This window comes from Pan troglodytes, chromosome 17, assembly GCF_028858775.2.
Source record: "Pan troglodytes isolate AG18354 chromosome 17, NHGRI_mPanTro3-v2.0_pri, whole genome shotgun sequence".
Lineage (NCBI taxonomy): Eukaryota > Metazoa > Chordata > Mammalia > Primates > Hominidae > Pan > Pan troglodytes.
Genome location: NC_072415.2, coordinates 65,931,100 through 66,003,188, shown reverse-complemented (window position 1 = coordinate 66,003,188; position 72,089 = coordinate 65,931,100). Strand labels below are relative to the sequence as shown.

The 72,089-nt window shown below is 37.3% G+C and overlaps 1 long non-coding RNA gene across 1 annotated transcript; it reads left to right on the top strand.

Moving 5' to 3' along the window:
- The first annotated feature begins 24,249 nt into the window (after nt 1-24,249).
- On the top strand, nt 24,250-62,813 carry LOC129137824 (uncharacterized). The gene is made up of 4 exons (XR_008540617.2): nt 24,250-24,287; nt 46,064-46,154; nt 46,288-46,486; nt 60,832-62,813. It is a non-coding gene; the product is annotated as an uncharacterized LOC129137824 (long non-coding RNA).
- The last annotated feature ends 9,276 nt before the right edge of the window (nt 62,814-72,089 follow it).

Sequence of the window (72,089 nt, the reverse complement as noted above, 5' to 3'; positions counted from 1 at the left end):
TACATTTGGAGTTTTGAACACCCCCTACCATTAATTGAAAGAAAATATAGACAGAATATCACTAAGAATATAGGAGACTTGAACAATACTATTAACTAATTTGATTTAATAGACATATATAAAATGTACCATTCAACAACAGCAAAGACACTTTTCAAATGCAGATAGAACATTTACCAAAATAAACCACACTTTGAGCCATTTATAAAGGCTTAGTAAATTTTAAAACTGTAAGTAATACAATGTATGTTTTCTGACCAAAATGGACCTAATTCAGAAATTAACAACAGAAAGGTATCTGTAAAATCCCCCAAAATATAAAAACTAAGTAAAACATTTTTAAAAACTCATCAATGAAGAGTAAATCAAAAGAGAAATTCAAAAGTATTTTCAACTGAATAAAAATGGAAACAAAACATATCAGTATTTGTAGGATGCCACTAAAGCAGTAGTTAGAGGAAAATGTACAGCAATATAACACCTATATTAAAGAAGAAGGAGCATGTCAAATCAAATACCTTACTTTTTATTAAGACCATTAATAGACTGGGGGGAAAAAGACCAAGTAAGACCCAAAACAAGACAAGAAAAAGAAGAGGAAACAATAAAGATCAGAACAGAAATCAGTGAAATAGGAAACAGAGTATATCAATAAAATCAGCATCTGTTCTTTGAGGTCAATGTAATTGAGAAACCTGTACCCAGATTGATGAGGAAAAAAGTGTAAAAGATACAAATTGCCAATATCTGGAATGAGGTGACACCACTACAGGTTTGACAGATATTAAAAAAATAATAAAGGAATATTATGATTAAGTTTATGCTAAGCAATTCAATAATTTTAATGAAATAAAAAAATTTATTTAAAGGTATTGTTATGGACTCACCAGAGACCAAGCAGATGCCAGCATCATGCTTCCTGTACAGCCTGCAGAACCATGAGCCAATTAAGCCTCTTTTGTTTATAAATTACCCATTCTCAGGTATGTTTTTATATACGTGACACAAAAATGTCCTAATACAGTAGTGAACTTTCTCAATCTAACAGAGTATCTGTGAAAACCCTATGGCTAACAACATAGTTGACGTTGAACAACTGAATACTTCCCCAAAGATCAGGAGCATGACAAAGATGTCCTCTCTCATCACTTCTATTTAATATTATGCTAGAGGCCTACTCAGTGCATTCATGCAATAAAAAGAAATAAAAGGAATCCAGATTGCCAGGAGACAACTGTCTTTATTCATAGACTATGTCATCATTTCTATAGAAAACACTGTAGAATCTATAAGAAAGCTACTAGAACTAATATATGAATTTAGCAAGGTTACAGACTACAAGATACATATGCAAAATTAAATTGGGTTTCTATATACTACAAATTAGAAAATAAAATTTTTAAAATAGCATTTACAATAGCATCAAAACCCTGAAATACTTAGGGGTATATCTGATAAGTGATGTGTAAGAATTGTACACCAAAACTGCAAAAACATTTTGGGAGAAAAAAAGATAACCTAAATAAATAGAGTGATGTACCATTGCCCTGTAAATGCAGACTAAATATTAAGATCTCAATTCTCCCCAATTTGATCAATAGATTCAATGTAATTCAAATCATAATTACAGCAGACTTTTTACAGAAGTTGAAAAGCTGATTCTATAATCCATATGGAAATGCAAAAGCCTTAGAATAGCCAAAACAACTTTTAAAAAGAAGAATAAAGTTGGAGGACTTACACTACTTCATTTCAAGTCTTATTATAAAGCTACTGTTCTCAAGACAGAGTGGAATTGCCATAAATATACATAAGTGGATCAATGGAACAGAACAGAGAGCACAGAAATAGATCCACAAATCTGCTGTCAATTAATTTTTCACAAAGGTGCAAAGACATTTCAGTGGAGAAAGAATGGTATTTCAACAAATGGTGCTGTAAAAATTGAATATGTATATGTATCATATGTAAAAATGAACTCTTAAATGGATCACAGAAATATAAAACTTAAAAATATAAAACTGCTAGAAGAAAATATAGACGAAATCTTTGTAACCTTAGGTTAAGCATAGATTACTTGGACACCCACTAAAAACACAATATGTAAAAGCAAAAGATAATCAACTGGACTTCATCAAAATTAAAAATGCCTACTCCTCAAATGATACTGTTAAGAGAATGAAAATATAAGCCACATACTAAGAGAAAATATTTGCAAATCTCACATCTGATAATGGACATTTATCCAGAGTCTATAAAGAGGTCCCAAAACATAATAATAATAAAACAGGCAAATCAATTTTTAAAAACTTAAAACCAACATGTAGGAAGCTAAATCTAGAGGCTGGAGGAAGGTAAGACTGGATAAGATAGAGAACGGAGGCTGAGAAACCAATTATGGTGAATCCATAGTTGTTTATTTTTAATTTCATCGGTAAATGTTCCAATGTATGTCTCTCAATGAAAAGACTATTTTAATAAAGTACAACCACTATACAATTGTCATGTTTTAGGGTTAATTCCAATAGATAATACAAGCATAATAGTTGGAATATATTGTATACCCACTATGTGGCAGAAATTGCTGAACTCACCGGAGCCCTACGAAACAGCTATTAATGTACTCTCTTCAAAGATAAGGAAACTGAGGTTTAAGGACACTAAATAATGTGTTCAAGATCATACAGCTCCAAAAGTTGCAAGACTTAGAGTCAAATCAGATCTGTTTAACATTAATATGTCATGATCTTTCTATCATAGTATCCAGTCTTCCAGTAATTGAAAAAATAGTAGAAAGTAAACAAAGAATTGTTTTTACATTCCATGCTGTATTGATTAACCTACAGACCAAACTCCTTGGTAGAAAATGTTCCAAGTGTAAATAACATAAGACATTCATTTCCCTCCCTCAGGGCAGTGAAGAGACATGTGGTCTAGGACATGTATGACAACTCTGCTCCATGAAGCCATCTAGGCACCTAGACTCCTTCTGTCTTGTCACCATACCATCCAGACGATCTCCACATTTGATGATTAAAGCCAGCTCATTAGTACCACTTCCAGCTCGTGGCAAGAGGAAGGAGAGAGTAAGCAGATTCCTTTTATGGATTTTATCTAGAAGGTATACAAATCTCTTGCACTCACATCTAATTATTTTAGACACATGAACACACCTAGCTGCAAAGAGGCTGAAAAATGACTCCTCCAGCTAGGCACTGAAGGAATTCTACTGCTGAAAGGAAGAAGAGATGGGTTTTGGGGGGGCAGTTAATTATCTGTTAACAGTGCTTTTTTCTAGTCAGGTATTCTTGACACAAGAGATCTGGCTTCTATTATGGCATGACATTGGGAGGCTTTGTAATGTTAGTTCTATGCACCTCGTGAAAATTGGCCAACCCAACTGATAATTCCATAATGCACACACTCTTGGAAATCTTGAGTAGTAGTTATAATTATTTGCAGATAGCCTATGTTGTACATAATCAGCTCTCCTATTTGGGGAAGAGGATGGGTGTAGCCTGATGGTCCTAGCCACTCATCAAGACGAAGATACCAAGATTGCAGGTCAAACTTCAGAACTTTTAACCAAGAATTTATTAATGAGTGAAAAAAAAAATCAGACCAAGAGGAGATATGTATGTCACAAAATCTGAAGAAATGTTTTTCCCAAAGCTGATGCTAACTGCTACTGCTAAAATAATTCACAACAAATCATCTCTTTTCTCTATTTGAATTCTGGATAGAGTAAAAGACTGAGGGCTAGAGAAAAAGCAAGCTGTATTCAGACTTGCCCTCAAGAACAATCCACCATTAGAACTATTCAGAGGTTGTAATCGCTTTCTTGTCTTGAGGCCAGGAAACCACACCACAATGATGATATGATGCTTTCTTTTCAAAACTCATTTACTCCCTAAGCATGAGGATAGTGTCTGAAACACAGAGGAAACATTCAATTCTGGGAGAGAGAAAACCCTAAATTTCCTCCAGGGTAGACATAGGAGTAGTTCAACCACAAGATGGGAAAGGCCAACTTACCATGCCATGATAATTTAATCATGGTCTCAATGATGTTTCAGTAACATAATTTATAGTAAATAAGTAAAAGATGGCTACACATTAATTTCTGTGTACTAATTTTATAATGTAGAAAATGACATATTTATTGGGCAATAGTTCAAAAGAGGAGCTCTTAAAAAGGACTTTTTTTCTAGACATGCATTCAGGATTCCTACGAAGCAAGGGTGGAGCTCAAAACTCAACTGCTGAAAAGTCTAGGGGAGATGGAGGAAACGAATAGGGTGTCATTGAATATATGAGGGATGCTTTGGATCTATTCTCTGAGTTTATTAATTCCATCTTTTCTTTCTGCTCAAGTAAAACTTTTCTAAGCTGTAAGCACCACATTTTAGAAATTTGAGTTAGGCAGAAAGTTATTATTTCATTTATCTTTCAGCATAGTTTTGTTATAAGACTATATAAAGCACATATGAGACAAGCCATGATGTTATACATGATATTGCTGGCAGATCTGAGTAGATTAAAAATGACTCTAGCTACTGAGATAATGAGCTTAGAGCTGTGGAAGTCTACTCTCTGCCATTGTTCTGAAGGACATGCTAGCTGTCTCAATTATTTTTTCATGTATTAATAGTATTACTTTACTTTTATATATAGAATGAAAACTCCTACACTAGACAAGAGACCACAAACAAATGATTGACAGGCAAATTCACACAAAGTTTGGTTTTGATGGCAAGCATGGTGTTTATCTTTTTAAATTTGAATTGGTGGTTTTCGAGGAAATGTGTTATACCTTTTAGCCACCCATTTCCTTTGAATACACTTCTTATTTGTTTGTTTGTTTTTCCTCCTTATAAGTACTTATCTCTCTGACATAGAAGTCAGATACACTTCCTGCCAGGCTGCTGTGAAGCGAGAATATGGACTATCCCAATCAAATACACTAGAGTGAGGCTTCAGTTCAGAAATAGGCACTGCAGGGAAACCTGTCTGATTCAGGTAACAACGCCAGTGGCAGAGTTCCAGCAAGGTAGTCAGCATAAATGGTGTTGAGACTCAGTGTCTATGCCCATAGGTAGCAACGGCAGCGTCTTCACTAGACTAGCCCTGCAGTACGTTGTAGGTGTAGTTGTTGGCAGCATAATCCTAGGATGGATTTTCTGGTTTCCTGGAGCCTGTGTCCATCTATACTGTTTAATAAATTCCTTTGCTTCTTATACCTGCTAGAGAGGCTTCTGTTATTTGCAACTAAGCAGTTCAGCTATGTTTTCAACCTTTAAAACCTGAGGAAATTTACCAAAACCCCTGAATTTCTAGTTTATTTTGGAATATCAGATCTGGCAACCCTGAACTTAACTATCCCTGTAGGGTAACATTGAGCAGGATCTCACATCCTAGGCACATGCCATGCACCTTATATATATTTTCTCCCTGTAAGTATTTCATTGTTTAACCCTTGTCCATTTTTCATTCCTGCAGGACCCAGAATTCTCTATAGCCATAACACTTCAGGTCATGTATTTATAGTACCTAATACTTTGTTTGACCAAGTCAAAATATAATATTTATATTCATGTTTCTAGTTAATGTATGTATTGAGAGCCTGAGTCACTAAATAACCTTTGTTAAGAATTGTAACTTGTTTTAAAAAATATGGGCGGGGATGAAATAAAACAAATCACTATGTGGATTGTTCACATTTTCCCAGCAGCTAACAAACACATTGTATGTATCATGAAAGGCGCCAATAAATATACAATGACCTATCAATTTATTTATTCACTCGGCAAACGTGTATTCACTCTCTGGGTACAGTGCTTATAGTAAAGTTCTTATAATGACCCAAAAGCTTCTGAATTATTTGATGCTACCTGCCTACCCTGAACACAATTTTGAAGGAATAGTTCCCAAGAAAGGGAAGAAAGAAAGGAAAAAAGGAAAGAAGAAAGAAAAAAGGAAAAAAAAAATGGAAAGGACACAGAAGGAATTAATTAAGATTATATGCAAAATATGAGTACCTGAAAGCTGTTAGTTGTCTCCGTGATGCAGTACGGGCTGGAAGTGGCTCTCTGAGTGAGTTTGACCTATGCTTCTCTATTATACTACTACATTACTTCATCAGATGTCTCTAATTGTTAATTACATAGAATGAGTGTGGAACCATGCCACGGTAAACTAGTTAGATCATATTTAACTGTCTCTTCATCATAAATTACCCTCTATAATGTATGCTTGTGTCCATAATCAAAAAGGCAAAATCTATTGTTATAAAAATCTTAGTACAAAGGATGGGAATCCAAACAATAGATGGTGGAAAGTTGAGTGTAACTAAATTATAAACAATAACACTTCACAAGTCAGACCTTTGGTGGGTGAAACTATTCGTTATTAACAGACACACTTGTTGTCATTTTAAGTAATTAATCATTACCCACAAATATAATTTGTATTGTGCATTTGCTTTGGAGCCAGATATGGACTCTGCAACTTGACATGATTTTGTTGTCTTCAGTTAGTGATTTATTATCCCTGAGTCTCAGTTTCTTCCTCTGTGAAGGATTTGATAAGAAATAAAAATAAAAGAATAAATACACCAAACTGGATCGATGTGGAAAAACACATTCCAACCCCTCTGCTCCACCCACATGCACACGCAAACCAACCTCCCCAACTCACAGAAATATTCTGGCCAAGATTTTAGCAGTAATAAAAGTAAATTCTTAGAACATATCCAATGGACTTCTGATTAAATATTTAAATACAGCATAATAAACATGTGGATTTAGCATCAACCTTTCCTAAGATTCCATCAAAATAAAGAAATAAAATTATATAAACCCTTAAAGACAAATTGAGTAGGAGAAGGCACAACAGGGAACAAGAAGTTATCAACAAATGTTAGAAGAGAGGTATGATAATGATAATTGACTCAGTGCAGAGGAGAACATTACCACACAAATTCAGGATAATGATATAATGCAAAGCATGCTTATTGGTGAGGCAGAAACCTAAAAGTCATCAAGAAATAAAAATACATGATGTAGTGTAACATGGTAGAAGGAGAATAAAGCAAGGGCTAAAAATAGGGGAACTGGTTGAAAATGTGTATGTTCAACAAAACCCCCTCCCACCCTAGCCAGCCAATTATTCCATTTGAAAGTTTGCAGTGCTAATACCTTCTAAAAAGATAAAAACATAGTTGAGTACAAAGAAGTAGGAGTCAGATGGCATTAGATTTTCAGGAACAACACTGGGAGCTAGAAGACAAGGGAGCAATTAAAAATTCAAAGGGAAAATAATTTCTATACCCAACCAAACTATCAATCAAACATGAATGAAGCCAAAAAAGAAAATTTCCAAATATATAAAATATCATGTACTTACTACCTATATGGTTTCTTTTAAGAAGCTACTGGAAGATGTAGATTCTCAAAATAAAACAATAAATTTAGGAGTAAATATGGCATCCAAAGAAAAATCTCAGGACAATATTTGTGCACCAGACCTAAGGAATCCTCAACACAGACTAGAAGAGGAAAATGGGTGCATAAAGTAGAAAGATTACCAGAAACAAAAATGGAGCTGACAAAATGCTGTGCTTAGGAGCTTGAAATAAAATAGAAAAACAACAAAAAATGCCTGTATGTTGTTTAAAAGAAAGAAAATAACACAAAAATTTAACACAGAGGATTGTTAAAAGATATTTCACACAACTCAAAGGAAAGCTGTTCTCTACACATTAATATCAGATAATATAAAATTATGGCAAAAATCATCAAGACAGGGACATTCCTAAACATAAAATGTGCAGTTCACTGATGAGCTATATCAATCATGTTTGTCTTCACTTAAAAACTTAGCTGAAGGAATTAAAGCAAAAACTGACAGAATTCTAAGCAATGACATATCCATAATCATAGCAGGATATATTAACACATGTCTCTCAGAAAATCAGTTCTCAAAAAGAACAAAAATTAGTAAGACCACAGAAAGTCTGATAATATTAACAAGCTGACAGAAGTCATGGGTTTTTTGTTTTCTGGTTCACTGTTAGAGTCCCCACCCCACTGCCTAGATGAGTGCTTGGAACACAGTAGATATTAAATGTTTCCTGAATATATGAATGAATAAACATATAGAACCCAGAATGCAACAAATAGACAATATACATTCTTATAAGTACATGCAGCACATTTACTTAAAAATTAACCTGGTGTCAGGCCACACAGGAAAATCTTGAAAAAAAAATTAGAAATGACACAATCTGCATCCTATGACAACGCCTTACTTATAGTTAGCTGGTGTTTACAGTCATCATTTCATTTCTTTACGGAGAATTTAAGGAAACTCTTTTGAAATTTTTTAAAGAAGTCTGTATTGTTAGAGTGAAATATTGACATTATAGAGCAAAAATACGTTGAAGTTCCTAGTTAATGCTTCTTGCTCTGCTAGTAATTAGAATTGTTACTGAAGCCAAAGGGAATAAGTAACTTAACTCTAAGTTTCAGCAACCTCTTCTAAAATTTGGTGGTTGGACTTTTGCATTTGCAGTCCCTTCCAATTCTAACACTTGTTTACTACTTATCCATATTAAAAGTCCTGTCTGTCTTTCCTTCTTTTCCTTTTTATATCTGTTAACTGAAGAATGTATTGTGGCATAGTTTTAAATAACAAAAAGCATCTTGACCCATTCTAAAGTAGGTAAAAAAGACCTCGTGAGAAAGTTCTCATGTTAAGTGTATAGGAAAGTTGCCATGCAGAGAGTGAAGCCTAAATAATATGTACTACAGGAGCTGTCAGTCAAAGGAAACTCAATAGCACATATATATATAAATTGAATACAGACTTAAAGAGGAAGGTAATTTCTGAAATGCCACTGTGTCTTAAAGATGGCCTCTTGGGGTCAGCAATTTGTCCAGAAAGGACATAAGCATCCTGCCTTGATCTGGAATGATCTTGGCATTCTTCTATGCTTCCTGCACAAGTTTAAAGCCTTAATATCCATTCAAACTGTCAGACTACTCCAATTATCTCTGGTACAAAATATTCCACAGTTCAGTACTGTAAGACATTGTGTGGCTTATAAATGACTAAGTTTTGCCCTGACTGATAACATTTTCCCAAAGTCAAACAGACTCTGCTTTTGTCTCTCTGCTTGTCTCAATATAGCTGCACTTAATTTCAATACTTCTCTTGTAATTGAGCAATTCCATAAAATCAAATAAAATGATTTATAATGGAATGATTACTCCAGGGTAACATTTCAAGTGAAATTAAGATTGAAATCTAATTTAAAAGCTTTAATGTAAATGGGTCATTAGAGGAGGCTCTCCAGGGAATTTGCAATTAAACTAAAGTGACAAGGGTTTTGTAGGGGTGATAGACCTAAAGGTGTTACAATACTGATACATGCTCATTTCAGATGCAGCTGGCCTTATCACAACTGCTCAACAAGATCAGACTTGCTGAGTGAAAGGAGCAATCAAGTCTAACAAAAACACTCCAACCCATTACAAGAATTTCTCATGAAAAAAAAAAAAGTTCTGATTTATGTAAAGGCTTCAGTGAATTCAGTATATTTAATTGACATTAATTAATCTAGTTAATTGCTGTTAATCATTTCCGTATTTATCTCTTATCAAAATCTTACTTTTATTCACTATAACTATTCATTTAACAATAACTGTTTTCTATTAATACAATCTTTAATATGTAATTTGCAACTGTGTAGTCTTTAAGCACAATAATAGAATACCTCTCCTTTCCCCCCAGCCTTTCTGAATCCCGAATATCTTTACTTTTAGAGGTTTCCTTTTTGACCCTATAGCTCCTTGACAATTAATCATCAATTTCCTTTCTAAATTCCTTTTATTTTTGTTATTAGATCTTCTACTTATAGTAAACCTTTCTTGTGACTAGGTCTCAGTTCTCTAAAAGGAAACTATGCTGAATACTTTACAGTTCTTGCAATATTACATTTAACATAATAAGGGCCATAAATATTTGATTTTATTAATAATAATTATGTTAATAGTTAACTTTTATTGACCATTTAAAATGAGTTAAACTCATTTAAAATATGTTAAACCCTTGATATAAATTATCTCATTTAATCTTCACAATCAGTCTAGATGGTAGAAATATTATTATTTCCATTTTAAAAATCTATAAACTGAAGATTAGAAATGTTTCAGTAACTTATCCAAGGTCACAGAGCGAATAAGTGGCAGATCCAGGAGGTAAAACCAGGACTGTATATCTCTAAAGCCCATGGTACTACCTACTGTGCTATGCAGTGAAAAGCTGAAGTTGCCTAAGATCAACAAGAAAAGCACATTTGTGATGATCCTTTCCCATTTTGTGTATCTATATGTCTGATTGATTTTATACATTGTCAGATTTAATTGGTCCCAGATCTTTAAAGGTGAACTCTTCCAAAAATAATAAAAATACAATTCTTGAGCCATCCAACAGATGTTTCTAAATGTTTAGATTTATTTTTATGAAGGCTTCATAAAAAATCAATTCCAATTTATACACTTTATTTTTGTGGATGACAGAAGATTTGAAGAGCTCTATTGAGAGAGGTGGCTGAAGTTTTACTTATTGCTTTTGAAATTTTCCAATTTTATTTATACAACAGCTTTTGCAGAAGCAACAACACCAATGGCTCACAAACCACTCTTGTTGTCTATCATATATAAGACAAGGGTCCAGTGACAGAGTGGTGTTCAGATGATGAACTGTATAGCTCAACAGAAGAAAATCAAGAGATTGCACAAGCCACTTTAAGGAAGGAATTTGGAAAGAAAATAATCATTCTGAGACTATATACTTTCTTACCCTTCTCCTACAAGGATACAATCTTTTCTTCAGATCATGAAAATAATTATATGATTCACTTTAATGTTATCATATTTGGTAACTTGCATAAATTTGATTGGCGGAGCAATGGAGGTGGAGGTAGATTAAGGTGGAGAAATGGTTTCTAGGGGGAATGAAAGATGTAACAGCTAATTGATCATCAAGTACCTAGAGAGCTATACAATATTGGCAACTCCTTTTAGCTTGTTCAGATGGGTCCTCACATGGAAAAGCAAGTATTGCTGGACAGTCTCAGAAGGCAGCCAGGTATCTGTTTAACTTCTCAAGAATGAGCATGGATTGGTACTGGTGGTCAGAGAAATATCTAAATATGTGTAGTCACGGTTTAATTCCACCTACAGTTAAGTTTTGGAGAATTATTTTTTTCTATTGTAAAAGGCACAAAGGGAATCTTCTGGAAAAGATATTGATGCAAGATATTTTCTTGACCCCTTTGTGGGACTAGCAACAGGGGTGCCTCATTTACTCAGCCTGCCTCTGTCTACCCCTCATGGGAGGGAGCATGTGAGCAAATGAGTGCAGGAACTGGAGTGAGAGAGTGCAGGAACTTTGGCACCTGTAGGTGTAAACACTACGCAGGCCCCACAGCAGTGTCCAGGCAGGGATGCCTCTGACCCCAAGGCCCAGAGGGCATGTTACAGTGCTCTCTTATCTCTGCTGTTTGCAGAGAGCAGTGTGTTATCAACTCAGTGGGCCCTCTGCCTTGTCACATGGGGTGGCTGCCTTCTGCCAGCAAGGGCAAAGGCAGGGTGACAGCCTTTTTGGTGACCCGCACCCAGTGTCTCCTGAATTCTTGTCCAGTGCCCAAGAGGAATGAGGTCATATGGACAAATGGAAGGATGGTGAATGTGGAGAATATTGTCCAGTGATGAAAATGGCTATCAGTGGTGAGGGGAGTTGGAAAGAGGATGGGAAGGGAGGGTCGCTCTCCCCTGAAGTCAAGCTGCCTATCTGCCCATCTCTTCCGAACTCAAGCTTCCTCTCTTCAATGTTCAACTGCTTCTTCCCGATGTCTGGCTGCTTCTCCTCTCTGCCAGCTGAGTTTGGGGTCTTTATAGGCACAGGATGGGGTAGGCGGGCCCTGGGTAGTTCAGGAAAAGGCAACATTTGAATGAGGGAACAGGGATAGAACTTCTCACTTTGAGCCACAGGTTTCAGGTTTTGGGGCTTGAAGACGGGGTTTTGCCACGGACCCGTCCCTGTCTACCTAGAATTTTTCTGCCTCCTGCCTCTATCATTTTACCGATATTATATTTGCACCCATGGTCTCCAAGCCATACAAGATATGGCCCTAGCTACCTGTTGAACCTCTTCAATCTCTTCCCCATCATTTACCCTCTTGCCACTCCACTCCAGCCATCCTGGATTTCCATGACTCTTGAACACATCACACTTCTTCCTGCCTTCCAGCCTTAAGGCCTTTGTATTTGCTGCCCACTGTACTTGGAATTCTTTCCTAGATCTTTTCATCCTTTGGTTCTTCTCATTTAAACTTAGGTCTCTGTTTCAGTGTCACCTCCAGAGAACTATCCCTGACCGTTCTGTGTATATGCACACACATGCACATACACATAAAATAGTTTAATCTAAGAACTCCCGTTCTTTTAAAAGTTGACGCAACTGATGAAAAAGAAAAGATGCACAAAATGTCACAGGTTAGAGAAGACTAGAAGATGAGATAGGTAAGTGCTGTGTGGTCTCCCGTATTAGACCAGGAACCAGAAAAGGATATGAGTGGGAAAATGGGTGAAAACCAAATAAAGTCTGTAGTTAAGTACATAGTATTTGTCTTAATCCATTTGGTGTTGCTATAAAGGAATACTTGAGACTGAGTAATTTATAAAGAAAAGAAGATTTATTTGGATCATGATTTTGATGTCTAGAAATGTTCAAGATTGGTTATCTGGTGAAGGCCTCAAGCTACTTCCACTCCTGGCAGAAAGTGAAGGAGAGCCAGACTGTGCAGAGATCACAGGGTGAGAGGGAGGAAAGAATGAGGAGTGGAAGGTGCCAGGCTCTTTTTAACAATCAGCTCCCTTGGGAACTAATAGAGTGAAAACTCACTCACCCCTACCTCCACGTAGGTAGGGCATTAATCTATCCATGAAGGATTTATCTGCATAACCCAAACACTTCCCTTATAGGCTCCACCTCCAACACTGCAGATCAAATTTCAACATGAGGTTTGGAGGAGACAAAGATCCAAACCACAGAAGTATTGTACCAATGTCAATATCTTAGCTTTTGACAACTTTACCAATCATGGTTACATAAGATTTTAAGCATTAGGGAACGCTAGGTGAAGGGTATACAGCAGCTGTCTATACTATCTTAGCAACTTTCCTATAAATCTAAAATTATTCAAAATAAAAAGTGTAGTGAAAGAAATTAACCACTAAATAAGTTCTAAGGCTTTCTATATCATGAAGCATGACAATTACCTAGTCTTCCTGTTGCCTTAGTTTTTTTTCTCTTGCCTTTTTTTTAACTGAGTCTGGAGTTGAGTTTTCAATACTGTAGTAAGGCTTTCTGGAGAGGACTTTCATCCTTGGTTTGTTTGGTTAGAAGTATGATGAGAAGCATCATGAAAAGTTGCAGTACCACGTAATTCAAGGCTCTGGGCTCAGTTTATTCATTCATTTCCAAGGCATGCTGTCCAGGCTTTCCCTGGGCACAAACCTTAGAAGAATTCTTTGCTCCCTCTCCCAGATGGCTGACACTGGTCTGGTCTTTTGACCCTCTCAATGACTTATTAAAATCTGTGGACATCACGTTTCTGCAAAACACTCTTTATGGTCAGATTTACTGAATGTAGAGACACATTTTCATTTGAAAAAAAAGAAAGTGAGATTTGGTACTTACTAACAGCTGTGGACAAGAAACTTGCTTAGTCCTTTGGGGACACAAAGATTAAATAAACACAGACACTACCCCAAGGACTCTATACCATATATCCATGGAGGGCCAACCTATGCGAAGGAGGAAAGCTATGCTTATAACCCAAGAGTCATAGAATGGGTGACCCTTTCAAATAATCCATATGTTAGGTAAAAGCTTTGTATTCCAGGCACTGCCAGTTACCAGCTGAGTAATCTTGGGCAAGTAATTTAACCTGCAACTCTATTCTGTTAATGTTAATCTGTAAAATGAAAATAATAATAATATCCACATGTGCAGATTTAATGAATTAATTTCTGTAATATACCAAGAACAGTACCTGTTAAATGTCAATTGTTCAATAAAAGTTACTATTATTTAAATAAATACATAAATAGCAAATAAGGCTAACAGTGTGAGAATTTGGTTGAAAATCTACCATCTATCATATTGTTTATCAATAATTTATAGTACGTTATTCTTCCACATTATCATTCATGGAACCTACAATGAAAATAAGACTATCGTTTTGTCTATGGATTTGTGCAAAGTATAAGCAAAAACGCAACATAAGCATAGATTTCTTCCCAATAAAACACAATACAGGCCCACTCACTTTGCCCAAAAGATGTTTTTGAAAGTACAATACAAAGTAATAATTTTGTAGTTTGAGAAAAAATTCTCATCAATTTACATTATTAATTTCATATCTGGTTGACCTTAAATTGGCCATAGTTCTTGAGATGTGAAATGCCAGTATTTCCTGCTCTGTTTACTTAACAAATTGATTATAGCTAAACAAGTTGTGTATTTCATTAGTTATCTGATAGGCAGGTAATCTTAGCTAATTCTTATCTACCTCATAGGCAGGTAACTAGTAAAATACACAAATTATTTAGGTATTTGTTGACCTCCACTGCTATTCCAGTCTCCTGGATCAGTGAACTGGAGGCACTGATGATTTGTGATAACTTCCAGACATTGTAAGATAAAATTTTTGTCATTTTAATTGGTAGACGAATTCTGATGATGTTAATAGAATGGGGTGAAGCTAATGATTTTAATGAGATGTATTTCCTCAATTTCACAATATTATTGGAGAGATAACAAGGTCTCTATAATAATAGTGTCTATCTGTCCTCCTTGCCCCTAGCATTAAATTCTAACATCTAATCTCAAATATGAGCTTTACAAAAGAGGGAGCAAACTAAGAGAACACAGAAAAAGACTCCAGGGCTTTCTGTTCCAGCTTGTCTAGGCTCAGAACTGGCAAAATGGAGACCATGTCACCAGAAAAATTGCCTTTCATAAACACAACTCTTTTCTTTGCTTCAACATGGTCTAACTTCATGATTCTGGAAAGATTGTCACATTTCAAATGGATGACCCTCAAAGAAAGAAGTAATGGCAGGTCTTATATTAAGGTATTGGCCCCTGACAGTTCTTGCAAAACCATCAGCTCTCTATTTCTTGATCTTTCTTTCTATTTTTATTAGGTGTTACCTGTTTTCTTAAAAAGCAATAGCATGAACATGGACTATTTAACAGAAGAACTGAGTTCAAACCCTTGGTCAATGATTCACAATTCTGTGACTTTGGGCTTACTCCTTCCTCATAGGAAAACAGGTGATATTTCATGTATTCATGCATAAAAGACCCCTAGGTGCTATATCATGTTCGCATAAACCTCACAGTAATTCTTAGAGGACTTCTGAAAGAGGAGGACACTAAGGTTGAGGAAAGAAGGGACTTGTTCAAGGTTACAACAACTCCTGGAGCTGGAATCAAACCTAGATTTAGTCTGACTCTGAACAATAAAATTAGCCGTACCTACTGAGCACCTACAATGTGCCAGGCACTGTTTTAAGTATGCTATAGGCATTAACTTATTTAAACTTCATGGCCATTCTAGAAGGCAAGTACAATTATTATTATTTCACAGAAATCCACCATGATGCTTCCTTTGTCCACACACTTCTCATTTGATAACCCCCCATTTATATGTGTATATGTGACATTTTTCTAATTTCTTTGTGACACATTGAATTACAAATGCTATTAAAGCTCATGCACTTGTTTCCCAACATTTGGGAAAACCAAGCTCAACCCTATTTTGACATTTTGAGTGAGTTTTTCCTTTCACTGTAACCCTTTCTCCAGGCTCACATGTGGCATATAGAGCAAGGCATACTTAATCCTCAATTTACAGAGCCTCTTTTAGTAGACACAGAGAGGTTAAAATGCTAACTTCATTTATAGTATGTTGCCATTCATTTAAAAACCCTCTGTGATTTTTTACCACCTTTATCTTTTCTCCTGAAGCAAAACATAACTGTTTATTGTTTTAAAAACCTCCAAGAAGCAACAAATTTAACAAGAAATTAATGACCAGGAGACTTATGTCAGTCAAATTCTGAATCAAATTGAACCCTAGGGTTTTAAAATGCTCAAACACCACCATATTTTGTGGGCATTTATTTTTTCTTGGCATCGTGCAACTTCCTGTTTCTAAGAAAAAAGGATTAAAGTATCCCATTAAAAAAAAAAAAAAAAAAAAAAGCAGAAACTCCAAAAGCTTCTTGGACATCAAAGAGACCTTACACAACAACATTTTGATGAGTTAAGTGTAAAGGAATCAAAAACACATGGATTAAATTTCCTATAAAACCCACATGTGTTTAAAAATCAAGAGAAAATGTGCTTGGCCAAATGCATTTGGGGTTTTCTCAAACCCCAAACATTTGAGGAATAGTGTGAGATGTTTAAGGAACCCAAAACACAGCTGGATCAGCCTATATCATTCTCAAAGCATATGCCAGTGGGAGATGTTAAAGGAGATAAGCCCACAAAACAATAGAGTTTTGCTTAAAAATCACAACTTGATTATTGATTAGAAAGTTGCAGTTTTCAAATATATATATTTTTAATCACCTCTAAACTTAGAAAGTTATAACTTATATAACCTGTTAGAAGTCATTTATTAAAGAGCTCTTCTATTTTTTAAAAAGAAAAAGGGATCATCATTTCCAACCTTCAGATTTTCTAGCATAAGCAGGCGGGATCTTTTCTGCAGCTTTCAAATTTCTATCAAGTTACACCATGTTTTGTATTATATGTGATTTAGCTTTGCTAGACTAGGCACATTATTAATTGGCTATCTTTTTATTTACAATACTATTGCTCGAAATATATACTAGAGAGTATAATTGAATTTTGGGTTTACTGTAATTTAAAAAAGTCAAAAGAGCAATAAACATAAGTGTTAGTCAACAATTGCCTCTGAGAACCAGCATAAATCATCAAGATTAAATGATTTTAAATCATATTTAAACTCCTGAATTTTAATTTATGGTTGCCAATCTATTTTCAGTCATTGTCGACTGGAATTTCTTGCAGTGCTTTATATCTTTAGAGGTGATGGCAAGGGATGTTTGAACATTCCCTTTTTATGGGGGCCTACACTATCAGGCTGAAATCATTGATCCATGCCTTTTCTTTCTTATTACTTTCCTAGTGCGTTCTATTTATTTTAAAAGTTAGCCACGTAGTGGGGAGGGGAATTTGATCATGAATTTAAGTACTTTTTCAAGTCTGTTTTCTAATTTAATAAATAAGACTTTGATCCTTAGGGTAGATCTAGTTTATAGATGTATAAGTAAATGAATATTTCCTTCAGCTAAATGATACTGTGTATCACTTTTTGGATTACGGATAGCACTATCATGATTTCCAGGGAGTACAAAGGTTAATGAAACCGTCACTGTGCCTTCTTAACTCCCACAAATAGCTAAATAGCAATATTGCAAATTTCTCTTTCCCCTTTCTACTATAATCAACGTTACACATCCTGCAAAAATATAATACAGTGAAAATACAAAAAAACCCAAAAGTATTTTTTCCCTGAAGAAAGCAGCACTGATGTGGGAATGATTAATATTTTTTCCCACTCCCAGCCAAAAGCACTGCAGTATGAATTCGCAGTTTCTACACACTTGGATCTCAGCTCAGCTCTCCAAAGGGTAATTTCTGATGTATAACAAGGTCACAGCTCAAGAGTTAACCCTGTACACTAATAAAAACAGCAATAGCAGCCAGAATATCATTTATGGAAACCCACCATTTGCTAAGATCTGAGCCAGACATTTTACACACTACTTCTAATGTTCACAATAACCTGGACAAGTAGATTTCTAATGTTTCCATTTTACAGTTGAAGATGTTGAGTCTTAAACACATTAAGTCATTTGCTCATGAATATACAGGTCTGTTTGGTCACAAAGCCCATACTCTCTCCTCAACCCTGTTGCGTCTTACATGTTTAAGGTGGATAAAAGAAAACAGTGACCATCTCTTAGGAGACTGACCAAAGGGTAGAGAATAATACAACCCTAGCTTAAGAAGTTAGCAGGCTGTCATACCAATATGACCTGCAAGTCTTGAAATCACAGATCCTGTTCTGTTGCTCACCCTAATGAATATTCTATATCACACTGTGATACCTCTTTTGCCCCAGACATGACTTGGAACTGCTTGCCACATTTATACTCTTTTGAATTTCCCTTAAACATGCCCCGGGCATCATTTTGGAGAGCAGTCAATTGCTCAGGAACTGATTCCATGATGTTTTCGAGGCCATCACCTGTTTCTGATTATTTCTTTCCAGAGCTTAGCTAACAGACACGAGTGTTATACCTTGGGAATGAAAAGTCTGTGGCCAAGAAAACAAAATCACGTTCACCAGCCTTGTGCTCTTCCTATTATTTTATCATCCCAACACTCTGGCTGATGTGTCATGGGACGAAGAGGAAATCTGCTAAATGACAAGGTTTTTTAATTCTATACAGTCTTAAAGGGCTTTCCATTAATGACTGGGGACAGAAATCAGACTGGCAGGCCACTCTAGATTGGCAATCCATGGTTAAACTAATTAGGAGGTGATCCTAGACTCGAGCAAGCACTATACTGTGGATGAGAACTACAACAGGCCAAGTTTCTGAAGAATAATGCCAAAACCCAAAATTACTACATGAGACTAAATCAGCAAAGTGAAATCATGAAAGAAGTAAAGCTCCTTAAAAAGAGAAAAACTGTGCTGTCTTGAAAATCAGAATGAATATTTCGAATTACAGTAAACTAAAATTAGGGGACATGGTGGAAGTTGAAAAATAGGGGGAAAAAAACCAGATGCATTCAAGTTATAAGACCTGGTACCTGCATTTCAGGTTTCTTAAAAAACTGAAAGCAGATATTTTTAAATGCCTAAAATGACTAGTCAATAGATAGACAAATACAGAGAAAAGATAAGTCACAAAGGAAAAGAGTTATAACGAAAAATATTTATTCTTACTACAAACAAAAGAAATCTAAACTTTAAAAAATGATGCATTGTTTTGGTCTGTTAAATTTCAATTTTTAAAAGCGTATAATAGACTTTGATGGTGAGGGTCAGAAGAAATGGATAGTTCCAAATATTGTTGTTTCACTCTGAATTGTATCTGAATGGATACAAATCTTTTACAAAGAAATTTGGCAATGCATATTAAAATCCTCAAATATTTATGCATTTTATATGCAAATATCTTGATATTTGCAAATTATCAAGATATGCAAATATCTTGAGAAATTGATTCTAAGGAAATAAGTAAACGTACAGGATTGTTCATTACAGCATTATGTAGAATCACAAAATATAGAAACAGCACTTAAATGTCATAAAATAGAAGAATGTTAAAGCTGTTCAATTAGATGATTTAAAATTTGATGATTATGAAGACTAACAAAAACTTAAAAATGCTTTTGCTATAATATAGACTGTAAAGCGCAGAAAAATTCTGACTATAAGCAATACAAAATTTTGTATTGGTAAAAAGACAGGAAAGGAGTATACCGGAACAATAGCAGGGATTTTCCTACCATGGTGAGACCCTTGCTAATTTTATTTTTCTTCTCCATTTTTTATGCCTTCCTGAATGTGATTGCATTACTTTTTTTTTTAAGGAGTAGAAGTAATATTTCAAGATCAATATATTTTTAAATAACTCGTAGAAGGACCAGGCCAAGCAAACAAACTATGAAGACAAATGCAAATAAACAAAGCATTTATATTTAAGAGAAGGGTAACAACAGAAAGGCAAGTAAAAAGGCCCTACAATTTACGAAGACGAAACTTTTTTTTAATCTGGAAGAAAACAATATGTTGAAACATCAAAGAAAAGCTTTGTAAAAAGAAATACATTCCTTTAGAAGGAAATGAAATAAATTTCCTTCTAAAATAGGTTGAAATGTACATAGTGATGGGGAGGAAAGAATAGGTATCTATGAGGTTGACTGGGCTGGAGTGCCATGTGCTTGCCATTTTAGCCCATGCAGAGTCACATCAACAATTATTTGTCTTCCTATGTTTGAAATTATTTCTGAGTGTCTTCCCTGAGGCCGGAAGACTTCACTAGACTTCTCAAACTCTCTCCCAGCTCCAAAATTCGATGAGATGTATTAAATAATGAATAAACCGTAAAGTATGCTAGCAAGTTGCCATGATATTTGATTCCAGTTTGTGAATTTACTGAGACCCAATTGCTTATTAAGGGAAAAAAAATTTAATTCTTGATCTAGTAGAGTCACTTATTGGCATAATCTTTCCACAGGTTATTCACTGCCTGATTAACAAAGAAATGGGAAATGAGGATGATGCTTTTTTCTGGAAAATTAAAAAATAATCTTGTTACTATCTAAAATCATTTATCTTACACAGGGACATAGCATGGCTGAAATGGCTGGGAGGAGGCAAAGAAACAGTCTATGTCAGGGGTCCCCAACCCCTGGATCATGGACCAGTGCTGGTCTATGGCCTGTTAGGAACTGGGCTACATAGCAGGAGGTGAGTGGCGGGCAAGCGAGCAAAGCTTCATCTGTATTTACAGCTGCTCCCCATGACTGGCATTACAGCCTGAGCTCCGCCTCCATCAGATCAGTGGCAGCATTAGATTCTCATAGGAGCACAAACCCTGTTTTGAACTGCACATGGGAAGGATCTAGGCTGCATGCTCCTTATGAGAATCTAATGCCTGATGATCTGTCACTGTCTCTCATCACCCCCAGATGGAACCGTCTAGTTGCAGGAAAACAAGCTCAGGGCTCCCTTTGATTCTACATTATGGTGAGTTGTGTAATTATTTCATTATTTATTACAATGTACTAATAATAGAAATAAAGTGTACAATACATGTAATGTGCTTGAATATCTCAAAACCATCCCCCACCCTGGTCTGTGGAAAAATTGTCTTCCACAAAACCAGTCCCTGGTGCCAAAAATGTTGGAGACCGCTGGTCTATGTACCAGTGGTAGACTTGCCACAAGATGGTATAAACCTTTATTTGTAATCCCTATCTTGAAGAAAAATTAGCATTTTTTAATGGAACATCAATTGTGATGTTGAATTCACAATTTGTATAGCTCATTTTGTACACCATTGTGTTTCATGTTCTATCACACATCTAGCCTTTATGGATTTTGATGTTCCCTCAAGGACATTTGGATGTCACATTGTATCATATGGGGGAGGTGATGCTGGAGGCTAATGGGAAGAATAGGCAGAGACATCTCCCTCCACCACTTTCAGAAATATCTTCCCCCTATATCCATAGAGATCCACAACAGGACCACAGTCAATGTGGCTCCAGAAATAAGAAGTGAAACATAGGTGTTTCCAACACAGGTGGAAAAGACAAGAGACAGAATCAATGTGTTGGAGTCTTGCTCTTTGCAGAGTATGTCTTTGCTATAAGTGAATGTCAGTTAGAGGTAGATATTGGCTGCTGTCTTCTGTCTTCTGAAAAGTTAATGATCTAGTTAAGAATCCAAACATGCAAGATAAAGGAAGAGAGGGTTAATTTATATTAAAAAATGAAAAGGAACAAAAGAGAAGGAAAGAAACAATACAATAAAGGCCTTCATTGACGTAGGATGTTTCCCTGAAGTCTATGATCTTTATTCTATACAAGGAAAGCATTACAGACTTTACAGAGAATTGTGAGACTTGATGACAAAGAGGTCATTTGCCTCTCTGGTGGTGGGTATTTCTTCATAAAATAAACAAATAAGATACTTTTTTTAAAAAGTATATTTATGCAAACATAAATTACATGCATAAGATTTCGTATTTTTATAGAAACGACCTCAGTACTAGTGTCAATAATTTCTTTTTGGCCAATTATGGACCAGATCAGGGAATGACAGAAGCCCTGAGATTCAATACATTTAAGTGGTAGGCACTTTTCAATTCACAAGAGGACTCATTAAACTTTGTTGTCTAACCTTGACTGAATCTCAAATAATTTAGATGGTTGTATGGGAGAAATGATGTATAGAGATAGAAGAAGAAAGGTTGACTTATAGAGTATTTCTTTATATGCTTTCTTACTTGTTTTGCTTTCTTGTTCTTAAGTTTCAAAATCCTGTAGTAACTGGAATGTATTTAACCATGTGCTGCCCGGAGGGAATCAAGGCTGTAAGAGAAGGAAATAGAGATTCAGCCTGAAGAATGCCTGCCTATGCTACCATTGCAAATATGTTGTCTTATGAAAATATATACAATGCCCCTTGCTTAAAAACCATGTACTTTGTTAAGATGTTAAATATGCCTCGTTTGCATATGGGCCTACTGTTTTTTGGTTATCACCTTAACAGAGAGAACAAGAGTCTACTTTAACCCTAAGGACAAAGTCCCAAATCGATGAAATTTTGCAGATGAGAGCTTATGGCAGTCTTTTAGAAATGTTATTTTTCCTGGAAATAGGAGTAGACATCTCCTCTTTATCCAGACCTATAAAGCATCAATTGTCCCCAAATGACTCTACTGACCTGGAACTTACATTTTTTGAAGGTAGTGATTTAATGTGCCTCTGTTTTGCATAAGGTGAAAGTAGTATTTTCAATTAAACAACAATGTGCTTCAATCATTCACTCTGCCTCTTTCTACAAAAGAATCCCCAGACAAAAGAATGTATTATAAAATATGTTACTTCATTGAATATATGCTAAAATGATATATCTGTATGTAAATTGGTCACTTATGTGTTGACCAGTATTGCTCTAATATCTTAAACAAATATGATACTTTAGCCAGAGTAGTCTCTGTAACTGCTTTATAACTACTATAACTTTGGCCTTTATTTAGTCTATGTGAAATATTATTTCCTGAAATCCAAGTAGCAGGAACTAGCATTTATGGGAATTCGCTCTGTGACAAAAAGACTATGTCAAGTAATTTAGATCTGTCATCTCAGTTGATCTTCATGGACATATCTGTGAGATAAATGTCATTATCCCTATTGCGCAGATGAGGAAATTGTGGCAGAGAAAATTCAAGTAACTTTTCTAAGGTCATTTAGATGATATGTAGAATACAATACTGAGCCCCAAATTTATATACTATTTACTATATCACCACTAGACCATTATTATGTAACTACAGGTAGCTTATGGAATTCATTTATTCATCTTTTCTTTAAAAAATATGCATGTATGGGCACAACATTGGGAGCCTTTAAGAGGCATAATATGCACCTGCCATAGTAAGATGGGAAGAAAAAATCTAAATCATTGTTTTAAAAAACCCTCCGCACATGAGAGGATATTTTTAGGTTAAGGGAGACATACATGTTTAAAAAAAAAAGTGACAGAGAGAGACTGATTGACAACACTGGAGAGATGGGAGTTAGTTGAACAGTGAGCTTTTAGAGAAGGAGGCAGAACTCAATGAAATCAGTAGGAATTAGCCTTGGAAACAGCAGATGTCCTACGGTGGAGGCATGAAGGATATGAAGATAGCTGAAGTCCAAGAGATTATTGGGTGTAGAGAGAAGGAAAGGCATGGGATCTTGGTAGGGAGTCTTGGAATTGTTTAGCAAAGTATAAGATGGGTCAACTGTCCAGAGTGATGGGTGGAATTTGGAGTTTAAAGACAGAAAACCATTTGACTCAGTAAATTTTGGGACTGAGCTATACAAGGTGAAAGGGAAGGATGAGGAAGAGCAAAAGGATCCAGGAACATTTCAACAGCCAGATCAGCAGAGTCCCATTAATCTCTACAGCGAAGCTTTTCAACCAGGCATTACAGCATACACTGTATAACATTTGTGCATGTCACTACCATGACACTAAGATCAACTGTTTCTGTGTCTGTCTTTACCTAACACTCTCTGATGGTGGGCACTAGATAATATTTGACTCCACGTTACCGTGTTACCAGCATGGAGATGAATATCATCTGGTGCCTGCCATCGAGTGTACAATAGACACTCAGTTTACATTTGGCTAATGAATATTGACTGACATGGTGGAAGATCAGACAGGGAAGAGTTCTAAACCACAATGCCAACACACAATGGTGTGTCATTATGAGACTAGGGTTGACTTGCCTCTTAAAGTGTCACAGCCTATAATTTGAGCACATCACAGGGAATTGCAGTGTACAGAGCTGCTGTCTTTTGTAGATGGGAAAAAGGTGAGTATGTGCTGATGCAGGCATTCTCCAGTGTCAGGTGAGGTAAGGCAGAACATAGCTTCAGTTATTAGTACATTAAAAAAACATGAGTAACAAATAAGAGAGAGCAGAGATCCCTAAAGAGGACAAAGGCAGTTGGAGAGGGATTCAATTAAGACATATACCATGATAGGCACTGAACATCTCACTTTAAGAAGTATTTAAGGAAATGATTTATCTAGGTTAAGATCTTAAGACAAAAATTATTCATGTGAGACAAGTTGTAGTGGAATCTTATTTTCAAGTCTTTTTTTTTAAAGAAAATTGCAGGCTGGGCGTGGTGGCTCATGCCTGTAATCCCAGCACTTTGGGAGGCCAAGGCAGGCGGATCACAAGGTCAAGAGATTGAGACCATCCTGGCCAACATAGTGAAACCCGGTCTCTATGAAAAATACAAAAAATAGCGGGGTGTGGTGGCACGCGCCTGTAGTCCCAGCTACTCAGGAGGCTGAGGCGGGAGAATCATTTCAACCCGGGAGTCAGAGGCTGCAGTGAGCCGAGATTGCACCACTACACTCCAGCCTGGCAACAGAGCGAGACTCCATCTCAAAAAAAAAAAAAAAAAAATTCCATGATAGTTGTGTTGTAATAGGTTTTATTGGCACAGACTTTTACCATCACTGAGTGTATGATGAGAACATCCTGCTATCTCACAATGGTCACTGTCAGAAGACAGAGAGCACGTTTCTTGCTGACTTTAATGCAACCTCGGACAGCATCTGTGAAGTATAGGGAGAAATTGCTTTGACTTTGGGATTTGGTGACAGAAAAGTAAGAACTTGAAAGACCTGAGGCTGGGTTCTTAATTATCTGTGTCCTAAAAGTAGGAGATATTTCATGCCTGAAGAAGACCTTGTCCAGTTTCTAAGCTGGCTTCTCTCTGTTGGACTTTGTTGGTTTCTGCTGCCCTGAGTCCTGACCATGGCAGGAAGCAAGGCGGGAAGTGAGTCCTGAGTCCTAACTTACCCCCAGTTTAACCCTATACCATTACTCCCCACCTTTCCCTGAGTCTTCCTGTTTGGACTGTTACCCAATCCTAACAAGATAGGCAACATATACCAAATAGCACCACACAATCCAAAAATATTTTATGATGTGTCTCTGCCTACATTGATATCCAATTCATAGCCAGTTGGATTTGTAGAGGGGAGAGGGTAGAAGTGGTGAAGCATCCCTTTCATTCTCTTTTTAAAGCACCTTCTAGAATTTTGGGTGGTTTTTATTTTTTGGTTTGTTTAATTTTACATTGTTATGATAGCTTATAAGTAAGAAAGCATTCCAAGTGCTTTTAGTGACATTTTCTTATACAGAGGCTGCCATCAACAGATTTGATGACAGACTTTTTTTTAAATGATAACTTTGCCCCTTTCTCTAAATCACAGATAATCACAAGCAGAGTTGGTGGTTTTTTCAAATGGTTGCAAATCTCCAACCCATGTGATAAAAGATGCTGACATTAATATTCTGGTGTGCAAGCTAATTCCTTCAGCCCAGCTGTGAGGCAGAGGCTCTGTGACCGAGGTGAGACCGCCGCAATGTGCAGCGTGTACCGGGTCCTCTGGAAGGCTGATCTGTTACTTGCACCTTGTGCAAATTGTGGCAGCTTGACTGTTTCCATGGGTGTGCAGAAGTGGCTCTGTTTTCTCGCTGCTGCTTTCAATTTACTGGCTGCCTTGAAAGGTTCAGAGAGGGCCCAAGGTTTTACTGTTAACTATTTATGTCCTGTCAGTTTCTAGACTTCATTCATCCTTGAACCCTCTGGCATCAGCATGTGATTACTTGCTTATATAGGAGGGACGAGCAAACCTAATAAATACCATTTAGCTCCTGTGTCTGCAGTATGTTCATCAAGCAAATCTCCATGTTGCTTCAGGCCCCCTAAAGCAGCCCAGTGTTTAGAGATGAAAACTATGTTAAGTTGCAAAGATGTCCCTTTGCAGAGGCAAAGTACCCCTACTCACCTTGCTACTTTCAGGATACAGCAGCAGTTAACCCTATAGTTTCTTATGGCATTGTCTAGTTATTTCTTGCATGTGCTCTTGTCTTTGCATACAGATTTTCAGGTCCTTTGGTTTACAAGGTAGTGTCACCTTCCTTGAATCCTCCCCAGCTTCCAACTATAGAGTAGGTTGCAAAACAACCCTTACTGCACGTGCAGAGCTAAGCACAGTGTGCAATATACAGGAAATGCCCCATAAATGTTTGTTGTTACTGAAATTAAGGGAAAAAAGAAGCAACAAGTTTTGACACAATGAAAAAGTATCTGTATAATTTTGCCAAATTCCTTCTTTTCTGTCTGCTCTTCTTGACCTATGGACTGACATATGGAACCCATAAATACCCCCATCCCAATCTTTGTGATCTCTACCAACGGCATATGGTACTCTAGCTGAAACCAACTCTGCAAGTCCCTGCAGCCAAGTATCTGTGCCAGCCAGCTTCCTAGGTTCATGTGGTACTGGAATGCCCTCCTGTTCTTATCCAGGTGAAAACCTCAGGCCTCTCCTTGCATAAGGCTTTTCAGGCCTGACCTCTACCATGAAGCAGATCACTCATTTGTGTCTCCAGGTTAATCTGTACCCTCTTTATTTTATTGATCTTACTGATTGATAGATTTTATTTACTTAGATCTCTCACTTCCCTACCAGTTGTAAGCCCTCAGAAAACCAGGTTGTGTCTTATTTATCCTTGTAGCTCAGTACATGACTGTATTAATCCGTTTTCATGCTGCTGATAAAGACTGGGCAATTTACAAAAGAATTACCATGGGACTGAGCAATTTACAAAATAAACAGGTTTAATAGACTTACAGTTCCACATGGCTGAGGAGGCCTCACAATCATGGTGGAAGGCAAGGAGGAGCAAGTCACATCTTACATGGATGGCAGCAGGCAGAGAGAGAGAACTTGTGCAGCAGAACTCCTGTTTTTAAAACCGTCAGATGTTGCGAGACTTATTCACTATCACGAGAACAGCAAGGGAAAGACCTGCCCCCATGATTCAGTTACCTCCCACCAGGTCCCTCCCACACACATGGGAATTCAAGATGAGATTTTGTTGGCGGGGCGGGGATATAGCCAAACCATATTAGTGACATATAAGGTGTGATAAATAAATGTTTTCAAATGAAAGCACGAAGGTCTGTCCTCATGTGTCCATTTCTAGGGTCACACTTCTCCTTCCCCACTCATACACTCCATCTCCCCAAGCTGTGAGCTCCTTCCACCCTCTGACCAGCTGTGTCCATCCAGCTGGGCCTGCAACCTCTTCCTGATACTTGCCTGACAACTCTTAATTACTTTTGCTGTTTTGTTTGTTTACTTTTTGGATTTCCTCTGCTAACTCTTGATGGGGATCTACTACTAATTATTGTTTATCACCAAAATTCTTTCTTCATCTGAGAGGGAGGTATGCTCATGACAGGTATTGATGGAGAAAATAAAAGATATTAACTATCTCGAAACAGTTTAGTTCACTCCAGCTCTCCAACACTAGGTGCTGGTGCAGATCTCACAAGAGACAGTTCCTGCCTGCAGGAGCTTAGAGTCTGGCTAGACAGAGAGAATCTATGAGAAAGAGGAGGCTGCATATATCAAGTCACAGCTTTTCAAAACAGTGAGCTGAAAAATGTGAAGGAAAAAAGTCCTATGAACAGATAAAGAGAGGAAACAAAAGCAGTCATTTGGCTCATTTGGTCAGAGATGGTCACGAAGCTGGTCAGTGGTTGAGCTTACACCAGAATCAAGGTCTCATATGGCCCTCCAAGGACTTGTTCTATGAGCATCTAGTCAGAATCAAAGCATTCTGTGCTGACAATCATGATGGATCTTTTGGGCATATGCAAGGTTCTCAATAAACCTGAGTCTTAATGTTGCCTCTTAGGGGTGGAGAGCAGGAGATGACCGAGAACCTTTTTGTTTGTTTGCTTGCATGCTTGCTTTTAATGGATCAAAGAAACAAGATGGCTAAGAGAGAAACTCTGGACCCACCCTGACTGGGTTTCACTCTTGGCTTAGCCTCCTTTTAGCTATAAGAACTTGGTTATGTTACTGAATAGCAATTTCTCTGTTTGAAACGTGTGGATGATAAAGACACCTACCTCCTAGGCTTGTCAAGAGGATTAAATAAGATAATGCCTATCATGCTGTTAGCATTATACCTGGCATGTAGCAAGTGACCAGCAAATATTACCAATTAGCAAGTAGAATATTTAATTTGACTTCCATGTTCAAATAGCTCTATCAGACTTGTTGATATTTCCACTGAATGTTTGAGATCATTGTGATTTATAAGTCACTGCAAAGAAAATATTCTAATGTATGAGATTTACTCAGTTCTGTAGATCTATTGCGTCCTACTTTCAACATAGTTATTTTTTACATGATGCATTATGCATATAGCTGATAGATATACATATAGATGATATACGTCTGACAGCAATGAAGGATGCCTGTTTTTCTAGTAGCCACAGATGAAGCAAGATAAAGGGAAGGTGGCAGAAATACAAAAAGAATTCTGGTGCCTATGGAAATAAGGACAAGGTACAATGAGTAAAGAGGGTTCAGGCAGGGAACTAATTTGCCCCTTGTCACTCCCACACTCACCCGAAATCAGTGCATTGAGCTGAGGGAGAGCCTCTTGTGGGCTGTTCTTGGGCTCCTCTCCTTCTAGGGCAAGATAATCTCCACTCTTCTGCCAACAGCCTTCACATATCTTACAGGAGATGTAACCTGTCCAAAGACACAAAACTTATGCTGGACAAGCCAACACCGGGATCTCCATCTACACCTCCAAAGTTAAGTCTTGGAAAGCTTCCCAGCTACCTTACTGCCCTATTCAGGAGAGGATACTTCTGGGTGATCTTTTATTTCTTATAGCCCTACAGAAGTGTTATGAGAATAGGTCTATAATTCATGTGTGTCTTATGGACTAATGAATGGGTGGATGGACGGAATGAAGGCAGCAAGGATGAATGCAAATAAGAAAAAGTCCCAAGACCAGAATAACAGGAGGGAGAAGTATCCATATGGTTACTTCAACAAATGGCTTTGAGAAAAAAAATTCTTCTTAGTTGTGTGGGAGAGAATTCTATGCAGATACTCTACATAAATATGGTAGCTGCAATCATGAAGATCTGGGGGAAAAAACGAAAATGACCTAGCCTCCAACACATTAAAATGAGAGCACGGCAGGGAGTCAGAGACAGAAAAATATTTTTTGAGACAGAAATGTTCTATTTTTTCTTTCCTTTTAACCATTCCAAAACTAACCATGGTGGGGTAAACTTTAGCAACAAGTAGGTCTTCATACTCAGTCCTGAATTTTCTTTTTTTTTTAATTTGAGGAGCAAAGAATCAGGTCCCAGTGGGAGGAAGAGCAGAGTTGTCGTGCTTTTTGTACTTTGGTAACATCTTGAGTCAAAAGAATCTTTTTTTTTTTTTCAGAAGCTCAAGCTAGAAGAGCTTATAAGAAAGTGTAGAATCGATGAATGCAGTGCTGAAGGGACCTTGGGGTCCTCCTATAGACATATCTAATAGGTGATGGAACCTGTCCATGGTCATCTCACTCACCGGTGAATGAACCAATACCAAGATCTACATCTGCAGCTTCAAAGTGAAGAAGCCAAAAGCTTTCTAGCTCCCTGTTGCACTATTATTTTTAAAATAGTAAAGAGATATGTTGAAGGAGGCCTACTGTTTATGCTATTAGAGATCTATTTGGTTTTAATTGAGATAAGCGGATTTATGTAACATTCTACAAAAAGAGAATTACTACAAAACTGAACTAATCAAATATAGCTTTTCTTTCAGTTATAATAATATATATATTCAATATAATTATTTTATGTTCTTTGGTTGATATTAGACCAGGTTGTTTGTGATTTAGTTTCAACACAGATAAGGAACATTTATTTTACTTCATGTTAAAAACAATAATGAGAGAACCCATAGCAAAAAACTTTTTATTGGCATAGTTAGAGAAGATGTAAATAATGTACCTTTATCAGTGATGTTGCGGAAAACTGTAATATCTTAAACAGCACTATGGTTTTTGTTATGTTGTATGCCAATTCTATTAAGTCAAAATATAATGAGTTGCCAAATTACTCCATTGACAGAAAATAGGCTTGATTCCATTCCTACCCTACCCCCAGGAGGGTGAGTTAAAATTATAATTGAAGAAATAGACAACAGTTGACAATAAGTGATGTTTGGATAAACAAATGACTAACAGGATTAACAGAGGTCCTTTTGGTGTAGAACCCAGGTAAATTTATGTTGCATGAGATTCACCTTCCCAAAGAACATATTTAGAAGCTGAGGTCATTTCCCTCTTTTAAAAACCTTCAGTGGCTCCCACTGCCTACAGGCTAAGGGTAGACCATCTTGGCCTGATATTTGACACCTAGCCTGGCACCTGTGCACCTGTGCCAGAGGAGCTGTCTCTACTCCTTACAAAAGCCTTGCGCTCCACTGAACTAATTTCCTAGGATTGATATTTCTTGATAAATAAGTAACATATAGTTCCAGAAAATGTAAAATGACTATGATCCAACAGAATTTTCTTTCATGATGGAAAGGTTTCATATGTGCTTTCCAAAACAAGGGCTACTGAGCACCTTATATGTGGCTAGAGATACTGAGACACTGCATTTTTACATTTGTTTAATTTTAATTAATTTAAATTTAAGCAACCACATTTGGCTAATACCATATTGTAGCACACAGCTCTAGAATATCACAGTGGATTATGGATGCATGCTTTAAACAACTGTTTCAATTATTTACTGCTGCATAACAAAACACTCCAAAACTCAGTGGCTTAAAACAACGCAAAAATTCTTTCTCCAATTTTGTAATCTATTCTAGGCCTAGCTGAGTGGTTGCTTTGCTCTCCATGATCGTTGCTGGGAGATCCAAGATGGCTCCTTCACTCAGCTGTCTGGTGCCTCAGCTGTGATGGCTGAAACAAAGGGGGCTGGCTGAGTTTCTATTTCTCTTTCTCTTCCCACAAGGTCTCTCCGAGTGGCTAGCCAGGCCTTTTTTACAACACAGTGGTCTCGAGGTAGTTCGAGTTTTTACATACAGCTGGCTTCCAAGAAAGAAAGTGGAAGCCTCCAGACCTCTTGACAGCTGGGATCTGAACTAGTCCAGTATCACTTCTTTCACATTCTATTGACTAAAGCAAGTCACAAGGCCAGGCCAGATTTCAGGGGAAGGGATCTAGGCCTTATTTGTAAGGAGAGAAGTGTCACATGCATAGAAGGAGAGGAAGAATTGTGGCAGCCATCTTGTGAGATTACCACAGCAAGTCTAGCAGAGTTGACAGGGCATCAACAGAGCTGGTAAATGAAAAAATAAAGAGCCATTTAGAACACAAACAAAGGTAGCTTTGTATGGATCAGAGAAAGGAGAAAGGAAAGGGAAGTGGAGAATCAAGTCCACTCTAGGGAGACCTATGAAAGCAAAACATGATCAAAACAAGCAAAAACCATAAGATGACCACAGCCAAACTACAAGAGCACTGCTACCCATAAGAGGTGTGATGGATGAGCACTGATGAGTCCAGTGCAAAATACAGACCAAATGTCTCTCTGGTCCAACTTTGCCTGCTGAAGCTTCACATGCAAGCTCTTCATCAGTGATCATCCTGACCCTCTCTAGGATACTCGTCTTGATGTTCCATGCCCTCAGACTTAATGGCCCCTCACATAGAACCAAGGAACCTATCAGATTACAGCATAGAGCTGCAAGCTTTGGTCAAGGGGAAAAACATAACTGAGGAAGACTCTGAAGCCTTCTACATAAAGGGCTTATGATGAGCCAAACCACATTTGCCTTGCAGCAGAATCACTCCCACTTCCCAAATCTGTAGAAATGCCACAGCACCACACATGGGGGAAAGTGCTGGCAATGTTCCTGTTGGAACGAAATGAGGAGTTTTGACGAGACATTGACCCAGTTATCAGAACAGTGCAGGCTTTCTTATTCCAATAGTGATAGCATAGGACAAGAGACATAAAAAACAGAGAGGCTTGAATTGTCTCTGTGTACCTTGGACAATTAATTTAACAACTGAATTTTTGATTTTTCATGCATACAATGAAGATAATTCCATCCACCTTGCAGGGTTGTCAGGGAGAATGAAATGCCAAAAAACATGGGTTCAATGCTATTTCCCATCCCTTATCCTCATCCGGAGTTTCCTTGATATCTCTTTTAGGACATTGAGTGGAGATCATCAAACTGTTAAAGAAATTATTAAATGTTCCACTGAGAGGGACAACCTCAGAAATTTAATAGTATTCCTGTAATAAATAAAACGTTTTCAGAATTTAAGTTGCTTTCAATTGCATTCCACACTTTAGAGAGGTTTAAATTTAGTTGTCTTTTCATCTGGAAGAAATAATACTGCACCAGTCAGTAGCAGAAAGAGTCTTATCTAAGTTTGATGAATTTAATCCAACACAAATCTGCACAGATTAACTGCCATGGGAATGTACCATGTTAACTTATCCAATTTCACAGACTCCCACACAATGCTTCATCGTTAAATCAGCCAAATGTCCTTGAGAGCCTACTATGTACTCAGGCCAAAGGGAACAAAAAGACATTTTGATTTCTCAGACAACACATGATCTCATTGGAGAGAAAAATAGACATATTACAAGATAGATCACAATGCCAGGGTATGCGTGGTGTATTCCAAATTAATGGTAGAGACCATAGGTGCTGTAAGATATGGAAAGAGAGTACAGCCACACCATGCAGTACTGCAGGCATGATTGCACCAAGAATGGAAGCTTTATATTAGGCCCAAAAGGAGAGAGCATGTAAAGAATGGGAAATGAGAAGAAAGTGCATTACTGAAAAGCAAGAGGCATGAGAGTGGTCTCACATAGGATGTGCAAGGCTTCATGCAGACTCAATGAGAATGCATGTCTGACTGGGGCATGCATGACTCTTGGGCATCATAAGAGAAACTGGGACTGGACCCCAAATCCTGGAGCAACAGGCCTGAACAGAAAGCACTGGGGGAAAAAATGTTGAGATCAGGAGAATGACATGCACCAAATGTTCTGTGGGAGTCTGGACTTATTGCTCTCCTCCCTCTCCATTTATATTTACCTAAATTTTGGTTTAAATATGACAGCTCCTGCTATAAGCAGATCACAGAGCACCTAGCATAAAACCTTATGCATTGGTGATCCGTAATTTCCTATTGAGCTGAATTGAAATAATGACTCAAACAGCATTCTGTAACTTCCCTTGCTGGGTTCTATGAAAAAAGTTCCCGACAGCTGTTACCACCTTGGTCTCCTTCCTAGAAATGTGATTTCTTATCCCCTTAGCCAAATATGGAGACCAAATAGTAGCCTGAAGTCAGCAGTGAAAGGGGCAGAAAAAAACCTAAAGTTAGTAAATAAAGTTTTAATACAAATATTTCTTCTCATTCCTAAGTGTAGCCAAATGTATATGAAATACCTAGAAATGTGAGGGCCCTGTGGGTAGATTCATATTTTAGATGTGACCTGGGGCAACTGGAAAGTCCACTCCCTGACAGTCTTCACTGCCATTCTAGAACCTACATTCAGAATTGTGGATTCCTGTGCACTGAATCTCTCTCAATCTGAGCAGACGAGTTGACTAAATGTTTACTCTTGAACTTCTTTGAACACTAACTTCTGCTTTTCAGTTTGTCGTGTCAATTTGTCTGAGCACTGAAATGGAAAACTGAATAGTTATTTCAAAAGTACAGATGGAGCCCCTTGTTTACAGTATAATTCTTTACACCAAATGGAACTGCAGGAGGTTCAAAATTTGTAAAGGTCTTCCAAAAATCCAAACACATTATTCATTTCCACAAATCTGACAATTTTTGAACTACATAAATTCTTGAACAATTTTTTTAGTCCATTCGTGTTAACTGAGGTTAATTTGAAGATATTGCTACTTTCCAAAAGAAGTAGTTGAAATCCAGAAGGCAATTTATTCAAGAACATAATTCAGTTGCATTCTTCTATCCTGGGTGAACAAAGAAATTACCTGTTAGTAAGGACATTAAATTTAAAAAAAATCAAGTCGAACTCATGTTATAGTTACTAGATAAATGTTTTTAACAAAGTGGGTAATGCATATCAATCTGCTTGCATGAAAAATAAGATACAGACATTACTTTTTCATATATCTCATTAATTCTTACATTATTTTAATTACGTTTGTTATAAGCATTTAGTTTTGTGCTTTAAAAAACAGATTTTTTGGTGAGGTAGGGAGAGTGAAATTTAATGGGAAGAGAATAATTTTAATTTACTTCAGCAAATTGCATTGGCTAGAGAGATTATGGCCTAAACTAGCCAGTATGTTGACAATTCTCCAATGACAGGGTGTTACCGTTATAGGTGATTTTCAAAGCATGCTTTCAGAGAGAGCACTGTAAATATGTGTTCTTCTGGTGTATTTTTAAATTTTGAATGCTAAAACTGCTACCTATAAAGGAAAATGAACAGAGAACAGTGAAAGCTGGAAGTCTGGCTGATTGCCGGGCTTTTTGACTTTCTTTTTTTTTCCAACAGAGAAATAAAAATTGCTTCTTGAAATAAAATTAGTTTCTATCTTTGGACATCCTCAATGAGATGTTAGTGTTCAATTTGATTTAGATGGGGGAGAAACCCAAACCTGATTTTTCCAAATCACCTTTGCATTTCACTGCTGATTGACACAATAGTATCAGAGAGCTATGCCCCAGAGAGCAGGTTCCCAAAGAAAAAATAAACAATTTGCAAAGTGACTTGGATAATTATGTGAACTGGCCACCCAAGTGTGCCTTGCTGATACCATCAAAGATAATTGTGGGGAGGACAGACTCTAACCTCTCCTTTCAAAAACGAATATCCTTCAAAACAACAAAAGAAAAATTTGGAATTTCATGAGGATTACTCAGAATACTCCAAAATAGTCTTAGCTTTGTCAAATCTGGATTTAAATGTCAGTAATTTAAGGCTAGCTTTATGAATACAATGTCTCTCTCCTGCAGCTGGGCCATATTATTTCAGTGACTTTTTTATGCTGAAGTTGGCTATAAGTTCTATGCTTGATTTATGAAGCAAAACACTCTATTTACTGTACAATGCTATAGTGCTGACATGCGGGGTCACTCAGTAATGCATTTGGAGTGGAGCGTGGGAACAGGGTAAAATGAGCAACATGCAATGGTTTATGAATGCAAAATGTGGCCTTTACAAAAAGAAAGCAAGATTCTAAGGGCCCAAATGAAAATTGTGACAAACAGTAGCAAGCTGTTGAATTTATTTGTAAGCACAAAGATTACATTTGACTCGGCAACTTTGAATCACACTGTAAAGTGCAAAGTACAAAAAAGTAAAATAAAAATGAAAGTACAGACTTCCCAATCGCCCTCAGGGTAGGAGGGTTCCAAATGCTCATATGGGTTCTCCTTTATAACAACAGATTATTTTTCAGGGACAGAGGAATATGGGAAATAAGTAGGGAAATGGAGAGTACAAATATTTTTGGAATTGATCACGGTTGTCAAATTTAAATGATCGATTACCTGAAAAACCACAGACATGTGCATTAATACAACACAGAGATAATTGTACCATATTCTGAATTTTAATTATAAAGTTAAAGCTAAGCACTCATATAGCTTCTTTCCTATAAAATCAACAAAAGATGAAATGAATGGATGAATGGTACATAGGGCTACTGATTTTTCTCTTTGGGTAGTTTTCTGTTTGGGGTAGAGGGGAGGAGAGAGAAAGCAATTTTTCAAATTTTATTAAATGGCCGTGAAAACCATATGGAATTCAGGTGTGAGCTGGAAAATATAAACGGAGAGAAGCAATCAAGTGATGTGCTGGTTCTTCAATCAATCTGTGATTTTTGCTCTTATTCAAATTCTTCTAAAATCGTTTGACTAACTAGAAATAGCAGAACTTCAGAATGAAATGTTCCAAGTTTGCCCCAGGTGGAAATTGTAGAATGCTTTTCTTAGCATGTTGAAATGTCGGAGAACATACCAAAGGAAAAAAAAAAAGAGTATGCCACCAAAATGTGAGTCCCAGAGAGTCAACAGCCTACAAAGAAAAACAGGCAAGAACTATGCCTGACCCGATGAACAGCTGGAAAGTCATCAGTGAAAGGAAAGAAAAAAGTGAATGAGAAAAACACTTTGGTAGAAAGGCATTCTTTTGGAGGCAGATTCATTTTGTTGCTTCCATTTAAGATTAGGCAGCCACCACCACTTAACGCCTGTCAGGGCTGGATACTATTTTACAGTGAAAACAATGCCCACTTGAAGAAATAAAACTGATTACTTTTGAGAAAACATTCAGACAATTTTTTCCAGATTCTCCTCTGACATTACGGGAGACTTTGCCAGGGTTGCCACGTGACTCAAAACGATGCTGATCTTGAAACTGGAACAGCTGTGTAAAATATTAAAGCTGACTTAAACATGTTCACTCTATGAAAAAAGTAATCAAAAGGTAATGCCCCAGAGCAACTGAATACTGTAAACTTATGAGGAGATCATTCTTAGATACTAAGGGTGTGACCCAAATGCTTCACTGAAACTTAATTTCCTGCTAGCCAGGCAAAGAATGACAAACACCTAATTTGACTAAGTCAGGAAGAGAGCTAGTGGTTCCTGCCACCATTGTGACTGAGAAGATTTCAGCTATAATAGCTGCAGTTAGGGAATAGCCCCTGTGTTTATTTGGGACAACACTTTTGCTATCAAGCTGATGGAATATTTACCAATCTAAGAGAGGGAGAAAATAAAAGCATTTACATTCCCAAGCCTCTTGGAAAGCCTCTGCATTTTGACTTGTTCTAGAGAGTTGGATCTGGTAGCATCAACAGCTCAGGAGATAATCTAAGGCAATGAGGGTGACGTGAAGCCAGTGCAAAGCACCGTTAGATAACAGTTCTTTCTGATTAAACAAAGTTGGGAGTATAATGCCAATTTTTATATTAAAATCTATGATTGCTGTTCTTCCCCTAATTACCCTATCGACATTTTGAAAAACTATTTGATATTTTGCTTGGAGTAAAAGAAAGACTGAAAGAGCTCACAATTAGTACAATCTAGGACAATGTAAATCTAGACTCTGTGTAGCTTGTACTACCAAGTGTCCATGCAGTACTAAGCAGTAAGAAAGTACACAATAAAATGCTAGCTTCAAGGGGCTGAAAATCTATTTAAAAGAAAAGGAAATCTTTTAAAAATTAGAGATGGCATAACATTAGCTAGAAAAAATGTGAAGGAAAATATCAACATCAAGTCATACAAATGGAAATAATCACCAAGAAGATCCAACCTTTCATCTTTCTCCCCATTTCTGCTTTTTTAGCACCAACTTAAATTCCCCTTGTCAAGGTTCAACCTGAGTCACCTTTGACTTCCTGTTACTCAGGCGCTCCAAGTTATGAAGATTTTTAACCACATTCCTCTTAAGTGTGTTTCCTCCTTTTTGTTCCTATTACCTTTGTTGAGGCTCTCATCACTTCTGTTTGTTTGTTTGTTTTGTTTTGTTTTTGAGACAGAGTCTCACTCTTGTCACCCAGGCTGGAGTGAAATGGTGTGATCTCAGCTCACTGCAACCTCTGCCTCCCAGGTTCAAGTGATTCTCCTGCCTCAGCTTCCTGAGTAACTAGGATTACAGGCACCCACCACCATGTTCGGCTAATTTTTGTATTTTTAGTAGAGAAGGGGTTTTACCATGTTGGCCAGGCTGGTCTCGAATTCCTGACCTCAAGTGATCCACCCGCCTCGGCCTCCCAAAGTGCTGAGATTACAGTTATGATCTGTCATGCCCAGCAGTTCTTGACACTTCTCATCTTGTCTCCTGGTCTCCATTTCTACTACGCTCTTTTCATCCTGTTCATGCTATAAACCAGTGCCCGGGAAAAACCGTGAAATGCAGGTCTGAGCATATCATGCCTCTGCTCTGAAATCTGCATTTACTCCCCATTGACTAAGGAATTTAATCACTAACTCTTCCTATTGTCCCTGGTCTGCTCAAATAGCTCCAACTTATTTTTGACCCTCTCTATACACCAGACACTCCAGTCCAATAATACTTATCACACAGTCCCCTGAACCTAAAGTTTAATGCTTTGAATCATCGACATTCTACTCATTATCAAGATCCTTTTCCATTGTTATTTCCATCTTTAAAGTTGTTCCTACTCATCAATTAGATGTACTAGCCCTTCCTTATTAAACTTTCTTTATGACAATTATTTTATGTTGCCTGCTCCTATGGCTGTTTGGGTACTTATTGCACCTGAATTTAAGCTCCTTGAGGGCAGGGAATCTCTTAATCATTTTTAGTATTTCCTACAGCACTCTGAATAGTCCCTTAAACATCATAGCTACTCCATGAATATATGGTGATTCAAATAAGATGGTTTAAGGGAAAAACAAAATTTTGTGTTCTTTTCAATAAAAGAGAGGAATATTTTGAAAAACATTATATGTGAAATTTTATAAAGGTAAATAGAAACTTAATTTTGGAGAAAAATATTAAGGAATGTACATCATTCACATTCTAGAATGAGCTGCTCACCCCTCAGAAATGGAAAGCATTACCATTATTCCCAAACATAAAATTATGGAAATTTAAAATGGAAAGGAGTGATTAGGTTATATTGGTTTTTTGCCCTGTCAACTCGAGATCCTTATTTAATTCCATTATTCAGTGTTACTAAAAGCAGAAGTCAATTTTAGTCCATTTTCAAGCATTTCGACAAATGAGTTTTAAATGAGTCACATGATTTTTCTTTAGGAGGCTGGTTTCATCAAGTAATAATGTATTCTCATGCATAAAATCTTCCCAACTCTTTAGAGATCACTAGTTGGACAATTGTAGTTGCCGTATTGATTCTATTTCTTTTGAATAAGTTGGTCTGGTTTTTAAAACCTATCCCCTTTCCTCCAAAACCTATAGAATATGAAATATTCAAAGGCTTTGAGATGTTTTCCTTTGGAGTAGTGAGTTTTATTTATTTCAGATGTCATTGAGAAAAATGTTGAACACTGGCTGCTTCGTGCCCATTGAAATTCCATGTCGGGGCAACTGCTAAGACTGTTGCTGGGTCATCAGTCAGGAATTGGGTGCATCAGGAAACCTGGCAAGGTGACACATTTGCTCTGGTTTACTTGAAATTTTTCTCAGTTTTAGCACTGAACCTTCCATTTCCCAGAAGACCCCTCAGTACAGGGTAGATGTGATGGTTGGTGGTCCCACTGTTAACAGTGGTACCTGGGGGAAGAGTATCTTTTTATCATGTCCCCTTTTATACAACACTAAATATTGTATTGTGCATGTAGTATATATTCAAAAATTTTAAATTAAAAATGTAGAATCATGATTGGGAGCTCTAACAACCAGCTGGGGGGCGGGGGGGGGGGAAAGGAGAGAAACATGTCAGATACTCCAAAAAATAAAACCTTGGTTGATTCCATGTTAGACCCCAGAGAACAATGCCTCTCTAGACCAGCAACATGAACCTGGAGATTCCAGGCCCTTCCAAAACTATGGAGTTTTCATAAGAAGTCTGCAGATCCATATGTTCACCGAATAATATCTGCAGACAGAATAATATGACTCACACATGTATGCATCTTTGCTCTTCAGATATTCGTAGGAACTACTGTCATAAATAAAGCAAAACTTCATTTACAATTTTTAAAAATTCAGTGCATGGGTTTTAGAACTACAGCGTTTCAGAGCCGGATAGGACCTTGGAGATTGACTTTTCCGGCCCCATTCTTTTACAAATGTGGAAGCAGAGTTGCACAGCTAGTTAATGGAATGTGTGCTCCATGAACGAATCTACCTCATGGTGCTAAGCTAATTACAGAAGGGTTTACACAGCTCTTATAGAAGTGTGATTAAGTCCAGTGGGGATATGTGATAACCAATTGACTATCTATCTTCAATGGCATTAAACAGTGGCTCTCCCCGCACCCCTGCCCCCCACCCCGCCTTGATAGCAGACAGTGACAGCCTGGAGTACAGTTGCAAGGAGACAGAGACCTGCATCACAGGCCTGAGTCTCCCACCACCTAGTCGAGTGATCTTGGGCAAGTCATTTACTATCTGTAGCCTTCACCGTTCTTGCCTAGAAAAAGAAAAGGATAAGATAACCTCTGGGTTAAGATAACCTCTGGTTAAGATAACCTCTGGGATCCCTTTTTTGATAACATTTTATGAGCCTGCAAACCATTAGGAGAACTTTCTTGGTCAATGCTTATAGAAAATTTGCTCCTGGAGCTTTAGTGGAAGCCAAGATTACACACTTAGTCAATGGCAGAGTTACAATTAGAATCTAATTCTCTGGACTCCCTGTCTTTTTATCTACTTTGGTCCCCCCACAGTACATGTAAATAAGCTTGCAATGACTGCCATCTGCCCCTAAGAAGTGTGGATCACAGATCAACACAACTATGGAAAGGAGAAAAGTAGACGCCAGTTCTAAAGTTCAAGCTTGGTAACTTCAGATTTTCTATTTTGTGCCCTATGTACAAGCAGTGACCATTACTGATATCATTATTATCATTAATATTATGTTAATGACTTATACTTGAGGAATGCCTTAGAGTTCACAAATCACATTACTTATATGATCTTATTTAAGCCCACAGCTATACTCTGAAGTATTGCAAGAAATCATTTTTATCACTAATTTATGAGCATGGTGATTGGTGCTCCAAGACTACACTCTCCAATAAGTTAGCCATTAGCCATATGAGGCTATTTAAATTTAAATTACTAAGATTAAATAAAAGTTTGAATTCTGCTTCTCTATTACACTAGCTATATTTCAAGTACTCAGTAGCCACATAGGTGCCATGGTTAACGTATTGAATAGCACAGATATAGAGCATTTCCATTACAGCACAAAGCTCCATTGGATAGCACTGCTCTAGGAGATTGTGACTTGCTCAAGTTCACATAGCTAGTAAGTGGCAGAGCCAAGGTCTTGGACCTCTGACCCCGGGGCTAGTGGCCTCATCCCAGAGCAGCTTTGCCTCACCATCTAGCCTACCTATAGGTCCCTTACCACTTAATTAGTAGTGTCCACTAAAGAAAGGTAAACCAATTTTCATATCACCCTTAGAGATGCACAAAAGGGTAGCACCATTCTAATTTACAAAATGTAAAAAAGGATCTGGTGATAGGGAACACAAGCAAAGTCTGAAAATAAAGAGCTAAACCTCAAGCATGTTCACTAGCAACCTGAAAATTAAGTATTTGTTGCTCTGTGTCTATTAAACACCCAATAATTTTCAAATATTATCAGTGTCAGGCCTTTACTTTTCAAATATTATTAATGACCAATTCTGAATCTTGAATTAGCCAGAAGACAAACGGCAGACTGGAATTCATACTACTCAGAATTCTAGCCAGAGCTATTTCACTCACATTTAACATCCCAGTTTTTCTTTCAAAAAATATATATATAGGCAGGCATATTAGAGGAGAAATTGGAACATTATCATATTGTTTGCCTGTACTGATTTTTACACAGGTGTCATAGAAAATAGAAATAGTCATCATTATCTAGTTCCACATCGAAGCTTAATTCAAAACAGAGAGAGCACACTGTAGTGCTCCCAAAAAGGCAACAAAGCCTAAGGAATTTTTTTTCAGCCCACTTTGGAATAGATCAAAGGTATATATCCTAAGAAAGAAACAGCATTGTGTCTGTAAAGTCTGAACTTTGAAGCCACAGTAGGTCTTGGTTAGAAACTTCACTGACTCTTTCCTAGTTTCTTGGCCTCTAGTAAATCCCTTAAACTTTCTGAGACTCAGTTTCCTCATCTAGAAAAAGAGATACAATATTTCCTACCTCACAAGGGTTGCTTTGAGGACTGATGATAATGCCTGTATAGCACCCAGTTTTTCTGAGTCCGGTGTATTTTCATCCACTCAAGGAGAGGTTAATTATTAACACACTGAAGGTGAGATGGGGTACATGATGGCAAGTAGGTGACAATTTGTACTGGTAACCTAGAATTCTCTTTGGTGAAAATTTTCACTTATTAATAGCTTGACTTTCTTCAACTGAAAAAATGACACGATTGGCTAGACAGTGCCAAGTAAAATGTGATCTTTAGTAAGAAGTATTATTAATTTCCCTTAAGGAAAAATATTAACACATCATGGAGTTTAGCCATTTTTCAACTGAAAAATATCAGGCCAGGTGCAGTGGCTCACGCCTATAATCCCAACATTTTGGGAGGCCAAGGTGGGCAGATCACCTGAAGTCAGGAGTTCGAGACCAGCCTGGCCAACATGGTGAAACCCTGTCTCTACTAAAAATACAAAAATTAGGTGAGCATGGTGGCAGGTGCCTGGAATCCCAGCTACTCAGGAGGCTGAAGCACGAAAATCGCTTGAAACCGGGAAGCAGAGGTTGCAGTGAGTTGAGATCACGCCTTTGCACTCTAGCCTGGGCAACAAGAGCAAAACTCTGTCTCAAAAAAAAAAAAAAAAAAAAAAAAAAAAAAAAATCAAGCTTTCAATAAGCAGAATTTTCAGCTAAGATAATTCTATATTGCCACTCCAAATTGTCACTTAATTCCCATCTCACCTGCACCGTATTTATTTCCGATAAACCTCTCATTGAGTGAAGAACAATACATTGGATCAAGAAAAGTTTGTTTTCAGATCTCAATTACATTATGTGTATGTTTATAGATTTTACCCTGGGGAGAAAATACAAATACTCATCTTCTACCTATGTTTTATAAGAACAAGTTCTATGGTAACTTTTAAATTCATTATTAGCAAAGGTTATATTTAAGATTCCTGTGTCTACTGCTTAATAACACCCAAATTAGTCTCGATGGAATTAGCTGTAATTAAGGACATTGTGAAATATGGTGGGGCAAACAGAATTATGCTATATTACTTTATTAATAATATTCTTTAACTACACTGTAAATTGCTATTAGGCCTGCATATTACTGCCTGGATATGGAAATAGTCTTTTGCTATGCTAATCTAACACAATTTTCTTTTAAATGTAAACAAATTATACTCTATTAATATGCTGTTCTACTTGCATAGTTAATTATTGTAACAGTAAGGAATAAAATTGTTCTGCTTTCTCTGTTTCTGATGGAAAAAGGGCTACATAAATAGTTTAATAAGGAACTCATTATGCAAAAAATTTAGATGCCTAAAATGTGTTTGTAATTACATTAAAATGGTCTTCTGTTCAAATATTGGAAAGCCTGCTAATTGGAGGCTAGCTGAAAATTTAAATATTGTGAATCAATGATTTTAATACAGTACATATTTAGTTGTGTTTCTGTTCATATTTGTCTTGAAAATGAAGAGAATATTTAACAGTGTTTAATAAGAGGGGGTCTGAGTTTCATACCAATGAAGTTAGTCTGTGGCAGACTGGAATTTTAAGCATGCATTTTACAGCATTATCTTTAATTTACTCAAGAGGTATGGACAAGTTTTGGCTCAGCAACAAGGAAAACAAAGGTATACTGCTTGCAGGATAAGTTGATGTGAAAGGAAAATCTGATGTGGACCAAATCAAAGAGTCCTGGAAAATGCCCCACGACAGGCAGACCAGAGTTGATAAGGTTGTAAATTGTTAAATTGTTTTAGATAAATAAACACATGTAGCAGATCACCTGCCTATTCCCCAAAGATTTCCAAGTGCATCGCTTTATCTGGTCATAATTAAGGAATGTTAAAGACGCAGTGCCTTGTCCTAAATGATTCTTTGTGGCATCCAAGCTTTTATTTTGATGTGGAACTGAGGTTCTTAATCTGAGAAAAATGCAATGCTAAAATAAGCCCACGCTTTTGGAGAGAATTTCAACAACCTGTCCTGAATTTTAAACTATTTTGGAAAAAAAGAAGGGCAAACTGTTCATTATAATTTTTACGACAATACAAATGAAAGCACTGCATATGTAACCAGGATTAATTGCACAGATAATTGGGAACCCAGAAATAACTTTATAATTTAAAATTCTTGCCTACTTAACAGAGCTGTTGTGAGGATCAAGAGGTATGATGTACTTGAAAGCCCGCTGAAGACTGGAAAGCTCAGACAGGAGGTAGCAGGACAATCACCATGGTTATTAATAATAATGAAAAGATGAAATGTCATTTTTCGTATAACATAATCCCTGCCATGGTTCTTTCCACTCAAACTTCTATAACTATCATACCTCGATGGTACAAGCAGTGGTTAGGTTTGCACTCTGGACATAACGAACGAGGGTGTGAATCTTGGCTCTCCCTTTTAGGGCCTGATAGTCTGCAAAACAGTGCTCTGTGGGCCTGTTTTAAGATTTAGTACAGGGAACAGTCACAATCAGTCAACTGACTAATTTCTCCTTAACCACTGCCACATTCTTTGACCTAAAGGATATTTTAAAGATAATAAAAGACCCACAAATCCATTGCAAGCACTTTAAAGATACTGTGCATTGGACTGAGCCCAACAACTTAGCCTGGTCATGAACTTCTGCCCTCTTTTCACTCCCTACCTATCACCTATGCAAGCTCTCTGCTCTACTCGGCACTGGAGAGTCCTTCTTTCCCAAAAATGTCACGCCCCTTCCCGCATCTGGGCTATTGAGTCTGCCATTTTCCTCACTTGAAATGCTTCCTCCTCTTTCCACAACTCTTCTTTCAGCCTAACTCGAATTCTCTTTCTTCCTGTAGGACCTTCATTGAACATTCCAACACATACTTAGCAATTTCTCCCTTTCTTTTGAATTCACTAGCACATAATATCTGTACCTTTTTCTTGGCACTTGGTCTGTTATCTTGCTTGTTATTCCACTTTCTTAGTATTGTATTTATTTTCCTCTAACTGGATAATAGCCTCTTTCAGGAATTTTATACATCTTTGTGTTTCTAGCACATGCTATGACCTATACATAGTAGACTTTGTACAGATGTTTGCTCTTATGTGAGAGCAGAAGCACATGGTGATCAAAGAATGTGTGGAAATGGTCTCAAGTCAGGTCAGCCGGTTTACCCCAAATAATCCATTTAAATGGACAGGAGGGTTTGAGCCTACCGGCAGTTCTGTAATGCACATGACAGGCAGCTCTGTTTGTCTGAGAAAGCATCTTGGGTTATGGTAGAACCTGATCGGTTTATATCAAATATTTTGATGAAGTGGTGCTTTGTCTAATTCTATCCTGTCATTACACAACAATTATCCACCTCTCTATATGCACAGAGAACATACTGTGTGTATACTCGAGTTAGACATAAGCCACATATCTGAAAATTGTCAATCCTGTTTTTACTCTACTAAAATTATTTCTCATGTCTCTTTTCTTTTTTGTTTGTTTGGTTTTTGAGACAGGGTCTCACTCTGTTGCCCAGGCTGGAGGGCAGTGGCACAATCATAGCTCACTGCAGCCTCAAACTCCTAGGCTCAAGCAATCCTCCCACCTCAGCCTCCCAAGTAGCTGGGACTACAGGTGCACATCATCATGCCTGGCTAACTTTTAGTTTTAGTTTTTGTAGAGACAGGGTCTCACCAACTTGCCCAGGCTAGTCTCAATCTCCCAGCCTCAAGCAATCCTCTTTCCTCGGCCTCCCAAAGCACTGAGATTATAGTCATGAACCACTGCACCCAGCCTCACGTCTCTTCAAGATAGAAATTTCAAAGGTGTATGATTGCTATTTACTGTAACTTTTTATTTAGGGTATTTGTTATGTCTCAGGAAAGCTGGATGACTATCTCATTCTCTGATGATGGAGAAGAATACTCACAACCTGCTCCCCACCTCCCACTGGTATGTTAACCAAAAATATCTACCTTTTTAAAAATGCCACCAGACTTTTACACCAGTGGAAAGTTGTGTATTGATTGATGCAGTCTTCAATTAATGCATTCTCTTTTTCCTTCCCACAATTATTAATGAGCAGTGAAATGCCAATATGGTGGAAACAGAAGGGAGAAGAAAGAACAGCGGAGACACTGATCATTCGAAACCAAAGAAGCAGCTCATGCATAATGGAGAGCTATCTGCATGCAAATTGCTAGGAGTACTTCCTACTTTTCTGGGATATTGTATTTAGCCCTCTCTACTCTATTCAGAAGAGTTCTGTTCCCCAGGCCAAGAAGGTAAAATGTGGATTGTACTTGAATAGTCTTGTGAATGAAAAATGGCTACATTCTTTTTATTAAGTGGAATAATCAAACTGGCAGAGTAATTTCCCTAAATTTAAATTCCCATTACAGAGAAAAGACACACTCTTGCCCACTTATGGCCTCTGTTCTTTATCACATGCTTTCTCCCTAGCTGCAGAAGCCTAGAAGAACCTTGTTCAATGGATTGTCACAGAGAGAGCCGAAGGCATGGCCACAGAAAGTAGGGCACAGGGAGAAGCTAACTCCCTAATTTCTTTTTCTTTTTTCAGTTGAGATATACATGATGCTTTCTTGATCTTTTGCTCTGTTTCCACCAGTTGTATTATATATGCATATAAAATGTCCATTTAAAATACCATACAGTTTGTGCCAGACTAGTCCATTTTCACTATCTTCTGATCTCTCATAGACAGAATATTAAAATCCAAGAAGGATTTAGCTCAGTGCACATGTTGCCACTGGTAACCCATGGTAATAAGGTAACCCTATATATTCACAAGTGCCATATGTTACATGCATAGATACATATGCAGACAGAGTGACTGTTTTTAGAAAATTCATGCCTTCCAGTAAAAAAAAAAAAAAAAAAAAAAAAAAAGTGTTCCCTGGAGTACATCACCAGTGCTTTGGGCTATTGATGCAATTTACTCTCCAACTTTCAGAGCTTTATTTCTGGTTTTACAGGAATTACAGGAAAACCAAGTTATAAAAGTTCTCAAGAAACAAAGAACGAGTATTTGCTGAAAAGTCTCCGTGAAGTGAAATCTATCAGTAGACGTCCAAATGTAAGCCACTTAAAGGTTTACATTCAAGCCAGATAGAGACTTTTTCTTAAAAAAAAAAAAGGTATATTTTTGTCTTCATTTTCTAACAAAATAATATCCCCTATTCTTGACTGTTAATATATTAATGTAACCAGTAAAATTTAAAAATTATATATATGTAAAATTTAAATTTTACATACATGGACATGTAAAATTTTTAAATTATGTATATTTGGATTCCTTAACAGATTGCAATTTTTCCATATCCTCCTCAGAAGTCAAAATCTCAGGACATAGGAGATACATTAACAGATGAAGTGAACTCATATTTTTTTAGCCCAGCAAGACAAGACCAAACCTTAGCTGTGGCTCCACTTAGTCTAGTAGAGGAATGTGTAACATTTTTTTAAAAGGGAAAACTACTTTCTCAAAAGACTTTATAGCTTCTTAACACCTTGATTTGATCCAGGATAGAAAGATAATACATTTAAACTCTATAGAAAAATTTAATCTGGAAGAAAATAGGTATATTTGTTTAAGTTTCAAAGACATTAATAAATGCCTCCAGTAAGATTACAATGAAGCAACATGAATAAAGACCAAGTCAGAGCTTCTGAAGCCCCTCAGTAAGCTCTTTTATCTAGAATCACCATCTGTTGAACTGAATGTAGAAGCCTGCCTCAGTTTTCTCAATGGGACTGTTACTAGGCAGGGTGTGAGAAAAAAGAGATTCTACTGTCAGGTACATTTATTTGGTTCCAATTCCAGAGAGCATAGTACAAAGGAATAGTGGAATATGCTATGCTATCAATTTTATAAGTGACTTCTTTGGAACAAAGGTGCTTTCTTCTACATATTCTTGAATATTCCTAAGAATTTTTTTTTTTTTTTTGAGACGGGGTCTCCCTCTGTCACCCAGGCTGGAGTGCAGTGGGTTGATCTCAGTTCACTGCAACCTCAACCTCCCAGGCTTAAGCAATCCTCCCACCTCAGCCTCCTGAGTAGTTGGGACCACAGGCACGTGCCACCATGCCTGCCAGGCTTATTTTTTGTAAAGATCCAGTTTCACCATGTGACCCAGGCTGGTCTCCAACTCCTGGGCTCCACCAATTTGCCCGCCTCAGCCTCCCAAAGTGCTGGGATTACAGGTGAGAGCCACCTCTCCCAAATCCTAAGAACATTTTTATATTACTCTATACTCTGTGTTTTCTCTGATGGTATGTATTGCTTTGATAGCCAGAATTTAAAAAAAAAAAGGTTTTAAGGAGGACAAAAGCAATGTCTGACAGTCCCTTCTTCCATCCTATATTACAAAAAAAAAAAATCTTTATTTTCAGACATTCTCATTGTGCCTGAAGGCTTCTTTTCCCCTTTCCTGGCCAAAGATGCCTCCCTCCACTGGGAATGCCAGGCCCACATGCCCTGCTTGACCTCCTCTTCCATCAATATACAGTCCCCCCTTCTTCTCTAGAGGGCTCTGCTCCTCTCTCTTCTTCGTCACCTTTATATATGTTTACATTATAGTGGCCTCAAGGAATTGCATTACAGGTACCAGACCTAAAGTGCCATGAAAATCCGATACCCTCACCTGCCCACATTACACAGCAGCAGGAATGGAGAAGGCTTGTTCCAGGCTGAGAATTACCAAAAAGTCAGTTTATATTAGCTGTGATAATTCACAAAGCCTTGTGCATCCTAGTAATTTGGTTCTTTCTAATGCCTCCAATTATTCTGTTACAAATCGATAAAAATTAGATCCAAAAGTCAGCATATCTTCTTTTTATCTCAAACTATAGCAATGTCCCTTAAATGTCCAGGAAGTAGATAAATTCATAATAACATAGAGAAGCTACAAGAGAAAAGTAAAACAGATTACTCTCTTCTATATTTTGAGTTTTCTGTATGTCCGTACACAGTCATATATTCCTGGGTTCTTGTATCTAACCTCTTTTTAACACATCACTTGTTTTTGGTAGATGGATAAAGGAAAGACTCACAGACTCTTTTAGAGCAACCAAAGAATCTGTAGACTATTGTACTTCGAAAAAATAACCACTTGAACATTGTCCTTTATCCCTTCCTCCTTCAGGGTCTTCTCATTCTCTGTTGAGCCTTATAAGCTCTTCTGTTTCAAGACTGCTACTTTCAAAAATAGGTATGAGCTGCTCTGGGAAACAGAAGTTGTTTATTGTTTGTCACTTCAGAGAAATGAAGGTGAACCCAGTGCACTGTGGGGAACCAGTTGTTGCATAAAGCATGAATTTGCTATAAATGCAGACAGAGGTACAGAGGCTCATCTCAGAGACAAATACTGTAGATGGATTTAAGATAAAGTTGGTTTTATTGACTAGAAAAAAACAGGAATTAATTATAACATGCTACTTAAAATATACTGCAAGTAAAAGAGGCAAAAATATAATAAATCAGCTATGGCAGTAATCTCTGTATGATTTCTTTAACTTGATATTTCCCCTTATGGAAGTGAGGAATCAGCTCTAGGGCACTGAAAAAGAATGGAATTCATGCAAACATCTTTAACTTTTTTTAAAAACAAAATCCCAGGATAATCTAAGGGATTTGTTTTAATGTTTCTTTATTCTGGAAAATCTTATGGAAACTTGACAATTAGGGAGAGAAAAGCAGTAATAAGTAAACCATAGTGCCTGCATGGGAGATCAGGTGAGAGAAGAAATAGACGGAGTGAGGCCCAACTGTGGCCAACCCTGATTGTTAGTAAGAAGTATTTGTAAGAAGGCATCAATTAAAAACTTTAAAGTATGTATATTTAAGGCTTTTTTTTACTTTTGGTGAAACTTCTTTGCCATATTCATATACATGGTTTATGTAATAGATTCTCCATGAATGTGAAAATGTACCATGTTGTTTACATTTTAACCAGAATACGCTGGAAGTCCAGCAAAATGAGACTTTCTCTCTAAATATCGCCTTTTCACATTTTACCAGTTCTTTCTTTGCCCTGCTCTCTAGACTTCACTTCTCCATGCCCCCTTTATAAGGCTAATTGCTATTTATCATTGTGTTCCACTTAGTGACACTCCCTAGGCAGGTCTTCCCTGTAACTCCACTCTAAGACAGGTACCCAAGCTATGTGCTTCCACATCACTCTGAAATTCCCCTGGCAACATTAATTCCAGTTCACGTTACTTTTTAAGTGTCTTCCCCATTAGACCAAGTTCCAAGGGCAAAAAATCACGTCTGTCTCACGAACTCTGCTGTCTCCTGAACATTCAATAATATCACCTAGCACTCAAATGTTTATGTTAAAGCAAAATTTATCAGGCTACTTAAATTAGGCCCAACACACTTCCAGTAATTCAGTGATTAAAAATAGAATGGAGAATGGATTTTCAAATTACCAAAATATGTCAAGTAAATGGCTGTAACAAGTTTGAACTCTTTAATCATTCAACATCCTTGTGTTTGCTATCACTATCAGCTACTTGCATAATCTCCCACAGTCTTGTCCTCTTCCTTTTCTTCCATTTGGAACTCTGAGTCTATGCCAGTAGCAGTCACTGTCCTCTTACTCCAAGACACCATCATCATGGAGTAAAACTGGATGGACACAGTAACAGCAGATATAGTTCAGAAATAACTATATTTCTTCTTGATAGGGTCACATTCTCAGCTCTAGCTGCTCTCTGGCTAACCACAGACACATCCCACAGATACAAATTTTTAAAGTGAACAAAATACAAGGTTATTTACTTGAAATGAAATCATGTTATTAATGTTTATGTTACCTGGGGGGAGGAGCCAAGATGGCCGAATACGAACAGCTCCGGTCTACAGCTCCCAGCCTGAGCGACGCAGAAGACGGGTGATTTCTGCATTTCCATCTGAGGTACCAGGTTCATCTCACTAGGGAGTGCCAGACAGTGGGCGCAGGTCAGTGGGTGCGCGCACCATGCGCGAGCCAAAGCAGGGCGAGGCATTGCCTCACCTGGGAAGCGCAAGGGGTCAGGGAGTTCCCTTTCCGAGTCAAAGAAAGGGGTGACGGACGCACCTGGAAAATCGGGTCACTCCCACCCGAATATTGCGCTTTTCCGACGGGCTTAAAAAACGGCGCACCACGAGATTATATCCGGCACCTGGCTCGGAGGGTCCTACGCCCACGGAGTCTCGCTGATTGCTAGCACAGCAGTCTGAGATCAAACTGCAAGGCGGCAGCCAGGCTGGGGGAGGGGCGCCCGCCATTGCCCAGGCTTGATTATGTAAACAAAGCAGCCGGCAAGCTCGAACTGGGTGGAGCCCACCACAGCTCAAGGAGGCCTGCCTGCCTCTGTAGGCTCCACCTCTGGGGGCAGGGCACAGACAAATAAAAAGACAGTAGTAACCTCTGCAGACTTAAATGTCCCTGTCTGACAGCTTTGAAGAGAGCAGTGGTTCTCCCAGCACGCAGCTGGAGATCTGAGAACGGGCAGACTGCCTCCTCAAGTGGGTCCCTGACCCCTGACCCCCGAGCAGCCTAACTGGGAGGCACCCCCCAGCAGGGGCACACTGACACCTCACACGGCAGGGTATTCCAACAGACCTGCAGCTGAGGGTCCTGTCTGTTAGAAGGAAAACTAACAAACAGAAAGGACATCCACACCGAAAACCCATCTGTACATCACCATCATCAAAGACCAAAAGCAGATAAAACCACAAAGATGGGGAAAAACAGAACAGAAAAACTGGAAACTCTAAAAAGCAGAGCACCTCTCCTCCTCCAAAGGAACGCAGTTCCTCACCAGCAATGGAACAAAGCTGGACGGAGAACGACTTTGACGAGCTGAGAGAAGAAGGCTTCAGACGATCAAATTACTCTGAGCTACGGGAGGACATCCAAACCAAAGGCAAAGAAGTTGAAAACTTTGAAAAAAATTTAGAAGAATGTATAACTAGAATAACCAATACAGAGAAGTGCTTAAAGGAGCTGATGGAGCTGAGAACCAAGGCTCGAGAACTACGTGAAGAATGCAGAAGCCTCAGGAGCCGATGCGATCAACTGGAAGAAAGGGTATCAGCGATGGAAGAGGAAATGAATGAAATGAAGCGAGAAGGGAAGTTTAGAGAAAAAAGAATAAAAAGAAATGAACAAAGCCTCCAAGAAATATGAGACTATGTGAAAAGACCAAATCTACGTCTGATTGGTGTACCTGAAAGTGACGGGGAGAATGGAACCAAGTTGGAAAACACTCTGCAGGATATTATCCAGGAGAACTTCCCCAATCTAGCAAGGCAGGCCAACGTTCAGATTCAGGAAATACAGAGAACGCCACAAAGATACTCCTTGAGAACAGCAACTCCAAGACACATAATTGTCAGATTCACCAAAGTTGAAATGAAGGAAAAAATGTTAAAGGCAGCCAAAGAGAAAGGTCGGGTTACCCTCAAAGGGAAGCCCATCAGACTAACAGCGGATCTCTCGGCAGAAACCCTACAAGCCAGAAGAGAGTGGGGGCCAATATTCAACATTCTTAAAGACAAGAATTTTCAACCCAGAATTTCATATCCAGCCAAACTAAGCTTCATAAGTGAAGGAGAAATAAAATACTTTACAGACAAGAAAATGCTGAGAGATTTTGTCACCACCAGGCCTGCCCTAAAAGAGCTCCTGAAGGAAGTGCTAAACATGGAAAGGAACAACCGATACCAGCCGCTGCAAAATCATGCCAAAATGTAAAGACCATCGAGACTAGGAAGAAACTGCATCAACTAATGAGCAAAAAAACCAGCTAACACCATCATGACAGGATCAAATTCCCACATAACAATATTAACTTTAAATGTAAATGGACTAAATGCTCCAATTAAAAGACACAGACTGGCAAATTGGATAAAGAGTCAAGATCCATCAGTGTGCTGTATTCAGGAAACCCATCTCACGTGCAGAGACACACATAGGCTCAAAATAAAAGGATGGAGGAAGATCTATCAAGCAAATGGAAAACAAAAAAAGGCAGGGGTTGCAATCCTAGTCTCTGATAAAACAGACTTTAAACCAATAAAGATCAAAAGAGACAAAGAAGGCCATTACATAATGGTAAAGGGATCAATTCAACAAGAAGAGCTAACTATCCTAAATACATATGCACCCAATACGGGAGCACCCAGATTCATAAAGCAAGTTCTGAGTGACCTACAAAGAGACTTAGACTCCCACACATTAATAATGGGAGACTTTAACACCCACTGTCAACATTAGACAGATCAACAAGACAGAAAGTCAACAAGGATACCCAGGAATTGAACTCAGCTCTGCACCAAGCGGACCTAATAGACATCTACAGAACTTTCCACCCCAAATCAACAGAATATACATTCTTCTCAGCACCACACCACACCTATTCCAAAATTGACCACATACTTGGAAGTAAAGCTCTCCTCAGCAAATGTAAAAGAACAGAAATTATAACAAACTATCTCTCAGACCACAGTGCAATCAAACTAGAACTCAGGATTAAGAATCTCACTCAAAACCGCTCAAATACATGGAAACTGAACAACCTGCTCCTGAATGACTACTGGGTACATAACGAAATGAAGGCAGAAATAAAGATGTCCTTTGAAACCAACGAGAACAAAGACACAACATACCAGAATCTCTGGGACACATTCAAAGCAGGGTGTAGAAGGAAATTTATAGCACTAAATGCCCACAAGAGAAAGCAGGAAAGATCCAAAATTGACACCCTAACATCACAATTAAAAGAACTAGAAAAGCAAGAGCAAACACATTCAAAAGCTAGCAGAAGACAAGAAATAACTAAAATCAGAGCAGAACTGAAGGAAATAGAGACACAAAAAAACCCTTCAAAAAATTAATGAATCCAGGAGCTAGTTTTTTGAAAGGATCAACAAAATAGATAGACCACTAGCAAGACTAATAAAGAAAAAAGAGAGAAGAATCAAATAGATGCAATAAAAAATGATAAAGGGGATATCACCACCGATCCCACACAAATACAAACTACCATCAGAGAATACTACAAACACCTCTACGCAAATAAACTAGAAAATCTAGAAGAAATGGATAAATTCCTCAACACATACACTCTCCCAAGACTAAACTAGGAAGAAGTTGAATCTCTGAATAGACCAATAACAGGATCTGAAATTGTGGCAATAATCAATAGCTTACCAACCAAAAAGAGTCCAGGACCAGATGGATTCACAGCCGAATTCTACCAGAGGTACAAGGAGGAACTGGTACCATTCCTTCTGAAACTATTCCAATCAATAGAAAAAGAGGGAATCCTCTCTAACTCATTTTATGAGGCCAGCATCATTCTGATACCAAAGCCTGGCAGTGACACAACCAAAAAAGAGAATTTTAGACCAATATCCTTGATGAACATTGATGCAAAAATCCTCAATAAAATACTGGCAAAACGAATCCAGCAGCACATCAAAAAGCTTATCCACCATGATCAAGTGGGCTTCATCCCTGGGATGCAAGGCTGGTTCAATATACGCAAATCAATAAATGTAATCCAGCATATAAACAGAGCCAAAGACAAAAACCACATGATTATCTCAATAGATGCAGAAAAGGCCTTTGACAAAATTCAACAAACCTTCATGCTAAAAACTCTCAATAAATTAGGTATTGATGGGATGTATTTCAAAATAATAAGAGCTATCTATGACAAACCCACAGCCAATATCATACTGAATGGGCAAAAACTGGAAGAATTCCCTTTGAAAATGGCACAAGACAGGGATGCCCTCTCTCACCACTCCTATTCAACATAGTGTTGGAAGTTCTGGCCAGGGCAATTAGGCAGGAGAAGGAAATAAAGGGTATTCAATTAGGAAAAGAGGAAGTCAAATTGTCCCTGTTTGCAGACCACATGATTGTATATCTAGAAAACCCCATTGTCTCAGCCCAAAATCTCCTTAAGCTGATAAGCAACTTCAGCAAAGTCTCAGGATACAAAATCAATGTACAAAAATCACAAGCATTCTTATACACCAACAACAGACAAACAGAGAGCCAAATCATGAGTGAACTCCCATTCACAATTGCTTCAAAGAGAATAAAATACCTAGGAATCCAACTTACAAGGGATGTGAAGGACCTCTTCAAGGAGAACTACAAACCACTGCTCAATGAAATAAAAGAGGATACAAACAAATGGAAGAACATTCCATGCTCATGGGTAGGAAGAATCAATATCGTGAAAATGGCCATACTGCCCAAGGTAATTTATAGATTCATTGCCATCCCCATCAAGCTACCAATGCCTTTCTTCACAGAATTGGAAAAAACTACTTTAAAGTTCATATGGAACCAAAAAAGAGCCCGCATCGCCAAGTCAATCCTAAGCCAAAAGAACAAAGCCAGAGGCATCACACTACCTGACTTCAAACTATACTACAAGGCTACAGTAACCAGAACAGCATGGTACTGGTACCAAAACAGAGATATAGATCAATGGAACAGAACAGAACCCTCAGAAATAACGCCGCATATCTACAACTATCTGATCTTTGACAAACCTGAGAAAAACAAGCAATAGGGAAAGGATTCCCTATTTAATAAATGGTGCTGGGAAAACTGGCTAGCCATATGTAGAAAGCTGAAACTGGATCCCTTCCTTACACCTTATACAAAAATCAATTCAAGATGGATTAAAGACTTAAACATTAGACCTAAAACCATAAAAACCCTAGAAGAAAACCTAGGCAATACCATTCAGGACATAGGCATGGGCAAGGACTTCATGTCTAAAACACCAAAAGCAATGGCAACAAAAGACAAAATTGACAAATGGGATCTAATTAAACTAAAGAGCTTCTGTACAGCAAAAGAAACTACCATCAGAGTGAACAGGCAACCTACAAAATGGGAGAAAATTTTTGCAACCTACTCATCTGACAAAGGGCTAATATCCAGAATCTACAATGAACTCAAATAAATTTACAAGAAAAAACAAACAACCCCATCAAAAAGTGGGCAAAGGACATGAACAGACACTTCTCAAAAGAAGACATTTATGCAGCCAAAAAACACATGAAAAAATGCTCATCATCACTGGCCATCAGAGAAATGCAAATCAAAACCACAATGAGGTACCATCTCACACCAGTTAGAATGGCAATCATTAAAAAGTCAGGAAACAACAGGTGCTGGAGAGGATGTGGAGAAATAGGAACACTTTTACACTGTTGGTGGGACTGTAAACTAGTTCAACCATTGTGGAAGACAGTGTGGCGATTCCTCAGGGATCTAGAACTAGAAATACCATTTGACCCAGCCATCCCATTACTGGGTATATACCCAAAGGACTATAAATCATGCTGCTATGAAGACACATGCACACATATGTTTATTGCGGCACTATTCACAATAGCAAAGACTTGGAACCAACCCAAATGTCCAACAATGATAGACTGGATTAAGAAAATGTGGCACATATACACCATGGAATACTATGCAGCCATAAAAAATGATGAGTTCATGTCCTTTGTAGGGACATGGATGAAATTGGAAATCATGATTCTCAGTAAACTATCGCAAGAACTAAAAACCAAACACCGCATATTCTCACTCATAGGTGGGAATTGAACAATGAGATCACATGGACACAGGAAGGGGAACATCACACTCTGGGGACTGTCGTGGGGTGGGGGGAGGGGGGAGGGATAGCATTGGGAGATATACCTAATGCTAGATGACGAGTTAGTGGGTGCAGCGCACCAGCATGGCACATGTATACATATGTAACTAACCTGCACAATGTGCGCATGTACCCTAAAACTTAAAGTATAATAATAAAAGAAAACAAAATTTTATGTTACCTACAAAGCCAACATCCAGGTACATTATTGCTATGTTTCAGGAGTCACTACAGTGTCATTTAACTCCTTGCTGCTCCTGGAAGCAAGAGTTTCCCTACAGACTCAATGTGACTTCGTCTAGTGCCGCTGCCACTTTTGCCAGATTATGTCTCTCAAACTTTCAGATGTTATAGGAGAAAGCTGCTTAATTTCTGAGCATCAATTTTCAAGAATTTTTTTTGAAGAGTGAGAAAAAATTCCGGAAGCATGATTTCTGAAATGCCCCAGAGACAGCTGAGATAATCCTGTCATCATTGAGCCTGAGTGATTCATCAATGATTCAAATGACCAATCAACCAAAAACAAAGAGGCAAAAGACTTTCATGATGTTCATTTGCTAGAATCAAGATCATCTAGAAAATAAATGACTGATGTAGAAAATGTAGGATACAGTTTCATAATTAGCCTTTAGGGGGAATAAAACCTACAGAAGTAACTTCTACCAGAAATAATCACTGTTGATCTTATTTATCATGTGTTTTACTAGGTAATGGAAAAATACATCTATTTATGGATTACCTAGTAGGTTAAACACTACAACCATTTTTTAAGTTACGAACTATTTTTTAAACTGAGAAACACTAGTAAAAACATAAAAAAGCAAGCCACAGTCTGGGAGAAAAGATATATATCTTTGATAAGGAATTTACGTCCAGAATACATAAATAACTCCCATAAATTGATACTAAGAGGATAATCAGTAATAAAAATATAAAAAAGAAATTTTTAAAGTGAACAAAATACGTGAATAGGCACTTCACCAAAGCAGACATCTAAATGGTCCATAAAGACATGAAAAGACACTCCAAAGCACTAGTAATCAGCAAATTAAACTAGCGAATTAAAACCACAATGAGATGCTACTACACAGGTAGTATAATGCCAAAAAGTAAAGAGTAAAAGCACAAAGTTCTGGTGTGCTTATCCTCGATGAGAGTATAAAATGGTACCACCACTTTGGAAAATTGTGTGGCATTTCCTAATGCAGTTAAACTATTACATATGTTCCATCCTAGGTGTATACTGAGGATAAATAAATGCATATGTTAATAAAAGACTGCGGGAATAAGAATGTTCTAAGCAGCTGTGTTCATAATAGCCAAAAAGCAGAAATATCACAAATGTCTATCTGCAAGAGAGTACATATCAGTGGACATCTATGTTGTTGAATGTATCAGTAGCACATTCCCTTTTATTGCTGAGTGGTAATCTACTGTGTGAATACAAGAAAAACTCCTCAACTTCCAAGTAGGTGCCAGAACCTGTATTAGTATCCTACAGCTACTACCACAATCTGTAACTTGCTTTTTCAATAAAATATGGTATTAACATCAATATTCTACATGACATAAAATTATTTGTGACATATATGAAAGACATATATGACATATAGGCCATTTTCATTATTTACATTATTATAATGAGTCAACAGACTTTGTTACATTTTACTAACTCAAATTCCAATGATCTCTGACCCAGGTAAGACACAGCAGAACTCACAAAGCTAAAAACAATGAATGAGGTTGATCCTTTAATGATAATTTTTAATAATGAATATTCTGTAAAAAATCTACAAATACCACAAACAAGAACCCTAAGGGCTTCCTTGACAATTAAGAACAGAGCTGCTTAAATGTCCCTACAAAGTCATGTCAGTTTGTATAACAGATGTCCACATTCTACCGAGGACAATATTTATATTCAGAGTATATTGTAAATAAGACTACTGTCCTCTTCAATATTCTCATTTAATTGTATTTACCTAGAAACTGATTAAAATAAATACTAAGAGAGCTTTAATTTATTTTTACTTTTCAGGTGGCAAGCGCGATGCAACTCAGTAAATCACACTAGATAGAGTGCATTTTCCCACCAGAAACAGCCAATGTGCGGTTCAGTCACTGAAACATGGCAATTGGGAGGTTTTATGTAGGTTAATTTCAAATATGCTTAACCCATTTCCTTCACTATTTTCTGCATTTGTTATCTGTGCTGTTTCATTTGAATTATAAAATTCATGAGTGCTAGGTTGTATTTTCTTTGTTACATTGGAAAAGAACTTGTCACGTGAAATGAAAGCTCAGTATGAACAATGATCATAACCTGTACATCATGAAAACTGCTTCAAGTGATCAATATAATATTTATTGATTAGGGTTGTTCTAGCCTACAAAACAGACTAAGTAGCCATTCATAAAGGAACTGTTAGGATTTTATTCTTTAGCAGTTTGGAAAACAATCTATGATATAAATATGAATTCCCAAATACTTATAAGCAAAGCCTTGTTGTATAGCTAGCCCTTGGCATCCAAAGCTGAAATGTTAGAAAGTCTTTCATCACGAAAAATCTCTATTGAAATGACCCATTACCAGGATTATAGGCTGTGGGGCTGTAAGTTAGCACCTCATGCTAACCCTTAAATTAACCTTTTAAGTTAACTCCTTATCTGACGTTTACAGTTTAGTAAATTACATCAATTAAATAATGGTGTCTATTACATTTTTAGATGGTAAATGTTCACCATGGGCATTACAGCTTTGATGGAGAAAACAGTAGAGAGACGAAAAAAGTCAAAGGGGAAGTTTTGAACATGGAGTGAGTCTAGGTGCCCAGGTTTTGTGGAAGCTTCTGAGCAGAAAGGGAAGTGCTCAAGAGCTCAGTTCTGAAGGAAGAGCAGACACTGAGAGGGAAGTGAGGAATATCCCAGAGAAAGGATATCATCTTGGGAATATGTTCTAAGATGCAAAGACCAGAACAAACGACCCTGCACAGGGCACTAATTGCCTTTCACTTTTTTATGTACAGAAGATTTTTTAAAAATAGAAATAAATACTTGGGCTTATTGGAGAATAAAAAAGGTAAAAATATTTCTGGAGTTAATTGGACACTCTGGATAAAAAGCTTTAAAACTATGCATATATTTTGAGACAGAAATACAAATGTTAGGCAGGACTCAGTGGCTCACACCTGTAATTCCAGCACTTTGGGAGGTTGAGGTGGGCAGATCACCTGAGGTCAGGAGTTTGAGAGGAGCCTGGCCAACATGGTGAAATCCCATCTCTACTAAAAATACAAAAATTAGCCAAGTGTGGTGGCGCATGCCTGTGATCCCAGCTATTTGGGAGGCTGAAGCAGGAGAATCACTTGAACCTGGGAGGCAGAGGTTTCAGTGAGCCAAGATCGGGCCACTGCACTCCAGCCTGGGTGACAGAGTGAGACTCTGTCACAAAAATAAAAATAAAAATAAAAATAAAAATAAACAAACAAAAAAAGAAATATAAATGTTAGGATTTTTCTCCTGAGAAAATTATCAAGCAAATATGGCAAAGATGTATACCTGTGCAAAAAAAAAAAAAAAAAAAACGTGCAGTGTTATTTATAATATTAAAAAATTAAATCACCTAAATGTTTATCATAGAGATTGACTATATCATCAAATATCCATACAGTGAAATTCTTATATCCAGTAGAAAAATGAGTATATAGTGCTGTATTTTTTAACTTAGAAAATACATGTATGATATTTTCAGTGGAAAAAAAAGAATATTTACAAAGCAGTGTGTAGAGAGTGGTAAAAGGTTTACATTAGTATAGAAAATAAAGGGCTTGAAAAATCTTCACCCATGTGTGGTTATCACTGCAGTGGGATTATGACTAAGTTTATTTTATTTTTTGTATGCCTTGTATCCTTTGCTTCATAACAGGGGAAATACACTGAAGACAACATTAATTGTTGGAACTAAATGTACAAGAATCAGGAGCATCTTAACTCCATGCCCTGAACATGATAGGTACTGAAGAACTATGGCTTAATTTTTTTTGATTGATTGATTGATTGAAAATGTGTCACTATAAAAAAGCAAATGTGAAGCTTACAGAGGGATAGTGGTGCAGTTAAATGCTGAAGTTAAATCTCCTTTTCTGGCAGCTGCAGAAAGATTCCTATTCTGCCTCCTATAATTGCTCTGAGGATATTTAAATTGTAGAGCTCTAAGTGGCTGCCCTCAATTTGCTTCAAAGATAATAACGTCACTTTACAGTTTATAAAGCACCTTGTTACATCCCTTTGGAGACCTACAGCAATCCCGTATGAATCTGGGGATTATTTATTCTTTTTTTCAAATAAGAAAACTGAAGCACAGAGGAAGGAGTTACATATTAAAAGCCAGGGAACTTGTACATTAGTTAAGGTAATGCTAGCAGCTATAACAAATAAATGCCAAAATCTCAGAACTTAATACAATAAATCTTACTTTTTGATTATCCTATGGCACCATACTGTGTTCTGGGTAGATGAAGAGTCTTCCACAAGGTATTTCAGGGATCTGTGGCTCTACCTTCCTCTAGTCTTCAAATCTTCTGCATCCAAAAAGCAGATGGAGAATGAGGAATTGGAATAGGCATTACTTTGTTTAAGCTCTTTGGTCCAGAACTGAAACACATAACATCTGCTGATATCCTATGACTAGAACATCACCTGGCCCTCATCTGGATACAAGAGGATGGTACTGAGAAATAATTGCAGCCTGGGCAGATGCTTTTCAGTGCAATTCTATTCTAAAGAAAAGGCAGACTGAATGCTACATGCCAGTAAGTAGAATCTCCAGGACTCAAAAACAGACACATGACATTAAATGCAGTGCTCTTGCTACTACAACACACTGCCTCTGTATTCAGAGTTGCCTCAGCCTAGATCATAGTTTTGGAGTGAGTTAGAACCTGATCCTAACACTTGACAGTATTAAAAGGGGGACTGTCACCAGTGGGACGAACCCTTGAACTAAGCATGAGGAGAACCTGGCTTATGCCCTGGCTCTGCCCTATCTGACTGATTGAGTAAATCATGAAATCAGTCTGCATTTCTTTTTTTCAAAGTCATTGATACAAACCTATACTTCTCAACTTTTCCCAATTAAGCTACTAGAATCTTACATTATTTTTCCCTAAGATGCTCAGACATTCCTATAATGTTATACGAGTCCGTGTTATAAGAGCCCCTTAACAATAAGCGGTAGCTGATAAAACCATATCAATACATAATTCTATACAAAGGTAAGAAACTGGAAACATTATTTGGCCTTCATAGACCTTGCTTGGATAACTGCTCAATTTCTATGAAGGTATTGGAATTGTTGGGAGGTGAAATTGGCCACTCCCATGACTATTTCTGCAGATCTCCAATTGGGAACCATAGAGCTTCATGACCTAAGGCTCCTACCAGTTACCATCTGAAAATGTCTTTTGTCTCTGTAATCTTGACAAGTGAATTCCAGTCACACCCATCCTAAGAAGAGTGTGCCTGGAAATACTGGTTTTCTTCTTCTCAAGCTGTCTGAATCCAGAAGTATATATTAATCTGGAAGTGGCTGGAGGTGATGGAAAAGAGAGGATGTTGAAAAAAGCACCCTTGGTGAAGTGGAGCAGCAACTCGCTCAGAAGCCTCATGAGTCTGTAACATCGTTTGAACTCCAAAGCTTTCTTCATCACTCATAAATCCATAATCATCACTCCACCTCGGAAAAATCGCACTCTGCTCTTCTCTATCTTCTACATGAAATGTATCAGGAAGAAAAATTAACATAAGGAACTTTCAGCAGCTTTATAAAATCTTAACCCTTTTGTACACTTGTTTCTGATAATTTTAAGAACTAATATCAATAATCATTAAAACGTTGAACCGTGCCCAGATACTGTTCCTGTGTCTCATTTTCCTGTTTCCTTTCCCAGAGGTAGTCCCTAAGCTAAATCTGAATCAACTGAAAATCTGGTAAACATCAGCTTGATGTTGATTACTTCCATGCATAAATGTTCATTAACAACATATAGCACGTTTTTTGCATGGTGGCAAACTTCATATAAATGGCATCATACTGCATGTATTATCCTACACTTGTTTTCTTTATTGCTTAAAATGTTTTTAAATTTTAATGATTGAAAGCATAGTACTCTAACACATTCATTTTAAAAGCTATAAAGCCATCTTTTCTATAAATATACCAAATTTTAAAACCCGTTCTCCCTATGGAGAAGTGATATATCAATAAGAGATATAATATTGCATTAACATTATTATATGTTTTCTTGTACAAAAGTATGAGAGTTCCTGTGATACACATATGTAGAAATGAGTCAGGGATAGCATTCTCTTCTACTTGACTAGATATTGACACATTTTTCTCAAAAGTGATTTGGACAGTTCCTAAAAATTCCTGTTACTTCATTTATTTGCCAAACTCCTTTTTATTAATCTGATTGGTTTTGAGGCAGGAGGCAGGACTCAACTCTGGATCAGATTGAGGACTAGCTGAAACAGGGAAGAGGCACCTAAAGCACTTCTCCATAAGACACGACCACTAGAGCCATAATGATTTACCATTGCCATGGTGACACCTCAAAATTACCACCCTTTTCCATGGAGACAAACTGGAAATTACCATCCTTTTTCTAGAAATTTCTAAATAGCCTGCCCCTTAAAGTGAGAATAAATATGACTGCAGAACTGCCCCTGAGCCGCTGCTCTCAACACACTGCCTATGGGGCAGCCCTGCCTTGCAGGAGCAGTCACGGCGCTGTAACGCTGGTGCCTCAGTAAAGCTGTTTTCTTCTACCACCAGCTCACTCTTGAATTCTTTCCCCAGCGAAGCCAAAAACCAGCCCAGACTAAGCCCCAGTTTTGGGGCTTATCTACCCTGCATCAGTTTGAATTCGAATATCAATAATTCCTGGTATGATTAGGAAGCTTTCATGTATGTTCCATTTGGGTTACCTATTCTGTGAATTTCTTGTTCATATCCTTAGCTCATTTTTACACTGGGTTTTCAAAAATAATTTATAGAATGTCATTATGTGTTCTGGATAGTAATCCTTAATTTGTTGTTGAGTTGAAAATATATTTTCCTAATATCTATTTGTATGGCTTATGTTGTTGTTGTTATTTTTAACTTTACTTTTAATGTTTTTGTTTGTAATAATTTGATATTTTAGTACAGCAGAAGTCCTAAATCTTTTCCTATATGTTTTATGCTTTTTGCATGTTATTTAAGGAGGATAGTTTGCACTCACAAAGATATTTCCTATTTTTTTTTCTGAAAGCAGTAGTTTTCTTTAACATCTGAATATTTTATCTGCCCTGAAATTTATATGTATGCACTGGTGTAATGAAAAATATAATTTCATGGAAAAGCAATTGTTCGAGCCCTGTTCATTGAACTAGTAGAGCTAGTTCCTTTATTATTTTTCAGAATTCATTCATTATTCTTGGCTCTTTGTTACAGTAATAGTTTTAGAATTATCTGATAATATTTTTTCAATTAAAATAGCATTCCATTTATAGATTAGTTGTGGAGATAGGAATTAGTATCTTTATAGTATTAGCTTTTCTCATTTAGGATCTTGGTTTATCTTTTTATTCTGGCATTCTTTTGTCTTTCAATAATATTTGTAAGGTTCTCCACAAAGATATTACTGGTCTTTAGTTAAATTTATGTTTAGGTACCTTATAGCATTTGTCATTATTTGAAACATTTAATTTTTAATTATATTGTAATTGATTATTTCATATGAAAGAGAAGCACTATTCAATTTTTGTTTATTGATGTTTTATCCAACAACCTTTCTGAATTCTCCTGTTCAAATAATTTTTCTGTATAGTTTCTTGGTTTGTTTGTGGTTTTTTTCTATAGAAGAGTTATGTTACCTAAAATAAGAACAATTGTCTATTCTTTTCTAATGTGTGCAATTGTTACTTCTTTTTCTTCTCTTACTGCACTAACTAGAACTACTAGTAAAATACTAAAGCATGTTGATGGTGGGTATTCTTGTCTTTTTGCTAACCAAAATGGAATGTTTCTCATGGCTCACAGATAAATGATGTTTGCTCGAGGCTTTTCAAAGTTCATCCTTTGGGTTTGGAAAATTTTCTTCTATTCCTAACTTGCTCTGAGTTTTGTATTTTGTTACTGTTCTAAAATTATGAATGAATGCAGAATCTTATCAATTTAGTTTGCATCTCTTAAGATAATCACCTACTTTATCTCTGTTTGTCAGCTAATGTGAATTACTTTAGTACATTTTCTGGAGTTAAATTATCCTTAAATCCCTGAAGTAAATCACTTGTTTGTATGTTTTTTAAAAAATTCACCAGTAGAGGATAATTAGATATTATTTTATTTAGGATTTATGCAACTATGCTTGTATGACTAATCTATATTTCCTTCTTTTACTTTTCTTTTAAAAGTTTTGCCAGCGTTATAATTTTTCTTCCTTTTCTGTGCTCTGAAGTAGAGAAGACAAGACATGATACATTTGCTTCTTAAAGCTTTGATGCTGGGACCTGAGTTATTATTATGATCATTTAAACCACCAGTTATTTATTTGTAAATGTTATCACATTTATTGTGATATTTTTTATTTCAATAGCTATATTTTTTGCAACATCTCTATGTTTTTGCATATCTTCCTGTTCCTGTTTCAACTCTGCCTGACTTTGGTTCATGATCTTTTTCTTTTTAATGAATATAATATTTTCCTTGATCTCTTTGAACATTCTAAACATTTTCATCTAAGTCTCTTCCTAACTGCACCATTAAATTAACTCTTGTTCTGGTTGTTGATTTTGTTGATTATTTTGTTTAGCATTAGATTTCTTTTCTTGTTTTGGGTTTTTCTTTTTCCCCTGCAGAATTTGTTCTGTTCTCTCTCTGTTCCTATTTGTCTTTCTCTCTTTTTCTTCCTGGGTTCTCCCTTCCCAGTCTTTAGCAGTGAAGACTGACACCCAGTCAACATCCAGCTCATATTAGAATGCATCCTTTCTCCTGCTCTACCATAATTTGAGAGATATAACAAATCAAATAATCAGATGGGTTGGCTCAGCTCCTTGTTGTGAGGCAGTGTTTTTGTCTGTTGTCTGCCTAGGCCCACAGAGTCCTATAAAGCTATGACTTCAGACAGGGACTCAGCAGTAACTTTTTCCAACCTCATTTCAGGAAGTGGTAGGCTTACCTCAGTTCCTAGATTCAAGCTGTACATTTGCCTAAGTATGTCCTCTGTACATTTGGCTAAGTATGTCATCTGTATGTTTGGTACAGGATCCAAGCTGCCATTACCTGATTCCAGAGTTGGAATCTGGCAGAGCTGCATGTTCAGCCCTTATGACACTTTTTGATCCCGTTTTATCTGTGATTCACAGATATGTTTATCCCATTTTGGTGCCTACCTACATCATCTTGGTCATCTTTTTTTAAATTTCATCTGTAGCTTCCAGTTGTTTGAAAGAGAGGATTTTGTTAAAGCATAAATTCACTTACCAATTTTACACAGAATTGCAAAAAATTATTTCTAAAATTCATTTTTCATCTTTCCTAATGCTTGGTAAGAGCTATGCACACTATGGACCCTTATGAGTTCCTATGAGATGAATGGATGAATAAATGAGTGATGAAGGAAGGAATGAAATAACATGAATAATTAGAAGAGGAGAAACACTATAAAATGCTTAATCAAATAAGCTTAAATGAGTAGAATAATTAATAATCACATAATTCAATGTTCCCAAATGGTATATGCTTGTGACAATGTCCTATCAGGACTACAGTCCTATTTTTCTGTGATTCTCTTAACTCAGCCTTTCTCTGACCTGGAGCTGCAGGCTACCTACTAGCAGCAACTAAGACAATCTGCTTCTTCATTCACATTTAGTAAGAGAAAGAGAGAATGGCTTCCCACAACTCTCTCAAGATAGAGAAACAGCCTTACAAGCCTCCCATAACCCTCTAGCTGGGTTTTATTTGATAAAACCACATTACACATTCTCTCTCAAACAAAGGACTTGCAAGGGAGATGGAATTATTCTTATACCAGTCTGGCCCATCCTTTAATTAGAGGTCACTTCTCTAACCACATTGTTGCCTTTTACTGAGACAGAAGGTATGGAATGTATGCTGGAGAGTCAAACACAATATTCACTCCAGCAGTTAACCGACTTACCTTTTTTAATGCCAATATGTAAGTTATTGGATTGAATATGGAAAAAATGGTAGGTATAAGTTAGATGTTATTATCCAGACTATGTTAAGGAAAATTTTTTAAAGTTTGGTCTATTCATGAAGTGATCATTGTGATGAGGGAGAATATTGCTTAAAATCATTCAAAATATTGTGTTCACTTGATGTATTTTTATTTTTGAAAAAAGCTCCTTTTCAAAGTTCTTAAGCAATCCTAAATAATCCTGTGAAGCAGACATTGTTACTACTATTCTCATTTTTCAAATGAACACTGAACTTATCAAACAGTAGATGCCAAACATTTGAGGAAGATGAGTTTATGGAGACTGTGATCAAATGACATAACTGTTTGTCAAGTATTCACTTTCTTCTTGCACCTTCATGGAGGAATATAAGATTCTGCTACTTTGATGCTTGGCCATGTGACTCAATTTATCTAATGAGATATTAGCAGACAAGAAATGAACAGATATTTGAAATACACTTGTGCAATTTGGCTTGTTCTTCTGCACTTCTACCATCACATGAAAGTGACATGCCCAAGCTGGCCCACAGGTGCCAGGAAAACAGAAAACACATGGAGCTGAGCTGGACTCACTTGCAGCTTGGTGCCAACATCTGTTGAGCCCAGCCTAAATCCACCAAGTCCCTGCAGTTTGACCAAATTCAGGTGCGTGAACAAGAGGAAATGATTGTTGTCTTAAGCTGCTAAGTTTTGGGGTGGTTCGTTAGGCAGTATTACTGGGGTAATAGCTAAGTGATGCAGGGAGGAAGAGAAAATGGAAAGCCAACAGGTCATTTTTAAAAAGAAGTAAATAAGCACAAGTAAATATTTTGATTGCTCAAAATCACTCCGAAAATGGGAGAGCCAAATTCAAATCAAATTCCTCTGCCTCCACATGTTTTGGCTTTTCTAAGACATGGATTGGCTCTCTACAGTAGTAGCAATGTTGCAAGCAGTTTCACTATTTGTCTGTGGCACTGTAATTTCAGTGAGTAATTCTCTCACTCATATTATCACATGGATTGTTATTATTTACTCCATTATACTGGTTTTTATCAATGAGGAGATATAGTTATTAAATATGAGAAAAATGGCTAATAACTAACCACCATTTTAAAAACTTCTTTTGTGCCATAATACATCCACCACATTTATATAGAGCTGCTCTGTTCAATATGGCAGTAGTAATCAAATGTGACCATTTTAATTTAAATAAAATTAAATTTAAAATTCAGCTCCCCATTCACAGTAGCCACGTCTCAAGGATATAGCAGCTATATGTTGCTAGTGGCTACCATATTGGACAGCACCAATATAGAATATTTCCATCATTACAGAAAGTTCTTTTGGACAGCACTGTCATAGAGAATATGCAAAAAGTAACACCCTCTTTTCAATTATGTCTAGTTGACTCATTTATAGAGCTTTGGGATACTTTCGACATGCTGTGCTTCACCGGGAATCCCTTGCTAAATAAATCTCTCTTGAATTAGGACATGGGGAGCCATACAATTCTGTCAGCAAAGCTGGCTGGTGACGTTAAAGAAAATGTGTAAAGGTAGTCCTGACCTCTGGCCCCCGATTCAGCTGGAGCTTACAGGATAAAAGAGCTTCTGTCTCCATCTGAAAGCATCTGGAGCATGCTCAGCAGTCATGCAGCTGTGCTTACCTCCAACTTGCTGCCAAGCTCAGAAGGGAACAAAATCAATTAAAGGGATAGATCACAGTGTTTACCAAGGAGGAAAACCCCCACATCTGGAACAGTGAGAAGAGTGGGCTGGTGATGAAAAAACACTGGGCATTGAGAAAATTACAAGTCTTGGTCCAGATCAGCCTCTATCTAGAGAAGTCATTTTCACTCTTTGAATTTTGTATTCCTGTCTGTAAGATAAGCTGAGCACATTTCCATACCGCCAAATGCCATCCGGCAGAATTTCCAGGCTTATCAAGCTATGATAATCCCCACCCTTCCCTTCAATGTCATCAGAGAGCTCTGTTCCATCTACAGGCTAACAGACAATGTTCAATTGCCCTTTGTAGAAATCTGACATTAGACGTGTGCTAGAATGCCTCCCTCGGGAATAGTAAAAAATAAGTGAGCTTCTATGTAAAAGCACTTGGGGGTCTTGCATCTTGAGAAGGAGCTACCCATCTCACAATGCAGATTCTCAGCCTCAGAAAAAGGCTAAACATTTAAAGATTGAGTATTTAAAACATTATAGTTGCATTAGCAACTTTTTAAATGCTTGAAATACAAAAATGAATACATGCCTGGTGTGAGCAGTGTTTTACAATTTCTCTTCCAAATGAAAGAGACCCCCTGTTTCTTTTCATTTGGTGGCTTGGTTTATACTTTCATTTTTACAGTCCAGACAACCAGCAAAGTAAAATTCAAGCCTACTTTTGTTCTTTACAAAAGGAGCTTGTTTTAAAATAAAAAGGTTAATAAAAAAATGAATAAAAGAGCTTGTTTGACCTTTTCTGAAAGGTAGATTATTACCATGGAGAATGAAGTAATCACTTATTCCATAAGTATTTTATTCCACCTGAGTTTCCAAACTTAAATAAAACTACCAGCACTAAAGGTCTTATTATACTTACCAATATAGAGACCATTCAATTCCAAACTGTCCTAAATTCTAAAAAAGAATTTAGAAGTTAAAAAAATCAAACTTATTCCCCCTCGTTACTCAAAATATTTTATTTAAGAAAACAATAACACAGATAAGTCACTAAAATCTACCTGATGATTCAAATCTGATGATTCAATGCTTCATCAATTATAAGCACATGATTAACTGATAATTGTTGATTAGCATTTTCTGAAATTATTTATTTATTTATCCTAGGAATACAATTCTCATTAAGGTATATTATATACCCAAAAGGTGTGGTTGAATTCATCACAAGGCAATTAACTACTGTGTAGAAAGCAATATAAGAAGACACTTCTAGCTCAAAGAGATATACAAACATAATGATGTCATGGTTCCTGTTTTCTAGAAGTAGTGATTTGGTAGGGTTGAAAATACAAGCTACTCACCATAGGTCTAGGTACAGTGAAATAGAGGTATATACAAAAATCCAAATGAAATGCAATACATTCTGACCACTTGGATCACAGAAGACTTGGCAGAGAATGGAGCACTAAAGTCAAACCTAAAACAACAGGGGTCCCTAATCCCCGGGCCATGGACAGTACCTGTCTGTGGCCCATTAGGAACCAGGCTGCACAGCAGGAGGTGAGTGGCGGGCAAGTGAGAATTACTGCCTGAGCTCTGCCTCCAGTCAGATCAGTTGGTGACATTAGATTATCATAGAAGCATTATTGTGAACTGTGCATGTGAGGAATGTAGGTTGTGCACTCCTTATGACAGTCTAATGCCTAATGATCTGAGATGGAACAGTTTCATCCTGAAACCATCCCCACCCAGCAGGTCCATGGAAAAATTGTCTTTCATGAAACCAGTCCCTGATGCCAAAATGGTTGGAGACCACTGCTTTAAAGGATAGGCGGAAAGTGAGGAAGAGTGTTCCAGTCTACAAGAAGGAAGGAAGTATAATTGCATTTTCATGGAGGTGAAGTTAGCCAAGAGAATGAGCATAAGCCATGTGGTGGAGACCAGAGGAGATGAAGCCAGAAGGGAACATTGAAAGCAGATGATTGAGAGCACTGAATGACACCTTAAGGGATTTGAATTTTACTTGTAGATCAGAAGTTTACTTTGTGAGTAGTCAATCCCCCACCTAGAGATTTCTAAGCAGGGGATTGACATATTCTTATCAGCATATTAGGAAGTTCATCCTGACAGCCCATGACAGCTGGAATCAAAGAGACCTTTTGGGAAAATGTTTTGTGGTCCAGAGATGGTCCAGGCATGATGTGGGGCAGGATGCGCAGGAGACAGATATGTACATTTCAGATACACAACCATGGAAATGGCTTTGAGACAGAAGGCAAAGCTACATTTGTAGCCTTGATGAATGAGAGGAGGATGACCTTCTAAAGCAAATCAATTTTGCCTCTGTTATGCCTTTGTTTCAAATGTTATTTATTTATGGATGGGCTAAGATCCCCTAAAGATACAGTGTTAACATATGTATCTATATTAACATATTTATATGTCATGCTCTGTTATTTATCTATCACTTGATCCTAGTAGAAAGCATAAATCCAAAAGTAGGTAAGTCTTCAATAGCAGATACTCATTCATGCATTTATGGGATCAACAAACCTTAGGTGAGCACCTCATTAGGAAATAGGTTGTGAATAACATACACATAAACAGCTGTTGCAAAAACCCCAATTTTTTTATGTTCAGGAGGAAAAAAATGCTTCTGTAAGAAGGATCAAGAAAACATCTTTGGAGGTGCTTATAATTAAAGTAGGCCTGGGAGAATGGGAAGGATTTAGATAGAGATGGGTTGAGAGAAAAAGCAAGAGGGTAGGTAAATTAGATGTGCCTGACAAAGGGCAGGGAGTCTAGGTTTGCTGTAGGATTCATAAAGAGAATTAGTGAAAGCTGAGGTATGAAGAGTAAGCTGGGAACTGATTTTGGAACACCTTGAAAATTAGGACTTTAGAAGACAACAGTCACTGCTGAGGATTTTAACCAGGGGCTTGACTTGCCTAAAATATTATTCAAAAACAATACTGGAGTCAAATTTTTACATATTCTAGAAAGCTAATCTTCACTTATTTTATGTTTTAAGCCTATCATAAAACACAAGGAAAATTTTCTCTCTCTAATTTGAGTAATAATTAGCATATGGAGAATGAAAGTGTTTGGGGTGTCATCAATTCTAGGTTCATCTCTGCCACAGAAACATCATCATGCTGTTAGGAATAAAGGGCAAATGAAAATATATTACCAAGAAATTAACTACAGTTTTCAATGCTTCTGTGAAATGGCCAAATTTTATTTAACAAAGGAAATGTTCATAGTTCTCACTGTTA